A 62,045-nucleotide genomic window follows, 5' to 3' on the forward strand; every position below is an offset into this window, starting at 1 on the left:
TAAGCTATCAATGGGTGCAGAAAATTGTACCCAGGCACACAGCTCATCAGAAAGAAAGTGAAGTACTACTCTCAGAGTCATGAACTCACTGAAAAGAAATGCAAATCACTCGAGTCCATCCTATCTTGTCACTTCTCTTGTGTGATATCTTTAAGAAACTTTCTTTTCTGGGAAAAGCTCTGCCTTCTACCTTTTTCTGTTTGCTGGAATCTGAGATGGAATTTCTACACTTAAAGACCCATTTCTTTTTCATCTGCTCTGCCTTTCTCTCCTAGTGGATCATAGCATGATTTAAAAGTCTGAGATGAAGAGCAAATGTGGAAAAATGTCAATATTCATTCAAACAAGAGGTTTTCTTTCTTTCTAAATATCAAATCTTACTTATTTCTTTGGTTCTAAGGGTACAGTCTGTGCCTAAACATTTGAATTGCTATGTCACATGAGGTTCGAGGAATTAAACTACACCACAGATGAAGCTGCAATAATTGAAATTACACCTCTCTTTTATTTCTTTGCCCAATAGCAGGCATTCTGTCATCTTGGTTTCTGTCGCTTTCTGTTTTTCAGAAAATGGATGAGGCATTTATTTGCCTCCTTCAGTGATACACATAATGCTTTGGGAGCACTCCTGTAAAGCATTTTAACTGGAAGATCTATGAAAATAACTTAGATGGCTCTGTCAGGTCTGGCAAATAGCTGTCTGTCTTCTTGCTTTCCCTTCCATAACTGTCTTATACAGTAAGGCATTCTGCTACGTTCCTCACGTTTCCCTGTTGTGAGCAATTTTCTTCATGTTCAGCTGTCACTGTTGACAAGCAACCAACGGTAACTATGATAGTGGGCTGGCATTTTTTTTCTCCCCAGTTTGGTATTTTCCTTCCTCTTCCAATAAGGAAAATTGCCAAATCCTGCTGCCTCCCACTAAAACATGAAAAATATGAAAGTGAGATCAGTGCTGTGTATTTCATGAGCTGAGAACAATGTAGCTATTTTTCCAGAATTGTCTGTAACTTAGCAAAAGTGAGGTCATACCTCTTCAGAATGTTGCTTGATGATGTTCCCCAATAAATTAAATATCATCAGGCTTTGGCCAGGTTACAGCATGGAGTCAGCACTCTGAGGTGCCTAAGATGATGGTTTTTCTGGCTGCAAACAGAGCTCAGCCTCCTGGGTTATTGATCTGGTAGTAGACCTTGGCACCTGCTGTGGCTGTGGACTTTGGCAGAATGGGGAGACTCTGCTAATTCATCTGTGATCGCTGCCAGGGAGAAGATCAACTTATTTATACTGAAATCTCCATAATACAGGTATAATTGTGTGACCTAGGTTTTAATGGTCTCCCTTTCCTCTCTTTCTTCAAACTACATAAAATAGAAAGGGGTGTAATAAAGGAGCCAATATTGAGAATTACATGGACTTTATATGCAGTATGTTTGTGTTTTCTTTCAGGAGGAAAAAAATACTTAAGTAGTATATAATGGTTTTGCTTGTAGTGTTCAGAAACCTCCTTGATACAATAAAAAGCCTCTGGAAATACAGATGTTTTGGGCATAATTTATCAAGCTAGATAAATCAGTGTAGCAGAGTTCACAGTTTGGATGAAACTTGCTTCTGAGAACATTGCTAGTACTTTTAAAGGCAAGGTAAAGGAAAGAGTTCCTTAAGGAGAACTTACACCAGTTATTTTTGTTACAGATGTGGCCTGGAGAAGCCCATCAATCTTCAAATCCCATTGTTCCAGGTATTGCCCTTCAGATCCTGCTTTGGTAGTTTGCCACAAAATAGATGACAGCAAAGCATTATTTCCCCGATTCTTGCTTTAGAGTTTTGCCACAGAGCTCAATCGAATTACATGAAACATAAAACAAATTCCAGGAGGGCTGGGCCAGAGCCAGTTTTCAGGTCTATTTCAGTAGCTGACAGGATCTTTCTGTCCATAAACCTAAGAAATGGTATTCTGGGAAAAAATTGAAATGAAATTCAAGCTGCTCGATCAAAACAGTACATAATTAAAAAAGGAGGATTTAGAAAAAAGAAATTACACAGAATTAGAACTCTTCTTGTGACTAAGTTAATTTGTGTGATCCATTCCTTTTCATTGGGAACACTACCTTCTTCAGTGTGGAAACAACAATAATAGAATAGATGGGTTTAACAAGAAGGGTACACCACGGCAACTCCAAATGAAAATATGCTAATCTTTACTGCAGTATTGGAGCCTGGAAGAGATTTGGAAAAATATGTAATTTCTCAATGACAGAAAAAATATAAGAAAGTGTCACATTCTCTCCCTTGCACCCAATATGTTCTGGAAATACATAAAAATTATGACTTATAGGTAGTAAATCCATGTGTGTAGAGCTTATAGAGAATTACCAGCTTGGTGAGGAGTAAAAGGGAAATTACAGCAATCTAAACTTCAGAAGATTTAAATTATAAGCAAATGTAAGTCACGTTTTTAAAATGGTATATGAAAGGTCACGTTCATTTTGTAGGAGTATGAGCTTAGTATGAATTTGAGCTGTTCTGTCTTTTGATGCCAAGATAAATAAAAAACTGAACGCCAACAACCTTAAGCCACAGTGGATCCCATAATGGTTTCTGGAAATTATGGTCAAATAGGAGTATAAACCTTGAATGACATTTTTTATGAGAAAGCATATTGAAATTTCTAATGCCTGTTAGAAATACACACATGGCTAGAAGCATTAGATTTTCTTTTCCCCATTGTCTCTATCCCAAAAACTAGATTATTTTATCTCAAGATTTGTGATCTGTTATATTAATATTTAAGTTAATCTATAATACTACCCTGCATTTTTAGGGTGTGGATGATCAGCTAGCAGTACATGCTTTGTCTTGCACATGTTTAGAGATAATCTAAAATCTCCCAAAGTGCAAAGTATTACTTAAAGCACTTCTTATATGTGACACAAGAATGGGAGAGACCACCTGGATTGTTATTTCAGGCTGTGGATGTGGACATTGTCTAAATAGGTATTATGATAATATTTTTAATATTATTGTATCATATTACAGTGATATTTGGAATATCATTAGAAACACATATAGACTTCATATTAAAATTATACAAATAATTTCATGCACTGCAAACCAAAATGTTTCATTATCCAGTACAATCTTAAAATTTACAGTAACAAAGGACAAAAAGCTCTCAAACTGTGGTTTGCAGGAGGAAGATAACTAAAAAGATTGAAGATATGGTCAAGTCCAGAACATTGTCAAATACAGTAGCCTAATCATGGTTACTCCATAGGGATGAGTGTATTTCATATATTTTTATATTAGATATTTTAAAAATTATTTTCTCTCTGAGTGATTATTTTGCCTCTGCTATATTTAAGAGCTCTTTTATCTTCAGTACAAATATAGTAGTGAATGACCCAAAACCACTCACATCTGAGAATGCCCCAAAAGAAAAGCAATCAGAATTCCCCTTGTGGAAAGAATTATGGATTTTTAGTTTTAATTGTGTTGTAAGTTTGAACTTTGCATTTGGTCTATAATTTGGGATTACTGCAGAGGCCTTTGAAAACTATAACATATAATTGTATACTAATCAGGATATTCCAACATGGCTTGTACTGTGCTCTCAATCCTACTCCTGACCTCTGAGCCATCAGGTCCATATGTACTCATAGAAATTTAAAATACAATTATTAAAGACTTAGAGTTCTGTATATGAAGCGACTGTGATTATGATCAGTATAAGAGAAGCACTGACTGTAGCCAAGAAGTGAATTGCTGATGGATGAATTTAGAAAAAAAAATCTGTTTTTCTCATTTAAAACTGGAACTTCTCACCCTGATCGCTCAGTTTTCTAAACATTGCCATGCCAGCAATTCCTTAACTGATATATAACATCCAGATATACATATTTGTGACCAGTTGCAGTCACAATGTAGCTGTGTATCCTGGCTGTGCCAGTGTGCATACTCAGCACAATCACAAATTCCCTGGGGAGCTGAGGAACTCTGCAGGCTGATCCTGCTGTCTGAGACCACTCATTTGAGATAATGGACTGACATGACATGAGGGGGGAAACCAAACTCTAGTTGCTTTCATAACAAAGTGAGAAACCACTGCAGAAGCTCTCCAATAGAGAATTTCAGCTGGTCCTGGAGGTTTCCTCAGGCAGCTCCTGATGTTTATAAGCTAAATGATGGTATGATTATCTCAGAGACGCTCCCAGGTAATTGATGCTGCAGGATTGGTGTAACTGTACAGAGATACTTGTAACCAGTCTTTAGAACTGCTCCTGTAGTTACAGAAATGGTCAAACATAACACTTGAAACATCTAGACCAGGTTTGCACATAAGACTGCCAGCTGTATTATAAGGATTCAGCAGAGAAGCAATTCAGCGAGTCTCACTAGACTCAGCTGAAGATGCTTTTCAAAGACACTTGCAACAGAGACTTACAGGGTCATTGTTTAGATACCAGTTCACCAACCTGTTTGAGAGATTTGATTTCCTATGTCAATATGATCTTATGCAAAAAATTATTTTTTTTTAAACAAACAATATATCTTATGATTGTATGTGCACTCATTCTCAGGTACATCACATCCAATGGAACCTTTAGGCGGAGGAATTGGCAGAGGAGGGACTGTGGGGTGCTGAAACCCCATGAGAAACTGGGACTTGTCTCAAAAGCAAACCTCCTTATGGAGAGATAAATCCCTACTGAGCTGACATGCCCAGAATAATTAGATTGGTGCTGGAGGCCCAGAATTTGACCTTTGATATGCTGCTGTGGTGTTGTGAGGGAAATAACTTTTATTAGTTAAGTTGTAGTTAGATGTAAGTGGATGTAAGTTAGATTAAGTTAGATGTAACTTAACTATTCATATTTGCCTGGCAACCTGCTACATTGATCAGCATATAACACCTCAGAACAGCGCATCAATAATAGCATTAAAAGTCCAGAATTTGCTCATCCCCCTCTGTCTGAAGGGGGAGAACTTTACCTTCCGGAATGCCTGGATCCACTCCAGGGATACCTGGGACCAAGCTCATGCAGCCAGAACCTATTCTTAACAGCCTACTCTTCCAGAGCACTGACAGTCAGCTGCTGTCCTTGTCAACAAGGAGAGGGGAAATAGAAATAACCATGGCTCTGTAATGTTGTAGTGTTTTATGCATCAATAACCACTCTTTCACAAAGGCAGTAAGTTCCCAAACTCCTTCATGTGGATATAATTATTCCTTAATAATTAAAACATGCTTTATTCTGTCCTGATCTAAACATGCTCTGTACTCTGGAGAAAGTGACAGCTTGGGCTTTTCTGTTTTGGTTTTGCAAAATTTGAAGACTTTCTGGAGCAGCTCTTTACTGACTATTTAGGGAAGATCTGTTTTCTGGAAAGGTAAGAAATTGCTTCCATTGAGACTCCTATTTCAGCATCACAAGGATCAATTTGACAGTGACACAAGAAGTTATTAAAGGAATACAGTTTTAATCTCAGATCACAGAACTAGAAATTTGCCGAAGCTGGTAGTTATAGAAGTAATTGTTCTCTAATGAGCATTTATGTGTACCAGTGTATGAAATTACTTGGTGAGTTTGAGATGCAGCTCAAGATGGCAATTTTCTCAACAGCAAGATCTGTAGCCAATTGTTGCTTTTTTTTTGGTTTTTTTTTTTTTTTGGTTTTTTTTTTTGGTTTGTTTTTGTTTGCAAACCCACTTTTCTGTGTGGATGCAAGTCGATCCAGACCAAGACACTGATTAAAATTATGAACCAAATTTTTATTCCATTTCATTCAGTGAACTAATTCATTGTATAGCTGAAAAAAAGAGCTGAACTAGCACAATACTGAGGCTATTGGAGGGCAAGTACAAAGAGAAATGGACAGAAATTTTGCCTTTAGCACTAAAAAAAAATATTATTAAAGACAGCTTCAGTCCTGTGCTTATGGTGGAGGTAGTGATTCATAAATACCTGTATTAGCAATTTTGGTATCACAGACAAATATAGGCCTCTCCAATCTGTGGTCTGACTCCAGTTGCTGTTCTCAGGGTTTCATACCAGTGGGGCTAATGGCCTGTCCCAGGAGAGGACATCCATTTCAGACTAGTCATTTGTAGAGAAGGGCCTTTGCAGAATTGCTGGCTCTCCCTGCCAGAGAGGCCAGAGGCTGTAGTGAAAACCCTTTATACTTGATGAAGGGTTTGGTGACCCTATCTCTAATGTCACTGCTGGTCTACACTTTCACAAGCAATACCTTCTTTACTTACAACTACTCTTCTATTAATAATTGTAATCACTTATTGAACTGCAATGTGAAATATTTTGAAGGGGTAATCAAGAGATGTCATGACCTCCTGATCAAGAGACCATGTAGTGTTTCCAGCTGAAAGGACACTGAGCTTGCATGCTGGGCATGGAGGCAGTGCAGCCTCAAGGAGCATGGAGCACAATGCTGGCCTGTTAGGTGTAGGAGTTGAGGGGGTCTGGGACACTCTACCATGCCCTGAAGACACGGCAGTCTCAGAGGGAACTAGCCCACCTGCCAGGCCAAGGACACTGGGCAGCTTCCCCTAAAAGGAATTGATCCAGGGACAGAGCAGCCTTGAGGGAGGCAGGACTCCTTGCTACAGCCTGGAGGTAGGGCAGCCTGGAGAGCCTTGAAGGACAACAGGGCTCTCTAATGGAACTCAAGGCAGGGCATCCTGAATGGGAGCAGGACACCTCTCCAGCCCACCAGACTCCAGAAGCAGGACAGCTAGGAGGGGAATGGGACCACAGTGGGACTGGAGCACCATCCTGGCCCAAAAGGTCCCTCAGCCTTGAGGGGAGAGGGGCGCCACAACAAACCACTGGGTCTCAGAAGCAAGGTCCCCTGAGGGCAGCAGAGCACCCCTCAAGTTTCCATGCCAAGTTTCCCTGGCCAGGAGGCACTCTGAGGGGAGCAGGGCATCCCACTGCCCTTCCTGGTCCCACGGGTGGGAGCTGATCTTAAAGCTGGAGCTGAGTTTGTTCATACTTACATGAAGGGCAGTTTAGGAGGATGACAGAGCAAAACTCTTCTCACTTAGGGTAGATGATACAACAAGGGCCAGGGGCTGCAAATGGCTTGAGAATCGCCAAGAACTTGGGGAAAGTTGTTTTTATCTTAGAGGAAATGAAAGCATTCATTGCGTAGGGCAGCGCTAGAAGATGTCTCTCAGAGAGCCTGGGTAATCTCCATGTCTGGGCACTTTCAAGATTCATCTCATAGAGTGTTGGCAACAGTCCCACTTCAGTAATGAAATTTGGATGGAGACCTCTGAGGTTCATTCCATTCACTGCTTCTCTGGTTCTATAATTCTTGAATCATTAGCTGCTGTCTAAGTGCTTCATTTTTTCACTGATTCTTCTTGTTATATAACATTTATTATTAGTTGCTTTGAGCTTAACATTTCCTTACTTTGCATCACAAATTCTTGACAGAAGAATACTAGTCCACTGAGCTTAGCGTGGCATGAAAAATCATATTTGGTAGGCAGTGGTATAGACAAATTTTATTTATGAAACAGAAATAAACAGAAAAACAAGGGGAAAAACTTAAGTTTTGAAGCATGCATGTGAAGGAATTTCTAAATACTTTTAAGTATTAGGAAGATCTGGGCTACAAAATAACCACTATTTATACATTTTAACATCAGGGTCTGGTGATATTTAATTTATGTGCCTAAGCTTTCTTCCTGGACTGAGTGCTCTGAAGCAAGGCTTAAAAAAACCCCCAACAGTTTAAGGGTTATGGACTTTATCTTGTATTACCTTATTATGAATTTAACAAGTTTGTAATTGAGACACTATTGGGCATCAGATCCACTGACCATGAGACCAATTTAATAAATCACCTTCATCCTTTTGTCCACACACACTAAATTGAGGAACGTGGATTAAAATAAAAGCATGGACACGGTAATGAGGCATCTCTTTCAAATTATTCTGCTCATCTAACAAATTGTTATGGAATACCATGGAGACTAGCTTTTAAAATACGGCTAATAAAGCAACACATTCCAATATGATTTTAAATTGTGTTTTATCTACTTTGGTTTCTTGACACAAAATGTTTTAAAATTTGGCTTTTTGTTGTAGAAGGTTTCAGTATCAAAGGTTTCTAAGTGAAAAAAGTAATCAGATCCTATGACAGAATAAAAAATCTGCCAATCTCACTACTTTAAATTTAGGAGTTTTCTCTGCCAGGTTGCAGTTTATATTCCATATTGCATCTTAAAACTCATGATTTGCATTTTCTTAGCTAGACACACTCTGCTGCTAATGTATGTTAAGTAATGTCAGTGTATATTTACCCCAAGAAATAATACCAGACCACTAAAACTGAATTCCCAGAAGTGATGACAAGTCAGTTTGCACCTTAACAAGAGAACATCACATTCCCAAAAGCAATGAAAAATTAACTCTGCTCATCGTGCCATATGCATTGCAAAGTAGAGCTGTGTCATGGCAAATCTTATTATATACATTATCACATTATTTAATGGTATTACTATGATATTTTTCTTGATTCAGTCCAAGCCAGTAGGATATGGTTTTATTACTAAATATTGATGCAGGCCCATTTTCACTTCCTTCAGTCCTGCCTCTTCAGTTTGAGACCTGCTAGGTATTTTCTGCTTGGTGTCAGCCTCTGCTCCTTCCCTTTCTCCAAGCTGCCCTTGTTCCTTGCAAAATCTCCAGCACCTGCAACAGTTTCTGCTCCAAAGGTAAATGAAAGTGGGCAGCCTGACCTTGAACAGAAATTGAAGATTAATAACTTCAAAGAAAATAAATGTCAATTTACAGTCAATTTTATATAAAAAAGAGACAAATGCAGCAATCATAGTTAAACACGAAGGGCCTGATTCCCAGATCCAAATTACAGGTCAGACAGGACCAGAATTTTTCAAAGACAGCAAGCACTCCTGAGGAAATGCTATAATTTCAGCTAATAAGAGGTAGGGCTACAAAAGCTTTCCACTGGAGGATGGTGGGAATGATTACTCTGTTTCAGGCTTAGCCATTTTAATGCAGTATTTTAAACACAGACCACTGGTTAAGTAAGGCCTTTTGCGTCATAGGGAAGGTGAGGGAATCACTCGTTATCTTAAAAATTGCAAATTAGTATTTCTTTCTTATTTTTACTTTTTTATATTTTTGACTTATACACAGCTTATAAATCCCAAGAAATCTGTTTTATCTATTTATAAAGTGTGATATTTAAATCTATGCTAGAGAATGGAGACTAATTGATGATGTCAGACATAGTAGATCTCTGTTCTGCTGATATGAAAGGGTTCAGTTCTGGGAAGGCTTTTTTTTCCTAGGAAACTTCAATGGGAATATGTGTTTAAAGGAAAAAAAGGGTCTAAAAATAAAATTAAGACTTGTTTACTCTTGGAAAAAATGTAGATACTTCTGTCCCTTCTCCTTGGTGTCTCAGTCAAGCAAGGCATTTTTATTCCTTCTTCACATATTCTTTCCCCATATATTAATCCCTCCAAACAGACCCATCAGATTTTTTTTCCTTTCTTTTCCTTCATCTTTTATGGGATTATCCATCTTTAAGGACATGCCCAGAGGACAATTTTGTCAGCAGCAGGGGAAGAGAGACTACTGCTGTGTGTTATCAAAGTTCAATACCACAGGCCTTTTTCACTGGCATATTCCTTTAAAAAAATCTCTTCTTCTCTAATTCTTCACTGTAATATTCTCAAATTTAACAATGTTAAACACTTTTTTTTCCTGAATATTTCCTACCAATCATGCATTTGCCTTTTATTTTCCAGAATACTGAGGTTTTATAAAACATATTCCTTATTATAGTTCTAACAACTGTAATTCCCTTTAAGTCTTCTGGTTTTATCAGTATCTTGCAGCACCTCATAAAGCAGATCTACTTTTGAATTTGACCAAATCCATTAACCTTTTCATACAAACATTATCAAGGATAATGAAGAATTTAATCACAGTAATGAAAACAAAGTCACTCTGAGACTCCCTTAGTGGTCCTTACCATCTTTCCTTTCAGAGTCTCTTAAGTTTCCTTCCCACACTACTACAACACTTCCTTTCTGTATTTTAATCTCCATTTGAATGGAGATTTGCTTCTTAAATAAGAACAGTGCAGAAGGGTCTACCTCAAAAGGACAACACAGACATGGCAGAGAAATATTCTAGAGTCTTAAGGGTTTTACGCACTACTGCTAATGATAAAGTTTTGGCAACCAGTGCTCGTCCAGTGAGCTGGGAAGATATAAACTGAATTTCTCTCAAAGTCTATGCTTTCATGGGAGTGAGGTGACATATCAGTAGCTGATCTTCCCAGGTCTTTGAAATTTGTAATTTGCACTCCTGATTTTATGATTTCAGCAGAGGAAGTCCAGCCAATATTTCCAGTCTCTGTTAGGTGCTGAGGAGAGCTTTTCTTCCCATGGTTTGATTACCTGTGTTGCAGTGTACTTGAAAGGCTCTCACTGCTATCTCACTTTAAACACAGCAAATGCTCTAGGATGGGACAATTTCCCATCTGCTCCCTTTTTTCATGTCAGAAATCATTGCTTACTGCAGGTGAGTGAGGAAACATGAATTTTAAAGAAATTAATATCCAGTTCTGCTCTAGAAATGGCTATGGGAAAATTGCTTTTTCACAACATATTCTTTCTGATGATGTCACAGAAAAGAATGAGACTGTGATACTTTTGGCACAGATGTAAAATATAAAGCATGAAGAAGACTATCAGAGTCTCAGTTCTTAAGACCCTTCAAGCCCTGTGTCAGAATCATTAGTGCCTTGGTCTATTTTAAACCCAAATAAACCCCAAATAATTTAAACATTATTGTAAATTTGCAAATTTTGCTACAAGATGAAATTTGAATTCTTGGTTCTGAAAGAAAAAGCAGGCTTACCTGAAAAAGCTGAGTTGGTTATTAAACTAAGCCAATATGCTAAATAATATCTGAGAAGAGCATTTTTGTTTCTCAATAGCATCATGGTACTGTGGTCTGTGTGAGGATTGTGATACACAAACATGATTTGTGTATCACTGTCAGTGGGATGACTTCTGCAGATGATGGTTGAATACAAACTTGCTTTTGAAGATGCAACTTACTATGCTTTTTGAGAGTATGAGTTTCCATCAGATTGTTCCATAAAAGAAAGCACATGACTCCAAATGATCAGCAATTTCTTAACCCAGCAAATAAGCAAATCAAATTAGACACACACCCACTTTGACATACTTAAGTGAATCTCAGAAAATTTTCGAAGCACTCTGCTTGTTCCTAATGCAAGTGTATACATCTTTGCTTTCAAAAGCACTGTGATTTCTGTTTAAAGAACAGAAGTGCAATCTGCAGTATTAAACATCCAGCAAATAAATAAACAATAAAATTAACCTATGTGCCATAAAAATCATCAGCTTAAGAAAAGGAGGAACTGGACAACCATAATAGAATACTTTCCTTTTTCAAGTTACTGCAAATGCAAAGTGACACCTAGTTACAAGTAGTAACCTGGGTCTACAAAAGCAAGTTCTGGTGTTCCCTTTCTGAGGGAGCTTGCAGAGTTGCCCAGCTGCCTTTTGTCCTTGCTGCTAGAAACTTTCCAATCAACCACAGAAGAGAGAGAAAACAACCTCTGCTTTTCAAACTCTCCAGTTCATGGCATGATATTTTAGACCAAAACACTTTTCCTGGCAGAATGTGCTACGTGATGAGATTTTCCACTGCAGTGGTACATGTGAAGGCTCGTGTTCCCTGTCATCTCCCTTACTCCCAGAACAGACACAAGCAGCACAAGAGGGAGAGACGCAGGCAGAAATCTCTTGAACTGCAAAACAATAGTCAGCAGATTGTTCTGTTGTAGACCTTAGACTTCCCAAAGACTCGTTTCTGGAGTTTTTCAGCTCATATAATGCCAAGTTCAGTGCATATTCAAAACCAGCAGCCTTTTACAAATGCATGTATTCCTTTGTTTTAAAGAGTCTTCTTCCAGGATATACTATCAGACATAAATCTAAGCAGTTCTTTACCTGGAGTGTTATTAGGAGCTGTTTGTGACTCCAAACATGCAAGCATTAACTAATGCGAATCAGAGAAATCTATTTCCTTTGCAAAAACAAATTAATCAATTAAAAATCACCTTTCTTGGGAAAATATGTTGGGAAGGGCTGTCTTTTTCATCAAAGGAAATTTTGCTTTTGACTATGTGTGCATGCCTAAATATGTAACTCTTTCAATTGTTGAAGAAAAACAATTTCACAAAAGTGAAAGTCGGAAACTAAATATTAAGATTCTGTCAGGGAAAAAAAAAGTTGAGATTATATAATCCAAATAATGTTTTGCTTTCAATGTCATTAGAAAGTGCATTTTCTTTTCAGGTGCAACCAGGCAAATGAAGCATTGATCCTAAAAATTCACCCATGGCAGTGGGGTTGGAATTAGATGGTCTTTGAAGTCCCTTCTAACACAAACCATTCTATGACCCTGTGATATGTTTTCCAGATTTACTCTTTGAATATGTTCCTAAAAATAAAGTCTGAAATTAAATCTTTGTTCTTGAGTGCTATGTTCTGCTTACCAACATTTTAAAATGAGATGAATTTTCTCATCACCTCATAAAAATCCATCAAAGCCAGTGATGATCAGACTTTGTGTAGAATGCTTAAATGACAATGTACTATTCATGTGTCTCACTGTTTTCTGCTCAGGTTTCTCCTTTTCCCATCAATCCACCAGTTGCCTTTGGCAACTAATTCTGTATCTTATGGATACAGAAGGAGCACTCACTTCATTTAGGTTGATTTATCTGTGGCTGCTTGATATTTGATTTATCCAAAATGGAAAAACTGACAGATGTTCCAAAGCAACAACAACAAAATGATCTCCAAGCCTAGTTTTTCTTTTGTTAGATCAGGCCAAAACAATTTATTTCTATTCTGTAACTGTAGATAATAGTTATCTTTCTAAGTAGAAGGATTCTTTTTCAGTGCAAGAAATTTGATAAGCTACTTTATTCTTGTATAGCCAACATCTTTACAGCAGCTTTATTAAAGAATAAAATCAATTAAAATCTTTTGAGTTTTGAGTTGCACTCCATTTCTTTACAAAAGCCTGCTTAACCTACACAATGAATGAGAAAGCTTTTCATCTACCAAATAGGAAAGTCACCATTTCTAAAGACAATAAAAATGACAAAAGTAAGAATCTGATTTGCATGCTTCATTAGTCATGTTTTAATGCACAATTGATTCAGCAAATTTACAAAGGCAATGTCTCATTTTGTCTAGTGAAAGGAGCATATTATACAAATCTAGAAAGAAATCATCTTTACAAAAGAAACTAGCTAAACATTACAGAATGAACAATAAGATCATATGAATCAAGCTTTCCTTCTTCCAGATACTTCAGACATACTCAAAATGAATTGTTTGATTTTCCTGGATTTATTCTACTCTGCAAAACAAGATGAAACAGTCTTCTTTACAGATCTCACTAAAGTGTTCTCAAATTTATTTATGTGAGCCTGTTTATGCTGCTGTTGCAATTCTTACATGAAGCAAATTTGACCATTTGTAGCTGTGGATCAGCAGCACTGTTAGATAGAAAAAAAACATGTTAAAATTGGTTGAACCTCTTTAAGCTTTCTTTTGGAAGATCAGAAAAGGCCAATAAAGTTCTATGTGCAGACTCCTGATAAATCTGTGCAACAGACACAGTGGAGTCAAGAGTTTGCACAGGATTAGGGACTAAATTTAAATTTAACTCTTGATTCTTATTAAAATTTTAAACAGTAATCACTCACAGGGTAAAGATGGATGAAGATCCCTTTGCATGTTCTCAGAAATTGCATATTGCTTTATTTACAAGAACATAAATATCTCAGTAGCAAACTTAGCACTCTCTACTCCCTCCTTAAGTCATGTGCTTAAGCACAGCAGGAATCCTTGTGCTGACAGGACTAGACCTTGAGTAGTCATCAAAAAAGCCTTGCACGGAACAGGCTTGGAGAATGAATGGAAACATCTTGGGAGAGCTCTGAGAGGATAGAAACAAAACACTTTTGCAGGAAGAGGGTAGAGAAGTCTGCCTAGTTGCTTCCTTGCTTACTATTGAGTGATTTCAGTCTCCAGAGCTGTCAGGCCAATACATGGCACAAATCCTAAATTCACTTAAAACAGCCAGCTGATTTTGATATAAGCATGTTTTCATTGACTTGCCAAGAGTGCTGAGGGTCTCTCTTAATTAAGAAGCACAGTTCATTTGTTTTATAAAGACTCCCATGGTTTTTTACACCTGCTTTGCAAAGTATCTCTCTCTAGGGAAAATCCCGCCAAAGCATTTTGTTAATTTTGAGTTCTACTTTAGCAGTTTCTGTATCACCTTGCAACATGCTGCAAAGTAACTTTTTAAAGACATATCGTCTTCTTTTCAACTCCACTCCATTCACTGCACTTAAAATAAACCTGTTGGGGTAATAATTGGCTATAGATTTTATCTTGGCATTCAGCATTCCTACTTAGTTTGCTCAACGTTTATTTTCTATTCTCACGCATCCTGTCTCTATTGTCATATATGCATGCTTGATATAAGCATGAGGACAGGAAAGAAAATGAGGCTAAGGACCTCAATTTTTTCTTTTTATAGTTCCTCCAGTTTTGGCAGGAATGTGAAAGCCATGAAGCAGTGAGCAGCTGTTTAACCAAGAACACTCTCTACTGTGAGAAACCTCCCATGTTACCTTCATTAATAGAACCTCTTCCACATATTTGAGGGCTTTGGGGTTTTCTTATTATTTCCTTTTGCATATTCAATTCTGATGTTCTTAGGAATTCTGAAGTCATTATCTTTTAAAACTTATTTTTGAGATGCACCAAAATTTCTCTCCCAAGGACCATAAAATTTTGGATTAAGAGTCAAGAATCTTAGCTTTAAGGACTCTCATAGTTATCAAGGAACAAGAAGTAGTAGAAAGATGATAACATTGATATCCAGAAATAAACCCATCTAGTCGAAGTGCTGTGCCAACGATCTTAGAAAATGCATACAATCTGTGTCCTTCATTAAGTACTTCTGTTTGGAAATTCTTAGGTATTTGGCCTTAGTACACTGACAAAATAACAAAAAAAAACCCTTCTGTAATCATGCATAATTAGTCATCTTAAAAAGTTACAGGATGGCATATACAACTTGTCTTTTGTCATATACCAGAATTTCCACACTTAGGTAAAAGGATAGACAAAATCCCACTGGTTATTTAGGCCTCAGTGCCTTTGAATGAGGCTTTGTGGGCTGCCTTGAAAGTTCTGAGAAGTGTCTGAACTTATGCAGTCTTTGCTATTTCAAAGAATATTTTTATGCAAGGTCTAGAGGCAAACATCTCCTGTTATTGACAGAATTTAGACTGGATTGATTTTGACCAAAGTCAGGTTTAACAAAAGAGAATAGAACAATTAAATACAAAAGGAAAGTACTTTTGCTTACCTCTTTGAACAGATAGTATAAGAGAGACATGAGAGGCAGAACTTTAACTGTTAGAGACTAAACATGTGCTAAGATTAAAAATAAGAGGCGCACAAAAGATCTGTGAAATATTTCTATGGTGTCTGACTAGCAGTAGTATTTATTATGGCTAAACCTTTATTATTTGCTCCCCAAAGTTTTTTTAGAAAAAACTGAAATTGAATGACTGATGTTATTTGTTGTGTACTGTGCTGATGGACAACACAAGCCTGAAGGCCACTCTGTATGTGTGGCACAGCACAAACATGGCCCTATTCAGGAACCTATTGTGTGCATCACTAACTCCTCAATGCATAGTAGTCTCACCGTCAGAATCACTGCAGTAGAAATACATATTTTTATGAGACATTTATAAAAAAGATGTATTAAGATATGCTTACCTGAGGTTATCTCCTTCTTAAATTTACATCTCTTCAGTTACAAATACATTTTAGATAGCTGAAATTACCATAATCACATTTTACTTGCATTTTCCTCCTAGTTTTGAATTTTATAATGCATCCATAAATATGTGTCATTTCATTCTTTAAGTTACCTCTGTTCCAATATCTGGCTACTCAACCGAAGTTAACCTCCAGTCATTTCACAAGTAGCTACACTTGGAAAGGACAAATTGCTTCCTTCTTGAAAGGCTAAAGTTTTATCAGAGAGAGATTGCCTGATTTGGATGTATACTGAGTTCCCTTTACAATGCTTTGACTGTGAAGGAATCATAAAAGCAAGTGCAGATACAAGAGACTTTCTTTTACACTGTAGAAAAAACATGAGAATCAAAAGATGGTTCTTACTCCCCACAGGCAGAATGAGTAACAAAAAATTTGAAAAGAGACAGGGAATAGAAAGAGGATAAAGCAAAAACTGCATTCATGAGCAAATGAAAAATAAGGAATTAATTCATTAATTGCAGTCAACAGGCAGACATTTTGACACTTCCAGGAAAGCAGGGTTTAATGACACAGAATGGTTACTTGGAAAGACAAAGACAGTAAATCTGAATCTCCACGCTCCCTCCTTTTCCCTAGATTTTTATGTTGAGCATGATGCCATATGTATGGAACATCCCTTTGGTCACTGGGGTCAGCTGTCATGGCTCTGTCCTCTCCCAACTTCTTCCACACCCTCAGGCTACTCGTTGGCAGGGCTGTGTGAGAAACAGAAAAGGCCTTGATGTTGTGTAAGTGCTGCTCAGCCATAACAGAAGTTTCATGTATTATTGACACTGTTTTGGTCACAAATCCAAAGCACAGCTCCACATAACCTCCTAGGAAAAAAATTAGCTGTGTCTCAGCCCAAACCAGCTCAGTGTGACAACAGGTACCTGGATGTACTTTCCATGGTCCTCACAGTGAATTGGATTGAGATGGTAAAGGCCAACTAGTTCCCAGTAAAGGCTCTATCAAGGCACTATCAGCCATGTGGTCTTGGAGCCTGTGTAATTTCTCCAGTCTGCTAGGGTGCCTTTGGAAGGCGGTTCTATCCACCATCATAATGCTCCAGATAATCCTTGTCCAGGATATCCACTCATGAAAGCAAAACTACTGCACAGAATTTTAAAAAAACCCATCTAAATAAGAAACAAATAATTGCATTTACAATTTTAATTTATGTGTGTTTCACAGTGATTCTAATACTCTTTGCCTACACACAGTGATTTTAAACTGTATAAATAATTTAATTTTTCCCTCCAGAGAATTGCAGATTCCTTTGAGTAGACAGCAGGATAGATCAAAGGTATTTGGAATGTTTCATCTGGTAAGGGCAGATCAAGAAAGGAATGGTATAAGCCATGTTCACATAAAAAACCCCCAAAAATCAACACACTAAAGATACTGGTTAGTTGGCATAACATCTGCTGGAGGAGGAGAAGAAGGAGGAGGAGGAGGAGGAAGAAGAAGAAGAAGCAGAAGAAGAAGAAGAAGAAGAAGAAGAAGAAGAAGAAGAAGAAGAAGAAGAAGAAGAAACAAAAGCAGCAGCAGAAGATGAAGCAGAAGCAAAAGAAGCAGAAGGAGAAAAAGGAGCAGAAATGCAGCAGAAGCAGCAGCAGAATAAGCAGGAGGAGAGGAAAAAGCAGAAGCAGAAGAAATAAAATAAGTAGAAGGAGAAGAGATGAAGAAGAACCAGATGCAGAAGCATAAGCAGTGCATGAAGCAGCAGCAAAAGATGAAGAAGCGGAAGCAGAAGTAAAAGTAAAGGAAAAGAGAAAAAGAAAAGAAAAAGAAAAAGAAAAGAAAAGAAAGAAAAAGAAAAAGAAAAATGAAAAAAGAATTTTTGGAAGTACTCCTGGAGATTGTTATGTACTGGTTTTCATTTTCCCTTTACCAGACTAACCATCTCCTTTGCAGATCATGTGCTCTAGGCCCTACACCATTTTAGCATCACTCTGCCAGACCCTTTCCAAGTTTTTCCACATCCTTCATTTATCATGAGTTTTTCAGCTCAAAACTGTCTGAAGTTTCCCCAAGACATTTCCCTAATTAGATATATTTTAAGTTGTTAGGAAAGCTAGGCAAGATCCTAGGGACCTAGCCTTCCAAGAGATGGATGTGGGTGCTGTAATTCATCCAAAGTAATATGATCAAAAGAAGTGGCTTAGCTCTTATAAGAGGGTTCTAGCTCAAGATTGCATTTTCATAGGCTGATAGTAGCTAAAAAATGCAAAGTGGTGCCTCGCAGGGCTGTCACAGTTTCCTATAGACAGATCTGCATGTTTTAACACACGTGAAAGAGACTTCACTTTCAAGATGGTTTTCTTGAACCAATATATGCTCCAGCACTTAAAAGAGTCTGTGATGGTAAAACAGATTTTTTTTGTCAAATGAGAGAATTCTCATTGGATTTTCTTGCCTTTGTAGCTTAACTAAACATCAAAATATGAGGTTTTGCATAATTTTCCCTTTCTTTTAAAAGCAGTATGCACAGGAAACATGGACCCCAATGTCTGGATTTTTATCAATGTTCTGAATTTTTGATGCTGCTGCATTTTGCAATCAAACTGGACCTCTCCCCAGTTTGTACTGTTCTTATGAAATGAAAGCACTTTTATCTACAAACCTCAGTCCCAAACTTAGTGCACTGAAATAATCCACACTGCAAAAGCGTTCCCCTTTGTCCTGTTTTGTCCTGACACAAAATAGTTTATTACAGCCGTGGAGTTGTCCCCTAATTAAGCAAAGAGGTGCCTGGAAGATAATGGTGAAATCCTTATCTTGGTTGATGCTTGATTTTGTGTTCAGAGCAATGATGGCACTGTTACAGATTAACACATGTGACACAACATGTGTTGTACAAAATAAGAGAAGGAGATGTGGACCTCGCAGGAGGATTGTTGTGTTCATATGCTAAAAGTGAGTTCTTCTGTTCCCCACCCTAGTTTGTCTATTTTGACTGTAAACTCATCAGAGCATGGGCTTTCTCTTCTTACCTGGGGACAATGTGCACTAATACAATTTGATCTTCCTCAATAAAAATTTAGAATAATAATAATAAGCATAAACAAGTACACTGATGTAAAGTGTAGCTCACTCAGGTAATAACACAGTGAGTGTTTTGTACAGCATGTGCTACTCCTTCACTGACTACTCTAAAGAGGTGCATGATAGACTCGGAGAGTCTAGCACAAAGACACATGTGCTGGCAAAGGAGAGAGATTCCTTCCATTCTTAGCAGTGTGAGGGAGAACCTGGAAAGTGACTAGAGTGCCTATGGTCCTTCCGATCCACACTGAGGAGTGTTAGAGGGAAACATCTCTGGAGAGGTAACAAAGTTTTGGTGTCAAGCTCTGCTTCATTTGTTACATTTGCTACTGATGTCAAAAAGGGAGTTTAGAACTTTTAAATAAAAAATCCTCCAGGACATGGCTCAAAAAATCAAACAAGAGCACTTCACAGGTTAAAGAAAAGGATGTTCCAGTAAAGACGAAAAAGCAGAAAGGGGAAAATGGGGAACACTTGGAGAACATCTAGCTAATCTTAACACCTTGAATTTTAATTGGTGTATGATTTATTGCATTCTATGTTATTTAATTCTCAGAACAAACCTGGGGCATTTTAAAAAATATCATTACTCCTCAGAAATACTCCATGGACACAGAAACCAACCAAACTATATTCATGAGTGATACCTAAAAATTTTGTGGACAGCAAATTGATTGTATGATTGAAATATAAGGGGAAAGGGATGAAAGAATGTAATGCTGAACAGCATTTTTCAACATATTATTTCTTACACAATTATGGGCTATAATTCTGCCAAGTTCATAAATATATGCATAGATTACAGGCCCAGTGTAGCTTTGACTAGAGTGGTATGTTAAGGTTTATCTGCAGGATTAGGTGCTGCAGTTTATTCCAGAAGTAAGGAATCTTATGCAATTGAAATTAAACCAAACTAAGAAAATAAACAAAATAAATATTTCTTAGTGAGTCTAAGATCAGAACCCAGACCACCACACAATCAGATAGACACTTCATGATAGACATGTCATGCTTCATTCTTGTATAGTTTTGTAGAATACATAAGGGGATTTTTTTGTAGACTGTATAAGAGAAAGGTGAAGCTTGGAGCAACGTTGACCTCACATGATACTGATCATGCTTGTCCTAAAGGTGTTAGCTGCCTCTTGACTCCTGTTTCAAATGAAAAACAAAATAAGATAAACCAAACAAGAAACCCAATACAGATGAGACCAACAAAACAAACACCTAGACACTCTCTTTGAAAACATTAATGTCACAATAACTTGAGGTTCAGAGATTCATTTTTCAATGCTGATACCACATGAACAGAGAAAAAAATGATGTCATGTAATCTGGTTAATATTTGTTAAAGCAATGAGACACATGACATTGTTTGAAAGAAGTATGAAAGATCTGACAACTGTGAGAAGGTGGGACTTTGAAAATATGCAAATTATCTGTCATGAAATATTAAATTTGGTTATCATCTTTTGAAAACTGCTGCATCAGTCAAGAAAATTCCAGAGAATGTGAATTTTTGATTCTACAAAAAGCTAATATTCTAATGTTCTGCTTTAATTAAAGCATTAAACTGGGCAGATATCCCCCACTCATACATCAGTATGTCAAGATGTTTAATGTAAGATTTCTTTTTGGCAGTTGTTTGTCACAAATTATAATGGTTAACAACTCTTGCACTTTACTGCAGCAAAATAGGGGCAGGCATACATGAGTGTCAGTATTTTTCCAGTTACAAAGACACTGTTCAGTGAGAGGAAATTCCATAGGACATAGTGGCAAATTTGCATTTAAATGAATGCCTTCTATTTCTGCATTCTAAATAAAATGAACCATCTGCAGCTAGACAATATATCTAAAGTTAGCATGATCCAAAGAGCTCCAAGGTACAGTATAACAGTTCTCTTAGATAAAAACAAGCAGCAGACTAGGTTTGGTCAATAGTTAATATCTTTGATAGAAATGCAAAATGTGTTTGTCTATTTCTCCTTTCGGAATGGAAGAAGAATTTGAGTCTTGAGGAACTGCTGGAAGAAAAGGCCATGATTTTTATGAATGTTCATTATTTGCAGATGTTCCACTAGCATTTTATAAGATTAAAATTTTATAAGTACTCATTGTTTGGGCTAAGGGAGAGTTAATTTTCTTCACAATAGGTTATGGTGCCATGCTTTGGATTTGTGACCAAAACACTGTCAATAATACACCAAAGTTTTCAATACTGCTGAGCAGAAATTACACAATATTGAAGCTTTTTTTGTTTCTCATACAGCCCTGCCCATGAGTAGGTTGAAAGTGTGGAAGAAGTTGGGATAGGACAGAGCCAGGACAGCTGACCCCAATGACCAAAGGGATGTCCATACCATATGGCATCATGCTGAGCAGTAAGAGCTGGGGAAAGGAGGAGATAGAGGAAAGATCAGAGTGTTGCCATTTGTCTTCCCATTAAGCGTGATGGAGCACTGCTTGCCTGGAGACAGGAAAATATTTGCCTGTTGATGGGAAGTAATGAATGAACTCCTTATTTTCGCTTTGCTTTACCTATTAAACCATCTTTATCTCAGCCCATGAGTTTTCACACTTCTACCCTTCCGTTCATCTCCCCCATCCCACTGCAGGGGAGTGAGCGTGTGGCTGGGTGGTGCTTAGCTGCCTACCCGGGTTACACCACAACAGTACATTTTTAGTTATCTCTTCCCCCTCAACACCAATATTTCTTTCATAACTGTTCCCAATCCTGCATTATGTTCTTGCACCAAATATTCTTGGTATGCCACATATGCTTGGATAAGGACACTCATAAATACTAATTAATTAATCAGTTGGATGTGCTATTGAAATTTTATCATGAAAACAAGAATCCTTCCAAACCCTCCTTCCAAGTTTATTGTATTAAAAACTGTGGTTTCACAACTCCTTCTACAACTCTGTCTTCTAAGACAAGTGGGTCTAGCAGGTTAACTCCTTCTCATAAAGGAATATTCAGCCTGTGGTCCTCAACTTCCCATTGTTTTTATTGCATGCCCCTAGATACTGTATATGTGCTATTTTGGGGTGACTAAATAATTCCTGAGAAATGTACACCACCATATTCCACAGACACACTGTTGTCTCCAAGATGATCTTATAGATGACTCCTGATTTTATGACCCTTTGAGAGGGCAAAAGTACAAATTTCACTTGAAATACTGTATGATCCTACATCTCCTATCGTACCGATTACAAACCCTTACATCACATATTTTTACACCTCCTAAACAGAAATCCAAACCCATGTTCCTGTCACTGCCACTCAACTTACCCAAAAGAAGAATTAACCTTATTCACCCTCACCTCACACTGCTGTTTCCTCAGTTCTCTATCCCGTGCTTCCCTGCTTCCATGTCTAGGATACTGCTGTGTTTTAATTCCAGCCACTCAGTAAGTATCACACAGCCACCTGCTCCCCCCTCTCCCCTCAGCAGCATGGGATTGGAAAGTAGAAAAAGGTAAAATTCACAGGTTAAGAATGCTTTAATTATTGAAATAATGTAAAAGATGATGATGATGAAGATAGTGAAAAACAATTTAAAAAGGGAAAAAGGCAAACAAGTGATGCACAATACAGTCACTCATCACTCACTGACCAATGCCCAGCCCATCCCTGAGCAGCAATTGGTGGCTCACAGCCAACTCCCCTCCATTTAAATAGTGAGAATAACATTGCATCGTATGGAATGTGTCTTTGGCCACTTCAGGTCAGCTGTGCTGGCCATGCTCCCTCCCAGCTTCTTCTGCACCTAGTTTCTGGCAGAGCAAGAGAAATTGAAAAGGTCTTGATTTAGAGTAAGCACTACTTAGGAACAACTGAAACATCAGTGTGTTATCAACATTATTTCACACTAAATCCAAGACACAGCACTGTGCCAGCTACTAAGAAGAAAATTAGTTCTATCCCAGCTAAAACTTGTACTACATCACTTGTTCCATATAATGTATGTCATGCCACCCTTCCAATACCCTATCTATCATCTTTCCTGTTTTTGGATATACGCACACAGATATATTCTCTTAGTGTATGGACCATTTATTGAGTTCATTTAGTCCATGAAATTGGGCTCTATCTGTCATAACAGTCTTTCACGGCAGCAAAGATGGTGTGTGAATTGTTGCATGTTGAAGTCAGTTCTGATTCCATCACTGCTGCGCTTGTCCAGTTTCATCAAAATTCAGTTTTCATTAATGTGACAATCAAAACGAAGTGGGGCTCAAATCTCAGTGTGATGAGCATACAGCCACTGCACAAGTGATAATATACAGTGTTATCTAGTAATTAACATCACGCAATTAAATTGATTGGCTATTCTTACCCAAAATCAAATCCCCCTGAGGCACACACCAGACCTCCCCATCCTCCCACTTTACCCACCAAGGGCACTCAGCCTCCTGAGTAAAAGCAATCCTGTGGATGGATCAGCCTTTGCCTGAGGCAGGAATAACCTAGACTGTTTTCCCTGGAGTATTTTTTATGTCCACTACAGCAACTTTATCCCATTCTACAGTCATAAAAATTTGGGGAGGGCCAGATCAGTGGGCAGATTGCCTAGTGTTGACTAACCAGGTCACCTTTGTAACCCAAAGTTTGAGGGTCCCCCTCATCCATTGCTTTCAGTATAGTCTTTAACAGTCCATTGCATTGTTGAATTTTTCCAGAGGCTGGTGCATGAGAGGGGATGTAATACACCACTCAGTACCCTTTTCTTTAAAAATCCCACATGCTACAGTAAACAGCTGGGAGGGAGGGAGGGAGGGAAGGAAGGAAGGAAGGAAGGAAGGAAGGAAGGAAGGAAGGAAGGAAGGAAGGAAGGAAGGAAGGAAGGAAGGAAGGAAGGAAGGAAGGAAGGAAGGAAGGAAGGAAGGAAGGAAGGAAGGAAGGAAGGAAGGAAGGAAGGAAGGAAGGAAGGAAGGAAGGAAGGAAGGAAGGAAGGAAGGAAGGAAGGAAGGAAGGAAGGAAGGAAGGAAGGAAGGAAGGAAGGAAGGAAGGAAGGAAGGATGTTTGTCCCCTATAGTGTCTCTGCAAGGAGAAAAGGTGGAGAGTGTAATTATTAATAGTTCCCAATAGATGGCTCCCAAAACACAGAGGTGACAGCAATGCTGAGCACACAGATCACATATACCAGATTAGTTTCACAACCAGTGATTCTATCTAATCATAAGCCAGTATTGCATAGAACAACAAAATGACAGCCTTGGCCCAGACCTTGAGAAGGATAGACAGCACAACAGGGAACACACACATCAAGTGAAGTATTATATGAACACACATGCAGAAACTCTGAGAGCAAATAAATCAGCAGTGTGGCCAGTGACTATTGAACCAATAAAATGAATGCTTAAAGCAATTTTGTTTTAATGTGCTCTGGTCAGATCTGTTGTTTCCTCAACTCTTTTTGCCCCACACTGGACACTAAGAAGGACTATTGTGATTTAACCCCTACTGGCAACTAAGAACTACACAGCCACATACTCATGCTTCTCCCACCCACAATGGAATAAAGAGTGAATTGGAAAAACTTAAAATTCGTGGGTTGAGAAAAGAGCAGTTTAATAATAATAGTCATAGTAAAAATAATTTTAAAAGGAAAAGGAGAAAGCAAATTAAAACCCAAAAAAACCAAGTGATGCACAATACTCACCACCCACTGACTCCCCAGCCTACACCTGTGCAGCATTTGGTGGCTTCTGGCAAAACTCTCCCCAGTGTATGTACTGGGCATGGTGTTCTCTAGTACAGAATATCCCTCAGGCCAGTTTGTGTCAGCTGTCCTGACCATGCTCCCTCCCAATTTCTTGTGCATCTGCTCACTGACAGAGCATGGGAAACTGAAAAGTCCCTGATTTAGAGTAAGGTCTTCTAAGCAACAATGAAAACATCAGTGTGTTATCAACTTTATTATCATACTAATTCAAAACACAGCACTGTGCCACCTAGTAAGAAAATAACTCCATCCCAGCTGCAATCAGGACAAATACCCCCCTCTGCCTGAACATCACCACCACTCTGTCCTTGCCCAGATGTTCAACACCATCTGAGTTCCTGCAGAAGCTTTAAGGGATTTAGAGATATCAGCTCACATTGTGAAAGATTAACAATGAGCAGTGACACCTTGTCTCTGAGCAAGGCAGCCCCTACCCTCAACTGCTGAAAAAGACAAGGTGATGTGGGACATGTATGGAGGTTTATCGTGGCCTTTTCCAGGAAAAATACACTAGAAACAAATCAGAATTTACTGTACAGATAAACAATTCATGTTGATTGCAACATTCTGCCATTTCCCCTTTCTTTCCACTGGCACTGTTATCCTGCACATGGGAGATATCAGTTAAATACAAATTCACTGCATGTCTTTGAAATTTCACACCAAAAAATAAACCAAAACCAACCCAATCCAAACCTTTACAAGAATTTTCTGGAAAATAAATACTGTGAAAATTTAAATATCTTTGCTAACTAAGCCACTGACTAATTTTTTTACGATTTTTAAAAAATTCCTGATTTGATATTTGGTGCAAGAGAGTTTTGGGCTGTTTATAGTGAAGGTAGGAGGTGTTAAAATTGGTTTCTGTGCTGAAACTCACCAACTACAGAACAAAGGATCTTTCAATTCCTAGTAAGAGTTGCACTGTCAGAAAACTAGAGAAAATTCGCCCAGGTATCCCCGCATGTATTGTCAAAGTTAGGAGTAAGGAAATTGATTGTGGTCCATGTGAAAGCCTGAAAACAGACTAGAAGTTATGGACAAGAGCTTTATGTTGAATTTTGTGAGGGGAAAGCTAAAACTCCATTGACAGTTTATGCAAATTAGACCATGAAAATCAGTTAATGCTGCAGTTAATAGAAAACAGGTGAAGTCAGCAAAGTGTAGAGAAATGAGGCAGACAAGCAGATTCCAAAGAGGAATGTAATATTTCTTTGAGAGTTGTATGCTTGAACAAAATAGATGCCCAAAAGTTAAATATGAACAGTTTTTACCTGTCAGATGTAGTGGGAAAGAGGAAGAATTGCATGCAGTGGTGCACTCTGGTTTTTAACTTCTGATCTGATAAAGAAAGAAGAAAGATACACACTTCTCATTAGACTCAGGAGATGAAGAATCTTGAGAAGTGATCAGGAAGAGATGACAGTGCTGAAGTAGTGAAACCCTAAAAAAGTTGGCAGTAAAATGTAAATTTCTAATGTAAGAACAACGAGATATGATATGATGTTTATATTGAAAGTTCAAGTGGGAATGTTGAATGTATTATTTTACAGAAAAGAACTTAAATGGACATTAGGTACTTGAAGTCAGATTGTACTCACTTACTTAACTAAAAACTGGATAACTGGATAGAATATTGGAAGTTCTATTCCAAAAGTGATTACATAAAAATTGCACCTTCCTACTCAACAGATTTGATTGCTGTGTTTATTCAGAGTCAATCTATTTACCTCAAAGACAAAAATATGCCTTTACAACTTTTATTCCTGTCCTGTCTCCTTGCAGAACCCACACAATTCAGCCAGGGGTCTGGATGTTATTCATTCTTGTGCAACAGCTAAATTACTTTGCATCATTCCACCAAATATAAGAGCAATCAGAACAGATTCAGTGCAGATATCAGGGATACAAGTTTTACATTCTGCATTGTGGAGTAGACCACAAAAGATTTTATTGGTTCCTCCTGGTCTTAAAAATCTGACAAATTCGACTAAACATTATTTTAAAATACTAACTTCCCTAAAAGTCATGGGTTTTTCCACTGACTTCAGTCAAACCTGGATCTATGAAGACATAAACTAATTCTCAATCATTTTCTGTCATTTTTTGGTGTGAATGCAATTGGCCTCTCGGAAAAAAAAAAATTCTCTGGTTGGTGCTGTTGCTGTTAAAGAGGCTTCATCCAGATTCTCAAATATCTGTCACTTTTTATAATATAGAAAGGTATATACATGTTTATATACATTTGTTACACAAAGATACTTACAGAAAATACCTAGAATTGACATCTCAGAAAGGTTCTTTAATTCAGATTGTATTCTCATATTTAACTAAAAACTGGATAAGATGTAAGTACTCCAACTACCTATGCAATGTGAACTATGGAGATTCACCCCTTGATTCTCTCCATTATTCTCTGTTCAGTCTTTTAATCTTCCCAAAGTGAAAAGTGAGGTTTTTCAATTCAACTTACACAAAGTTCTAGTAGCATGATATAAGCTGAAATTAGAGGTGAACAAATTGTGGCTCTTTCAGACAAAAACTTCTGCTTAAGTCAGAACAGGTCAAAAAGAACAAATTGAGCAAATATCTGAAAATACTTCTCCCAAGAGCTAAAAAAAGCCAATAAAAAGCAAATCTAAGAGGCAAACAACCTGTTCTTCCTCAACTTTACAGTAGAATTGTGCTTAAATGCAATCTATAGCTAAAAATATTGTAATTTAAATGGTAAAGAAAGTTTAAGAAAATTTCAGTGAGTTTCCAGAAACAGGGATCTTTAAAGCAAAGTGAAGGAAAAAACTGTATTAAAAAGCTCTTATATAAAACGTGGCTGAATTTACCTCTAAAGTTATCTGAAAAGACCCTTGGTCACAGCCTCAGTGATGTAAACTGGAATAGCAATACTAGGAATCCAATCCATTACTATTTTTTTAAACATCCTATGTAGTATGCTATGGTCTATGACTGGTAAAGGTTTTGGGCTATGTATAAAGAAGGCATATGCATGAAGGGACCATGACAACCATAATGCATTAATAAAAAAATGTCTTATGGCTAATAATCTCTAGGCTTAAAAAAAATATATATATAATTAATGAACTCAGAGAATATTCTAGTTAAAGAAGAATAGACACAAGTTCTACAGGATGGTGCCAATACACATCACAACTAAACAGCAAACTTTGCCAGCAACGTGTAGGGACACTAAATATTGTTGAATGGAAACTCTACAGAAGCAGACTAAGAATATATAACAAATATAACAAATATATATGTAGCAAATATAACAAATACCATTGTGGTACCATAATCAAAATGGAATCTGATCATTTTAGTAATATCCTAAGATGAATTTGGGGCAAAAAAAAGGGTGATGATTTTGAACACTTTTTTTAGTGTCAGCACCGAGCATTTGCTATTTTCATAGCACTCAGATTAGACAATAAAAACAGGGCAGTGAGTCAGTCTTTACCTTCAGCCATTCAGTGATGAAATAGTTCTGTTCAAAATGCCTACAGAAAACGGCTGAAATTGAACAAAACATTGCTCTTTAGCTTGATTACATCTCTGAAAATATATATCTTTTCAGAAAAACAAAATCAGATGAAGAAAAGGAAGAGAAAAAGAAAAAAGGAAAAAACCTAAAATTATTCCTGTCCTAAAAATGTAATCTTTACCTTTTTAAAGCTTCTTTTAAATTGACTATCTTAGCAACTGCTTTCATTTCATAGGGACTGAACTGGGAAACATCAGGCTTTATATTCACCACAGAAGGTGTGAAAGCAGGATGTGTTTAACATACAAAATTATTGTGGTTTAACCCCAGCCAGCAATGAGGTCCACCCCAGCTGCCTTGGCCTTTCCTTCCCCTTGGGGGAGGAGGATCAAGAAAAAATGAGATGATAGGAAAAGTTTTATAACTGAAACACAATGAAATTTAAATATTCTACAAGCAACCCACAACACAGTCATTCACCACTTCCTGATGGATGCCCAGCCCATCCCTGGGCAGCAATCAACAGCTCCTGGCCAGCTCTCTCTAGCTATTATGCTGAGCATGACATTCCATGATGTGGAACATCCCTTTGGCCAGTTCAGGTCAGCCATGCTCCTTCCAAGCTTCTTGTGCATCTCCTTGCTGGCAGAGCATGGGAAGCAGAAAAGTTCTTGATTTAGAGTAAACACCACATAGCAACAACTGAAACATCAGTGTGTTATCAATATTTTTCTCATATAAACCCCAAACACAACACAGTGCCAGCTGCTGAGAGGAAAATGAACTCTTTCCCGTATGAAACCAGGAAAAGAATTCATTTACTAAATGCCATACACTTCTGTGGTGTTGCTGAGTAACTGCAGACATTTAATTAATAACATAATAAAGTTGAACACTCCACAGCATAGGAATAACTTAAAGGAATTAGAAAAGAGCATAGTGGCAATCAGCAGCCTTTGGGATTGGCCAGAGATGAGTAAAGAATGCTAATTTAATCTAACATTTAAAATCCTTGCAAGTCAATAAATAATGGTCATCAGTACTGAAAACAATAATAGGAAGTATACTGCAGAGAACAATGCTGTAACATTGAAGAATGGAGTAATCCTCATGGTTTAGGTTTTTTCCATGTATGATTTGTGGTATTCCATATCAAATTGAAAAGTGGATTCTGGATTCTTGGCCTAGAGCTGCAGTTCCTTGTAGACGATTCACTGACACAATATAACTGCTTTCTCTCAACACATTCAACTCCCAGTAATGACTAGAAGGCCTCTAAGATGCCAAGAAAGCTGAGTCTTTCTGGAGTCAGCCTGTTGCCATCCTCACACACAGTAGCTCATCCAACGAGGATGAGGTAGTTGAGAACACATAAGCATTTTTTGAACTATGAGGGTGCACCAAGCTGAATATCACACACTAACAATTGCCAGCTGCCCATTGCTGACCTTGTGAGATGTGTTGACCATGTGATGTTGCAGCTCCCTATCAGAAGCAGTTCTGATGCAAGCTTACATAGAAACCATGGTAGAAACAAGATGTTTTCCCTGAAGAGAGATCACAGGGAAAAGACTGCTGCTCCTTGCTGCTGTCCCATATGCTGCAATCACTTCATTTTGTCAGTTATCATGTTCAAAATCACGGTTCTTAGAATCATAGAATCATAGAACCATAAAGGTTGGAAAAGACCTTCGGGACCATCAAGTCCTACCCAGCACCACCACCATGTTGACTATTAAAACATGTTCTCAAGTGCCATATCCACATATTTTTTGAACACTTCCAGTGGTGGTGTGTGGGAAGTCTGTTCCAGTGCTTTACAACTCTTTTGATGAAGTTTTTTTTCCCCTGGTATCTAATCTAAACCTCCCTTGATGCAATTTAAGGCCATTTCCAGTAGTGGCAATACTTGCCAAAATTGCTCTTTTTCTTTTTTTAGTTCTGCTGATTTGGTATTTCATTCTTTTGTTGGTCATAGTTAAGCAAACTGCAAAAACTCCTTGCAGGGCTCAGAGACCTTTATAATTTACACTGCCAACAGTGACAGTAAACAGATAGCTACTCCCTGTCAGCACTCTCCCTGTGCTCTCTCACAGATGGAGCACTGTTTTCACCACAAGGTATAGAAAATTCACCATATGTTAGAAAGTTTTCAGGCATGAATCATGAAGTCAGAACAAAACATAAGAAAAAAAAAACCTCACCACCACCAAAAAACAAACAAACAAACAAACAAAAAAACCCCACCAAAAAAAAAAAACCACCATTTTGCTCTTCTTTTTGTTTATTAGAAGCTTCTATGGGCAGGAACAAAATGGGCAATTTCCACTACTAGATGTGTCCAAGAATGAGCTGCCTGCAGAGGAAATTCCACCTGAACATGAGGAAGAACTTTGCTGTGCAGGTGATCGAGCACTTGATTGCTCAGAGAGGTTGTTGAATCTCCCTCACTGGAGATATTCCAGAACCATCTGGATGCAATCCTGTGCCATGTACTCTAGGATGACTCTGCTTAAGATGGGGGTTTTTACCAGATTATTCACTGTTGTGCCTTCCAAACTGACCCATTCTGTGAACCCATGTCATTCTTGTGAAAGAACTTCTAGAATGTTCTTCTTTTGCTTTTCCATTGCCAAGCAGAATGGGTTGCAAAGGTACAGACTTCTCCCTTGGACTCCATAAAGGGCTAGATGTATTGGTAATATGATACATTAACCAATATTAACAAGAATTGATTGATTGAACTATCCTTCATAAAACTTTGTTGTATTCTAATTGCGCAAAAAAATTATCAAGTACCAAGATTAAGCTTTAGGTGAAAGAATAGTCAAAATAGCTTATAGTTTAGGTGTCATTTCTTGAAATATGATCTTGACTCTGAGTGAAACTGAGTTTCCTTTCTATTGCCACAAGCAATAAGATTCTGCAGAATAAATTAGGATGCTCACTGGAATCTATGTAAATGTGTTAAAGAAATGTCTTCACCATAGGTTTCCCACAGCAGTGTCTCAGATGTCTGATACCGGGAAGAAATAATTTAATATTTGAGTAGTACAAAAATAGGATTGGCTCAAGCTGAGTACTCCAAACAAAGGAATCCATAGGAACTATGCTGTTACAAACTGTTTCCCACCCGTCATGTGACAGTTTGGTCCAATATTTGTATTAGGGTCTGAGGTCTTCTTGTTCTCTGCTGGTTGTCTTCACTGTCTCTAGGCAGACTATTTCTCCTCTTGTCTCTGAGGCTGCAGCCTCTGCTGATGGAGGTAGTGACCTTCCTTGCTTCCTTATCTTCCTCTGTGAACTAGCTGTGGAGCATCCCTTTATCTAAGTACATAAAAAGCTCAGCATATTTAGGAAAAAGTTTACAACTTGTGGCCTGAGGCTTCAGCATGTGCACCTACTAATGCTAGTAAGGTACACAAAGTGACAAATTCCCTTTCTTCCTTTACAAATGTACTACCTCGGTCCCATTCTTGTAACAACTCCCAGAGAATTCTATTTAGTTTCTGCAGTAAATGATTTTCTACTAGGTCAAAAAGACTGGTAACACGAAGGAAAGCATATCATCACTCTTTCCAAGTCTTCTCATTGCTCTCTTCAGGCATTGAAAGACAAATAGAGATAAAAACCAGCAACAGGAGATGTTTCAGTAAAAACAGGGAGGAAAGGAATATACACAGGGAACAAGTCCATCCAACAAGAAATCACCATCTTCACACAGACATTTATCATAATAGATATGCTACCTGAAAGACTCTTACAATAATACAACATAACGAGGCTGCTGGGACGTGTGGAAATACAAAAAATTAGAGGGTTTTGGAAAACCCTCTAATTTTATAAATTCCCACATATTTATAAATTCTCACTACCTTGCACCACAGTAGGTAGTGATTTGTAGAGATTTGTAGAGGATAGATATGAGCCTCAGACACCCATGTCCGTGGTCTGGTATCATAGCAAAATTCCATTTTAAGCTATATTTTAAGACAGTATGCTAGACCATGAGACAAAGTGACTAAAATTATGCCCATCAATTTCTACAGACTCTGTCAGAGAATATTAATGTCAGTCAGAGGAGAATCATGTGTAACAATTTACATGTCACAGCTTGTTCATGAGAATTAGGAAAGGATGGTTCGGTCTTTTTTATTTGACAAGGTAGTAATTTTAGTTAGATCACACTTGATGGGTGAAGCCAAAGTAGTGATAATTAGTCAGAGAATTACTTTTGGAACCACATAATTTAAAAATTATTAATGATGTCTGAACTTTTAGCTGCTATGTGCAATGGAAACTGGGCATAGATTAAGTATTAAAGAGGATAATAAATAGGGAACCTGCAAGGTATACTGACAAGTGATGAACAGCCATAAAACCAACATTAGGTTCCAAACCCTTTAAACAAAAATCTTATAAAGTGAATTTCTTTTTCACCATTAACCTGGTGAAAGATAGCTCTTTATGCAGAGATTACCATTGATTTTTTGTAAACATTCTCATATTACTCTTAAATTTCATGCAAACACAAAAAAAACCCTTTCCCAATCCTTTGAAAAGGTTTTTAAAACTTGTATACTGATATTGTAAGTTCTTGTAGGATCTTAAAGAACATTTCTTTCTATATCAGTCAGGCCAGGGTGCCTTCCTCTCTGACAGTAGTCACTGAAATTATTCTCCTCTGAGCAGACACCTTGCACTACCAGCTCCTCAAAGGGCATATGAAATTTTTCAGAAGACCCCCTTGCCAGTCTCTTGATACTCTGCTGTGTTGGGCATTGCAAGAGTGGTCCAGGGTTCCATTAAGACTTCATAAATGGGAACGCCAGTCCCTTATTCAGCACTGATTTCATAATCATCCTCAGCACAAACACTTCACATAATGAACCTCTTTACAAAAACCTTAAATGTAAGCACTATGACTGCAAAGCTGTCATGTTCCTGGAATACTGACTGCCCCCCATGTCTTTAAAAATAGTAAGGGAAGCCAGATGCAGTCACATTCCTCTCTGAATTTAGTGCTTGATTAAATCATAAGCAAATCATCAGACCATGATGAGCAAACCACCCTCTATACCAAATGATGTTGTAATCATCAAAGCAATGCAAAAAATTAAAATCTCAAAGCAAAGGCTGGCTGATTCTAGTGTTTTCTAAACATGCATGGATTGTTGATTAATGTATCTTATACAACCACCAAAAGTAGACCAAAGCATATGATTCATTAAAGTCTGCTGGCTGGAACTGCTGATTGATTGCGCTCACATCCTGAGGATCACAAATATTCTGAGGATTTATGGCAGCTGACTCTAACTCACTTTTTAAGTGATAATATTACAACTTTACTGGGTCAAGGAATGAATACTCAATAGGCAGGAATACCAAAACACAGGCATTGACATCAAAGTATAATGAACACATATCAGCATCAATAAAGGTACATAAAAAGATTTTTAAGCAACTGAAGTACATAAAGGTAGTAAAAAAAGCTAGGCAATTATTGGTGGAAAATATCAGTTATATGGATTTACGACAGCTGCCTTTCAGTCACTAGACCTTCAAGAAGTTACATTAGAATAATAAATAGTCAGACCTATATTTGGTGTATTTAAATTGTTGCAAAATATGAATTCAGTGTAATCAAACTATGCTCTCCAAAAGAAAACAATGCAATAAGGGTTTATTATGCCTCTACCTATTAGGAATTATGTATATAAAGATCTCTGGAAAAGGAAAGATTAGAAACAAAAATTTGACAGTACTTATGGTATGAGTAGACTGCAACCTTATTGATCAGGCTAGCCAGGTTTGCTGCAAACCTAAGCAATAAAAGAGCAGCACAATGTGCACACAATACTATATTTTTTACAAATAAAATTTTTGTAAATTTTAGGTGAACAAACTGAGGAACCCTGCATTTCTGTGATGGCAGTAGATCAAACAAGCAAGTGATCGGAGATGAAATATAATGCAAGATTTCTAGCACTCCATTTATTTAAAGGCTTCTTTATTGTTGCTTCTTTTTCTTCTCAAACAAACTCTTCTTTTGGTCTTTCATCACATACTCATAATCATATTCATGTAACAAACATACACTTGTGAATCACAGCATTCTGCACAGCTGCATTTGGGCACCAGCTTTTTCATGCACTGCACCAGAGCAGTTGTTGGTTGAGAAGATTTTTTCATACAAGCCTGTGTTTTCATTTTGGTTGTTTGGAACACTCCTGCTAAGGAACAACTGCTAGAACTACCACAAAAATAATAAATATTCTAGATTAATTTAAGCCTGCAATCTAAATTAATTAGTATAAAATTAGTAATGAGTAACAATAATTTATTATCACTAATTTATTAATTAGTATTAATATTTTATTATTACTAATTTATTATTTACTAATATAATTAATATTAAATTAGTACTTTATATTAAATTAAGGCCTACAACAGATTCTCAACAGTGTTGACTATGTAACATTCTTATATCGATAGGACACCCATGCTGTCCCTCCTTGTTCCTTGCTTTTGTTTCTTTTTGGAACCCACTGCTGTAAACTGAATTTTATCAATGCCAGTATTTTATAAATGCTTCAGTGTTTCATTAAAATGCTTTCTCTGATCCCCTGTCTCTTTGCACCTCACTCTGCCCTGATTAGGATTTGCCCAAGCATAAAAAGTAATAGTCAGCCCCCAGATCTTGGAAGTCAGGGCTGGCTTCAGGTTTCTGCTGAGTTATAAAGAGCAATCAAGCAAGGCAAAAAAATTAAGATTGGGAACTTCTTAGACTTTTTTCAGATGAGCTTGTGGCAAAAATCTTCCTGCTTGCTGTGCATCCCTCTTTTACCCTGTTGAGTAAAAGGAAAATGCTACCAAACAAAAAGGAAGTAGAGTGTGGGGATACAGTAGTATTCTTTCCTGATTTTTCTGAAGTAAAGCACAAGGGGAGTGTGGGAATCAGTCACATGACACTTTCTGTCTAGTTGAAATGCTGCAGGGATTAAAGGGAGTTAACAGCTGTTCTCAAAGTTTTGTTTTTAAGCATACCATCCTGAATGAAGGAAGCAGCAGCATGGAATAAAGAGCTACATCAATACACATGGGGAAACATACTTTGCCAAAGACATGGAGGCACAGTATCCTCATCGCACAACCCTGCATAAAAAGTATGATGGTTCTCTTAGTTCCAGAAAGTAGCTATTAAGAAAACAAATATTGAAGCTACCAGGAGAATATCCCATTAGTGATGTGCTTAAAATTAATTTTAAGTGAGGTCTCTCTGTTTCACTTGCCAAGAAAACCTAAGGCACCAAATGATCCTTTTGTTTCTGATGCATGCCTTTAATCTCATGTGGCCAGGCAATTGCAAACTGCCAATGCTAGAGAGCACAGAGTTCTGGAAGTCATAAAATATTCCTAGCAGTGATGTCTGGGGCTTTGAAGAGGATCAAAGTAGAAGTCTTTTTTAAACATCCTCTGGGTTAATGGATCTGAAGCAGAACATGATGGTTTTCGTCTTCCTTCACTGCAAACCGAACATGGGATATCCATATAAATGTGGCAAGAATAAATGCAATTTTGCAGCAAAATATGCTTGGCGTTTATTTGTCTTTAACTCATACTTTGACACCTAAGGTGTCGGTTAAGACAGTATATTTTTGCTGTAATTAGGATGGTAAAGGAAGTAAATGCATGTTTCTTCCACTTCTTTTCAAACCCACAGCCTACCAGAAAGAGTTCATCACATCCTAATGATAACACAGAAGTAGTAGACTGGCTCTGAAGCCAGTACCTGGTGCTTCAGAAGGCGATGCGAGAAGCCTCAGATTAAACAGCTACAGAATGACTTTCTCAAAGGGAAAGTTGCCCTGCAACTTTTCTCTCATCCTGGATTAAAGATGACTTTCATCCAGAAACCCATGGGCTTTTAACTCTTTTGTAGTTTCTGTTTCTAAAACCCTATACATGCGTTAATCAAAGCCACTGCTTATCAAGGAAACAAATTTAGAAATCCTGTAACTCTTAATGTTTTGGTTTGGGGGTTTGGGGTGTTCAGGGTGGCTTTTTTGTTCTTCATATTTAAAGTCTGTTCCTGCTGGTCACTGTTGGCTGCAAATCTTGTGCCTTGACAGAGCCAATTTTTGTTTCCTGAGACACGATGCCTCTGACAGCTCCCTAGAAGAGCTGCAGCTGAGCACAGTTACACACCTGTGAGCAGGTATGTGAATATGTAAGCACATTGGCTCTGGAGAACATTATCTGTTTTTGTAAACATGGATATTGTCTTTGTAATCTTTTCATGATTTAAAAATAATGAAACATGGAAAGAAATTCTCCATTCACTATCAATGTCTGCGTTCTGCACTGGCATTAACGTCAGCTTGACCAGACAGCTTACCTGAACTAAGAACAGTATAGTCAGCCAAGAGAAAAGACTCAATAATCCTATCTGTCTGACTGTCAGATTGACAGAGATGTCTGACTGAGAGACATAATAGTTTGTTTTATTTTATTCAAGTTTTTCAAATAAAGTGAAAAAAATTTTTTTTAATTGGTGTGGGCTTGTGAAAAAATACCTTCCATAACTGGGGAAATCCATGAAAACTTCTCATTTGAGGCCTGAAAAAGATACCAGGCATACCTGAGCTCTGAAAAACTGAGCTAACGTGCAATGGGCTTTGATTTTGCTGCTATTTGATCCAATTCAACTTCTCTTCTATATTTGTCCAGGGGAAGCCAAATTCTCCATTTGTCATGGAAACCAACAGCATCAACAGAAGGATCTTTACTAACATCAATGATAGAAGAAATATAAATCTTGTTTGATGTTCACTTCCAAGGTCTCTAGCCCTGTTTTAGTTGTCTTTGTCAGCCAGACAATTCAGAAGGTACACAGAGCATATGTGTGACATGCCTGTAAGATTTAATGGCTTTCAGATAGCTGACTGAGGAAAAGCTAAAGCAAAGATTTTCTTGGGTTCTTGAACTCATTCCCATCTGGGACTAGCTTGCAGCAAAAGTTTCTAATGGCTTAATAGTATAAATCATTACATATGAATAATTTTATAAGTCTTAGGTTTCTGTGAATTCTCTGAATGAGTCCATCTTATTTAAAACCTCGGGAAGTGATTGAGAGAAAGAGAAAAATGAAATTGTTGAGAAAGAGAAAAATGAAATACAGTAAAAAACTAGCAGAAAACTGAGAAAAGAGAAAGGAAAGCTGTTTTTAAAGAATACTTATAAATATTCAGTTGGAGCATATAAAGACTGGACATAGTATGAACTGACCCCTGATAAAAGCTGGATAATGTGTAGTAGTTACAGTAAAGGACTCTGTTTACTTGGCCAAATTTGGCTCTGAGTTTGACAAATGTAAAATGCATGCTATGAATGCAAAACCTTGCAAACCACCCATCTAAGCATGCTCTACCCATGACTACTAATAACAAGCTCTGGGGCTAAGTGGTAAGTTCCACCAAAAAATCATTGACCATGCACTTTGCCATGCAGATGCATTTTACTGGGAGAGGTGGAAATACAATTATGCAAAATAAGTTGCTTTAAAATAAAGATTGAATAGCAAGAAAAACTTTTCTTAGTTAGATGGTTTTTGAGTTAAGTCCTCTCTTGCTATGGACTGCCTCTGGATCAGAAGCTTTTTGCAGCCTGGAGACTAAGTTTCTGTGATCAGGCTCAGTCCAATGTTAACATGTATAAACGGTTTTGGGAGCAGATTTTGTTTCATGTCCTGCCAAGACTACAGGCAAGCCAAGATAATTTTTGACCACTTATATCCAGCTGTGCAGGAAGCCCCATGAGTTTCTATATCAGCAAAACACCATCCTACTCAGAGAGCATCCAGAATGCCTCACATGATTAAAATTTTGTTTTGTTTACAGTTACAAAGAGATCCATTTTAGCATGCAGGAATGGGGAAATAAGTAGGGTAACAGAATGTAAAGGGAACACTCCAGAGACAAGCACACCAAAACATTACCACATTCATTGTCAACTGCAATAAAACATCATAGCAGTGCCCTTCAGTATGCCCTGAAGCTGCAGTATGCTGCACAATAAAATATTTAATAATTATCGCTTAGTTTAAAAAAGGCTAGAATAACATTATGTGAAAGCCTGAACAGTGAGAGCAACTCAAATAAGAAAGAGCTCTGAAATCACAGGATGTGATCCAGAGAGTATTTTTATTCCAAAGACATTAATGTGTTGGTCAAACTGATTAAAGTATCATCTTCCTGCCAATGACTTCCTATGGACCTCAAATAATAGAAGTTCTGCCTGACGTGTTGGGTTACAATACCGTATAAACCCAATTATAGAACCTTGAAATCAATTCAGAGCTGTAAATAATTGTGCTGTCCAATAAGAATGATATTTCCAAGTCTCATGAGCACTAGCTCTTAATATAGCAATAGAGAGAGACAGGAATAATAAATACCCTCGAGCTTGATTCCACTGTTAACTAACCTGCACTTGCAGAATTGCAAATGGAAGTTTTGTCTCCTTCACAAATGGCTTGCGTCAAAGCATTGCCTTTCTAAATCTTTTTCGTCTAACTTCTAAGAGTGTTATCTACAACTTGCCTGTAGAGAATATAGACTAGCTCTAAATAGTAGCTTTGCAACTCAGGATGCATGCTAGGGCTGGTACAGCTTTTATACCTTAAGATTACTCCTATCCTGAAGACTGAAATAGCATTGAATTAAAACTGTGGTCTTATTTAAGAACCATCCTTTGGAGGACAGGGAAAAATGTCAAAAATCTGTGTCATTTTTTCAGTGAAATTCATAGCAGTATTACACAGTAGTAGTCTGTGTCTGTAAGACTATGTATCAAGCAGACTTTGGGAATGGGATACTCTCCTTATAGTAAATCCTTCCCCTCTGGGATGCATCTCATGATCTGCACCCCAGAGGGGAAGGATTTACTTTTCACTGAGTTCAGTGGATGCAGAGGAGCTCTAGTCCCTTAATCATTTAGGTCTAGTGAACAACCTTCACTGTGCTCCTGTTAACCAAGTCATGGAGCTTGAAATAATCTCATAAACAGACTCTGGGGCTTGGAATTGTGTGGACTAGGATAAATATGTCCTGAATAAGATTGTGTAAAACATTTGGTCTGTGACACAGCTGTTGAAACCATTATCATTTAGCAATTATATCATCATAAAGATGTCAACTGTGCAGTGCTTACTGGTAGCATTCCAGATTCTGGAATCCCATGCCAAACACTTATCTTGCTTGCTTTCCCTCCGCAACGGAAAGAATTTTATGTTGAGAGACCCTTTTCGTGCAGTAGCTCAAGAGTGAACTGCCCAAAGAGACTTTTTGAAGAGACAGTGAAAAAAAAAATTGGAATATTTTTTAGGATAGCAAGGATCAGAATGGTTGAGCTAGGATTTTCATATCTATTCCCACAGAATCTTTCCTTCAAACCCTTCCTGGTTTCCTACATACTGGCTTCAGGAAGCAGTGAGATGAATTCTTCACAGCTCTGTTCTCTGTAGGAACTACAAACACTTTCAACTGTTTTTATTTTCCTCAGGCATTTTAACAAGATTAAAGAGGGAAAAAATGCAGAAGAGAAACAGAGAGGTGAAGAAAGAGAGAGCTGCTTAGTGAATGAATGGTGACCCACAGGATAATTCTTCTTCCTGCTTAAAATTAATTTCGCTTTAATGGTTGTTAAGCGGGATTTGTATAATAGGTTGTGTCTTTTAAAGCATTTAATTTACACAAGCTCAGACATTTCAGAAGGACCATTACAGACTTAGCTGTCTCTTCTGTTTAGCTTCTTCAAGAGAAAGTAAAAAGTAAATTGGCATTATGATTTGAAGGGGACCTATCACTTGAAGTAGTCTGGGCTAAGATAGGCATAGATTCCAAAATTTGAGGACAGCTTGTATGTCTACAGGGTCAAGGAAAAGTGAAGTTTTTACTTTGCAGTGGTCTGTGTCATCTTTATAGAAGTAATGGTGACAGAAATTACAGTCTTGCACCTAAAATGGCACATAAAATCTCTCCTAGTTGACTTTAAAGTCAGTAAATGGAATATATATTCCTGGTAGCTTTAGCGGGTAATATAACTATTCCTATGAGACTAGGACTAGGATTTACTTCTTCCAACTTACTAAGAGTGCTAGGAGTGCAGGACCTCAATCATAAATCTATACAGTTTAATAGAACAATTTATCGTTTTTAATGTATCTTAATTCAGTGCACTGCAGGCAGCATAACAGCAACTTCCAAAAGGAAAGTTGAAATGTAGTGCAGGTACAAAGAGTCAACTTATTTGGTACAGCAAAACATATCCTACTCTTTCCTGGCTGTGTGAGAGTCAATTTAGAAATTATAATTTATTTATGCAAACATCTCAAAAATTAAAAGAATATTTAAGACTCTTCATCTTTGAGATTCCATTTATGGAATCACGGTGAATATCTTGAGGTTGGAAAGAATCTCTGGAGATTGTCTAGGCTGACCTCTGCTCTGGAATAATAGTCAGCTAGAGCAGCTTGCTCAGTATTGAATCAGGTTTGAAACATCTCCAAACATATTAAATATCAAAAGATATTCAAGGGCTGTACAACATAGCTGGGTAACCTCTTCCTGTGTTTGACTACCCTTACAGTAAAAAATGAGGGGGATTATTTTTAAACAGAATTTTCAGGAATTGAATTTATGCCTCTTAAACAAGTGAGAATAGCTGATATTGTTTTCTTTATTCACACATCCATATCCATCAATAAGGCTCTTCCTGAACCTTCTTTTTTAAGGCTAAGTAGTCCCAGATCTCTCAGCCTCTTCTCATATGGAAGGTGCTCCAGCCCCTTCATGGTCTTAGTGGCCCTTTGCTGGACTTGCTCCAGCATGTCCCTATAATTCTTGTGCTGGGGAGTCCAGAATTGAATACTTATCTCAGATGTGATCTTCCTGGTGCATAATAGGGGTAATGACTTCCTTCATCTGGAAATACTTTTCTTAGTGCAGTCAGAAATGCTGTTGGACTTATTTGCTGCAAGGGCATGTTGCTGACTCATCTTCAACCTTTCCTTGAGAACTCCTACAACCCTTTTTTTCTGCAAAGCTGCCTTCCAACTTTGGTACATGAGGTTATTCTTTCCCATGTACATGATGTTCCCTTTCTCTCAACAGGTGTATCAATCAGTCCTCCCAGTTTTATATCATCTGCAAAATTGCTGAGGGTGGACTCTGTCCATCTGCCCAACTCATTATTGAAAATGTTAACTTGTGCTGTACAAAAGATGGATGGCATCAATCATCATTTGCAGCCACTGCAGTGAAGAATGATATGTAACAATAGCAAAAGTTCTCCATAGCAAAGAGTAGTTTAGCAAATATATCATCCATTTCCTGGCAAACATGTCTTCTGCAGTGACAGAGTTCTCTTGAGAACAGTCTTATAAATAAGAGCATATTCCTCTCAGGAAAAAAAAAAACACCAAAAACAACCCCCAAGAAACAAAAACAAAAAAACCCCACCCCAAATAAAAAACCAAACCAAACCAAACAAACAAACAAATGAAAAAAAAATCTCCCCAAAAACCCACCAAACAAACTGGTGGGTGCAGGACAAAGAAACTGTGATAAAGAACTGACTTGCAGAAAAAAAGGAGTCAGCAACAACTTTTCCAGGCACTGATGACCTGTGTCTACTTATGTATCTTCACCAGAAAGGTATTAAATAGCTAATTGCTTACTTAAAATGAACTTCTCTGCAAGAGCTTCATTGCATGAGATTTCCCTGACAAGACAGGAACCTTGCTGGGGAAGCCTGGCTGACTCCAGACTGTGATTTTGGTAATCTTTAAAGTGAGACTTCTGCTCTTGATTAGCCTTACTCCTGAGAGAATTTTCTTGAGTGTCATACTAGTAACACCTCATATAATATATAGTAAGTAGAAAGCAATTGTCTGAGTTTTAATTCATAGTCCTTAGAAAGTTAATAAAACATTTGGGCAGGGGGAAGAAAATAGTCAAAAGGCCTCACAAATCCAGAACAGTTTTTTGAATTAATTAAAAACTTAAGAAATTTGTCCTGCTGGAAATCATCCTAACCTCTCTGCAGATTTATACACTATAATAAATTACCAGCTGCATTTGAAGAGTTCCTTCTATCTCTACAACTGTAAAATGAAATGTTATAGCTTTGCTGGAACTGAGACACCAATATTAAGTGTAAGGTCCACAAAACCCTTTCACCTTTAAATTGTATTGAAACCCAGAACATTTCAATACCACATTCATTTGCTAGTCTAAAGCAAGACAACTGGCTAATGAGGAGGAATCAGTCACAGGCATAAGAAGAGGCTGAGTGAGCAGCATGAGGACTAAAGTGCTAAACTAGTGACCCAAAGATGTGGTGGGGGACAAAAAGGGGTTGGGACGACATGGTCTTTAAGGTCCATTCCAATCCCTTAACATTCTGCAATTGTATGCTTCTGTAATTCTATGATTCTGTGTTGTGTCGATTGGAATTGATCTGGTTCTTGATTTCAGTCAAGAACCATATTTCCAGTCCATCATTTTCTGAAAGCTCTAGTTTTCACATGCCATAAGTGAGCTGGTGGCTTACTTACATTATTCTTCAGAGACAGATGTTCCCCTGAAGCACCTGCAGGGAAAATGCACATGTGCTCCTCCCAATTCAGATGCTGGTGCTCCTCCCAAGAGGACGGATTTTTAAATCAACACAATGTGTTTCAATGAAAATCTCCTGGACACGTTACTTGATGTGCATCTCATGGAATGATTTTGCTGTGTGTGCGAGCAGCAGTAACAACAGACTCTAATAAATTATTTGACTCTTGTCTTATTGGCTAATGAAAATGATTGCACAGTTGTCAAAGAATTGGAACTTGGACCTGCCCATTCTCTCATGGATTTCAAACACCAATGTTACTGGTCAACAAGTACACACTACAGAAATAATCTAGTATGCTGAGATGCTGTAATTATTATTTGTAAATAAAAATATCCCATGTTCCAGGACACTGGCACTCTATAACAATTTAAATTTCTGGGAAAAATACAAAATTATTCTTACCCTGCTTCTAGGCTAGGAAAAAAATAGTTAAATTTCTTTTGCAACATGTAAAACTAGTGAGAAAATTATCTGTCTCTTCAATAATTAAGGGCAAGATGGATCATAGACTCTTTATCATTGCTAGGTCAATAGTACATCTACTATGTCATTAGCAAAAAGCATTTTTGTCCATTTTCTGCATGATCTGTGTTACTGACTTTGATGATAAACCCCTTCTGCTCCTTATGGAGAGCTGACTATTGTAAAAGGATGAATAAAGTCCAATTTTGTTCACACCTTCCCCTCCATACAAAAGTAGTATTAAATACCTGAGAATTTCCAGCAGATGGCCAACATGTTGATTAGCATCCAAGATGATTAGGTGGCACATGACATACAAGAAAAAATGAGAGACTTGCTATTCTTTGCTTGGAGAGAAGAAAGCTAAGGGCAGGTGGGTCTAGGGGAGGTGTAATTCCAACCTTTCACTACCAAAAAAGGCAGATGTGGGAAATACAGTGCATGCCATAATGACAAGTTGGAATGGTTAGGGAATGCAGGAATAAAAGAAAAGAACTTGCCCTTGAGGGTCCTACTGTGCCAGAAAAGAGAATGCCCAGAAAGATTGTAGTATCTCCCTCCTTGCAGGTTTCTAGTTCTCAGATGGGTAAGTCCCTAAGCAACCTCTTCTAGGTTACAAACTGGAATTGCTTGAAGTTGGAGGTTGGACCACAGACCTCCACCCCGTGGATGTTCCTTCAGGTAAAAAGTATTCTGTGATTCTACGAAATCGTCTCTTGATTGTCAAAGGGCACAAAGTACACAGACATTTAAATTGGATATGACACTTCAATACTACTTCTTGCTATAAACATCCCACTGTACTTCTTTCATGCTGGGCAAAATGAAAATAACTAATGTGAAATGTCCCTGTCTTAAGATCTCCAGTATGTATAGCTAAGACACACAAAAAAGGCAGGAAGATAAATAGACAGAAGGGTAATGCTATTTACTCAAGGATCAGTGGAATAGTACAAGATTACTGTCAGAGGCAGAGTTAAGACGTGTACCACTGAGCAATATTCTTGGGAAAAAACGTATTTCTTTATGCTGTTAAAATGCCACACTTCTCTCATAGGCATAATTAAAAATGTAAGTTTTCCTATGTAATAATTTGCCAATGAGCTGATACAGACATTCCTATACAGTCATTAACAACTACAGTTATGATTATTGGGCTTGCCAATTACAGTTTCATTAGGATGTCTTGGAAATGTAGAAGAAAAGGAGGAAATGGTGGAAGAGCTGGCAGAAGCAAGGAGTGGCAGTGAGTAGCAGAAGGCCATAGAGGAGCAGAAGGAGGAGGCAATGGAGAAGGTGACAAAAGAAGTTGCAAAGGGCTGCAGCAGAAGCAGAGAAGGAGGAGGTGACAGAGGAAGAGATGTAAGAAAGGAGGCAGAAGAAGGTGGTAGAAGAGAAGAAGATGGTGAATGAGATGACAGAGTAGGTGACAAAAGAAGCTGGAAGAAGGTGGTGAATAAGAGAAGGTGGAGGGAGTGGAAGGTGGCAGAGGCCAAAGATGGAGGTATACAGTGGCTAAAGGGTGGAAGTCATAGAATGGTGTGATGGTGAAATGCAGTGGTAAAGGCAGTGAGACAGGAGGCAGCTTTGGCATATGGAGGCAGTGGCTGATTAATTCAGCAGTGGAAGGTGGCAGCAGTGGGAGGTGGCAGAAGGCAGCAACAGGAGGCAGTGATGAAATGTGACAGCAGACTGCATCGACGGGAGCTGGTGGCAGCAGAAAGCAGTGGAGGAAGACAGCAGAGACAGGCGACGCATGAAGGCAGCAGCGGTGGAAGGAGGCATCAAAAAATGGTGGTGGAAGAAGACAGAATAAGGTGGAGGTGGCAGAAGGGAGGCATTTGCGTTGGAAGGTGGCTGTGGCAGATGAAGGCAACAGAAACAGACAGAAAAATAGAAGGAGGAGGCAATGGTGGAGGGAACAAAAAAAGGCAGAGGAAGAAAGCCACAGAATAAAGAAGAAGGAAATGGAGGAGGCAAAGGAAAAATGTTGTAAGAAGAGAAGGAGAAGGCTAAGACAAGGCAATGAAGTAAGGTGGCAGAAGACATTGGAAGAAGAGAAAGAGGAGGCTATGGAAGAAGACAAGTGAAGGAAAGGGAGGAGGAGGCTGTGAAAGTAAAGAAGGAAGAAACAACTGAGGAGGCAGTAGAAGACAATGGTGAAGAAGGCAATGGAAGAAGAAGCAAGAGATAACATAGGAGGTGAAGGAAAAAGGTGGCAGAAGAAGTGAAGGAGGAGGCAATGGCAGTGGTGGAAAAAGGCAGTGAAGGAGGAGGGGGCAGACAGAATGCAGCAAAATGCAGCAGAAGTATGTGATGGAAGAAGAAAAGGAGGATGTGAAAGAAGGCAATGGAAGAAGGTGCTGAAATTAGGAATGAAGGAAGTGATGAAGAATGTGACGAGATAATTGATGGAAGGAGACACCAGAAAAATGTGGTGGAAGAAAAGGAGGATGTGATGGTGTGGGTGACAAAAGAAGATGGCAGAGGAAAAGAAGACAGAGGGAATGGAGAAGGTGGTAGAATAAAGTCTCAGAAGACTGCAGCAAAAAAAGAGAAGGAAGACTTGATGGAAGGTGTTGGAAAAAGAGCAGGAGGCAATGGAAGAAGGCAGTGTGAGAAGAAGGCCATAGAAGAAAGCAGAGGATGAAAGTGGTAGAAGAAGGTGGTGTAAGAAGAAAAGGAGGAGGAGGAGACAGAAGAAGTAGAATAGAATAAGGAAGTGGAAGAAGGGGGCAGCAGAAAGGAAGGAGGAGGCAATGGAAGAAAATGTTGGAAGATTAGGAGAACATGAAGGAGGAGATGGAGGAGGTGACTGTTCTTATTTTGGCTGGCATAGAGTTAATTTTCTTCTTAGTAGTTGGTGCAGCACTATGTTTTTAATAAGAGAATAATATTGATAACACACTGATGGTCGTTCCTATGTAGTGCTTACTCCATGTCAAGGACTTTTCAGCTTTCCATGCTCTACCAGCAAGGAGGTGAACATGAAGTTGTGGGGGAGCATAGCTGGGACAACTGACACTAACTGGCCAACAGGATATTCCACACCACAGAATGTCATCCTTAGAATATAAACTGGGAGGAGCTGGACTGAAAGAACTAATCACTGCCCAGAGACAGGCTGAGCATCGCTCAGCAGGTGGTAAGCAATTGCACTTTTTCTGGTGTTTTCTTTTTCTGTTATTGCTATTTTTTTTTTTAATAATTAAACAGTTCTTATCTCAAGTCACAAAGTTTTTTACATTTTTTTCTCCTCCCCATCCAGCTGGAGGAGTGGAAGTGAGGGACTGAGTGAGCGGCTGCATTGTACCTAGATGCTGGCTGAGGTTAAAGCATAATGATCCATTTTTGGTGCCAATGTGGGGCACGAAGGGTTGAGATAACTACACATCTGACCAAAGTGTGATGAAGCAAAATAATTTTTTGCATATTTTTAAACAAAACTAAAGCATTCATTTATATCAGCTTATGATACGATAGAACTGCTAGTCTTGAAACTAATCTGATCTGTGTGCTCAGCATTGCTGTCACCTCTGTGTTTTGGGAGCCATCTATTGGGAACTATTAATAATTACATGCTTTGCCTTTTCTCCTTGCAGAGCCAATATAGGAGAGAAAATCCTTCCTTCCTTCCTTCCTTCCTTCCTTCCTTCCTTCCTTCCTTCCTTCCTTCCTTCCTTCCTTCCTTCCTTCCTTCCTTCCTTCCTTCCTTCCTTCCTTCCTTCCTTCCTTCCTTCCTTCCTTCCTTCCTTCCTTCCTTCCTTCCTTCCTTCCTTCCTTCCTTCCTTCCTTCCTTCCTTCCTTCCTTCCTTCCTTCCTTCCTTCCTTCCTTCCTTCCTTCCTTCCTTCCTTCCTTCCTTCCTTCCTTCCTTCCTTCCTTCCTTCCTTCCTTCCTTCCTTCCTTCCTTCCTTCCTTCCTTCCTTCCTTCCTTCCTTCCTTCCTTCCTTCCTTCCTTCCTTCCTTCCTTCCTTCCTTCCTCCCTCCCTCCCTCCCTCCCTCCCTCCCTCCCTCCCTCCCTCCCTCCCTCCCTCCCTCCCTCCCTCCCTCCCTCCCTCCCTCCCTCCCTCCCTCCCTCCCTCCCTCCCTCCCTCCCTCCCTCTCCTGCAGAAAGCACTTAGGGAGACTCAAGATTGATCCCTAGGCTTTTGGAGTCAGGGATACTGAGGATCTGAGGTCTGTATGCTCCACCTTAAAAAGAGATACTGCCACTAGAATAATAGGAAGGAGTTACAGTGGAAGAGGGGTGGCAAAAGAAGGGAAAGGAAGATGGAAGCAGTAGAAGACAAGGAGAAAGGGATGAAGAAGAGAGTGGAATAAGGTAGCAGAAGAACATGTCAGAAGGTTTTATTGGAAGAATGGGAAAAAGAGAAGGAACAGGGATGTGGATGATCTGCAGTAGAAGATGACAGAGGAAGGGACAGAAGGAGGCAGCAAAAGAAGGCAGTGGAAGAAGAAAAACAGGCAGTGACTGAAGAAGGTGGCAAAAGAATACAGCAGAAGAATAGAAGGTGGCAATGGAAAAGTTGACAGAGGATGTCTGCCGAAGAGTTGACAGTGGTGAAGAAAAGCAGCATAAATAGGGAAGGAAGAGACAGTAGACAATAAAAAAAGGCAGCAGAATTTTAGAAAGAGGAGTCAATGGAAGAGGTAGTGGACAAAGATGTTAGAAGAAGAAAAGGATGATTAGGTGACTTAAGGAGACCACAGCAGGCTGTGGCAGTAAACAGTAGTGGAAAAAGACAAGGATCTCTCTTTGGGGAGTGTTTTTAACCATACCAAACCCTCTCCCTCTCCTCTGACTCTGCCCATCCCTCTCCTACGTGAATGCGGGGAGGAAAGCGGGTTGGAGACAAAAGAACCACTCACCTGATGTTCATGTGGCAACAGAGTTTATTCTTCAGCTCTTCTTTATAAAGGGCATTTGAAAAACTCAGTCTGGATAGCTCATATATATGGTCTTTTATGCCCCCCAAATCCTGGACCAGTGATATGCTTGCAGCTTAGGAAGGAACATAATTGGTTGAAGTTCCCGTCAGTTAACCCAGGGGCTAGCTTATGGAGCTGGCTGGGTAGCTGAATTCATTTGCTCAGTACAAGCCAGCTTGTACAGTGATGTAACGTGGCAACACTCCTACTTTCCCAGTTCCTTCTCCACCAAACTGGAGACTGTACCTTGGTTGCCACAACCTTGCTTGGCCACACTCCTCACTAGATGCCTGGTTTCTCTGCCTCAGAAAAGGAAGCAAGAAGAGTGCAGGAAGAAATCATACCAAGGCAACTGGAGAATTTCCAGGACACAGGGAAATTTTGCTCAAAGGCTAGAGAAGAAAATGTGCATCACCATCAGTTGCTCTCTGGATCAGATTTAAATAATGATGCAACCAATACAGAAACAAGCTTTAGGGGAAGGAAGACATAAGCATCTCTATCTAGGTAAGCTTTCTGAGAGAGAGAGAAGAGAAGTTGTGTGGAAAGCAATGTTCTGAGTAGCCTTTATGTTTCCCAGGAAAGACAGGTATTTTACTCCCCCAGCAAACCATTTGTAACTCAGAATTATTAGGGTGAGTGTTCCCATCATTTAAGCCCTATCTCCACTTCCATATCTGCCTGAACAAGAATAGCCCAGCAGCACTGTCAGATAAATCCACCTTCTAACACACATCTTTGTCAGGTCAGACCTGACCTGTGCCCTCCCATGCTGCTCAAAAGGGGCTGAGATGCTCCCAGGAGACCTTCTATGCTGCAGCAAATGAAGGCATGAGTTTAGGTAACTCTCCAGACCCTTTCAGGATTTAAGCAACCATGACTTTCCTCCAGAGAGATATGGAATAATCTTTGGTCTCTTTCTGGGCTGTAGTAGCAGGCAACATTCCAACACCAGGCCATTCCTGGGGACAAGGCAGATTGGATCGGATGTCCTTCAACCTCATAGCCCTCCAAGGATTTTTCTTCCTTGCGTCCCTTCTTTTTTGAGGTAATGTAAATGCTTTCCATCCATGAAAACCTCTGGAAAGGACTTCATAGCATTCCTAAAAAAGAGGAAGTTTCCTTTGCTTGCTCTGAACAAGCCACCCCACCAAGTTTTGCATGCTACTCCCTAAGACACAATAAGCAAACCCATTGTTCCCCAGGTTCCTCAGGCCACTCATAATTTTATAAATCCCTGTCATGTCCTACATCCTCTTTCTCTCCAGGACACTAAGAATCCATGTCTTTGGCAAGGGTAGAAATAGAAAAAAGGTATTGTGGCCATAGGTTAAAGAGAAATACAGGCACAGAGAACAATGCAAGAGGCTGTGACAGCAGTTTTGTTCAGGTGTGGAGAGATGGAGCATAAGAAGCTTTGGAGAATGTATCAGCTTCTCCCAGAAAGGAGACAGGTGGGAAGAGAGAATTAATGCAACCTCCACCACCAGGTTCTGTGAGGTATAAAAGGACTGCCCTCAGAAACTCCTCCTGTTCTATGTTCCTAGAAAGCTTTATCTCTGTCAGCCCATGGTTTTACCAGGTTTCTTTTTCCCAGGATCTTGCATCAGCCTGGACAAATGTATTTTGCTTTATCTGAGTCTAGTGTTGATACAGCTGACTGAAATATTTGAACTAGGAACATGAAGTTCTAGAAGTACAAGCTGCCATTGCTTGTCCATTGATAATACCTAACACAGCTGCTCTTGAGTGACCATCTCTTCCCCTTCCTGTGCCCCTAGGGCCACCAGCTTTCTTCTGCAGAATAACTGCATGAAATGAAAAACTTGTTTGTAATAATAGATGTACACCCTTGAGTGTATTCTTTGAAAGAGCCTGCAAAAAAAATTACACTGGGTCTACAGAATGTTCAGCAGCACATCTGATGGTGGCAGCCCTTGTCTATGCCAATGGCATGTTTTGGAAAAGAAAGTAGAAATTTCAAACTAAACACTATTGTAAACTGGAAATTTTTCTTGCTCCATTTAGTTATGATGGGATTGGACAGCTTCGGTAATTTTTGACCCTCCTAGTCCTATTACGGATATTTTCCTTTCCCACAGGAACCTTCCAATCCTTCTTTCTTTCACAGGATACAGCATGCTTGTAAGAAAGCTGTGCAGTAATACCAGCTTAAAGGCCAACACAATTCATGCACCACCTTAGAGAAGGCTCTGGCCTTGGACTTGTACTTCAACATGAAGGAAAATTTCCCTCTGGACAGTGACACTGTGCATATCAGTCCTCTAGGGTGTACAAAAATTTAATCAAAAAATGTAGAGGAAGAGTATTCTGATTTAGTGTTTCAAGCTATTCCAGCATTTCCAAACATACGGCTTCTCTTTAATATCTCTGGAGGGAATCCTGTGTCTTTCAGGAGCTAACATGATGAAGTTGGCAGCTGCTTGGAGAATGAACATGATTATTCAGCAAAACATTAAGCTTTAGTAAACTTTGCATCATGACAGAAATCCCCACTCCTGCAGATTTAAGAAGATCTCATTATTTTTGTTTGCAGCAATATTGTACATCTACATTACACTCATAAACATCAGCATTGTACTGAAATTCTTGTGTAGCAAAAATAGTCTGTAGAACATTCCAAAGATGAATAAAAGCATGGTTTGGTACTTAGGCAGACATTTTAATACCGTTTAGGGGAGAGAAATTAGAAAAGGGAGATGCTGAGCATTCCCATATTTGAACTATTTGACTTGGGAAACAGTGGGTGCACAGGATCGTTTTTCTATCCTCCCTTTTGAAATTACAATGGAGGAATTTGATTTAGGAAATCACTGTATTGCATATGGTAAAAACACACATTATTCAAGAAAAGGAATTTGCTAAAATAAACTGAACAAAGTTAGCCACTGGGTTTGCTGGATTTCTTTTTTTCCCGAAAGAAATGCAATGTATCTCTCTGTCCACTACTTAAATATGCAACTTCGGGTAAAAGCATGCATTTTTAAGAAAGATACCATCAGCACAGAGGAATCTGAAAGAGGTTTGAGAGTTGTTATTCCTGTTGTACAGGTGCTGTGTATAAGAATGAGACAGACAAACAAGTACACGTCTTCCAAAGCCAAAAGGTATTTTTAGATTGAAGGCTACCTTACAGAATAATTAGAATAGCTCTCTATCTTAGCAGAGGTTTATGATTAACGTGTATGACATTTGTACATTCTACCAATGCCTGTTAATGCCCACATTTGGATCTTCAAATTTTCCACTGTGTACTTTTTGTCTGGAGAAAACCTTGGACTAGAGAGAGATAAGACCATCACCAAAAACGTATTTCTAGCAGCTCCCACGTCCAGTCAGCCAGTCTGGGTTTGAGGTCGAATCGAGACCATGAAGTGCCTGCTGCTTCTCGCCTTTATTGGGGTGGCTGGTGAGTATATCTTTTATTTCTATTTCTGCCATTTAATAGGAAGCTGATTTTCTAAATCAAAACTGCAAGGTAGCCTGTTGTGGGAAAGCCAAGTCCAGTTTTGACTTGCACAAGTCAGAGCCCTGCAGCTTCCATCTTCTGTCTGCTCATAATGCCTTGTGCCACAAGGTGGGGAATGAACGCCTTCATAGGGGCTCCCGACCCAGCTATGGAGATGTGGCCACAGCTTCAGAAAAAGGCTGCCTCCTCCTTCGGGACCAAGGAGTGCACAGGGAATAACTCTGGACCAGGAAGTCCTAAAGCAACTGCAAAATTTTGGACCCTTGGTCAGTGCTCCAAGAAGATATCACTGCACAGTAGTTTTTACTTTTTCCCTCAGTCAACCCTTGACTGTTTCAGTAGATGAGATTCAGGGAAAGACACACCCGTGATCTGATCCAACAAGAATATTTCAGTGTCCCTATGTTCTCAGGGAGTAGCCAGCAGGGCTTTAGTTGCAGATACGTGAGGCACCCGTGTAAGTCTGATCCCCTTCTTTGAGGTGCAGCAAATGCATGTGCCTTAGACCTGCCCAGCAGCGCTGCCCTGAGTGTCCATAGAAGGGGAGCCTACAAGTGAGGGGCTTCAGACAGGCAGCCACAGGGCAGATTACAGGCCACATTACCTTAGGCCAGCTGTTGACACATGGCACTTCTTGTCCCGCAGTTGCCTTCCCCACCTTTGCTGAAGACGATGATGACAAGATTGTGGGAGGCTACACCTGCGCAAAGAACTCTGTGCCCTATCAGGTGTCCCTGAATTCTGGATATCACTTCTGTGGAGGTTCCCTCATCAGCAGCCAGTGGGTCCTGTCAGCTGCTCACTGCTACAAATCGTGAGTGGAAAAATTACATCCTTCTATATCCTACTTCTGTCTTCCAGCTCCCTTCTAGCAGGAATTCTGAGCTATGAGATAGAAATACGTAAGTGCCTCCGTTCTCACCGGAGACAGCCAAGGGATGGGTGGATCATTCAGGAAGCCAGGCCGAGGCATCCTGAGGGGTTTTCCACTTCTGCAAACGTTCCTGTGAATGCAGAGCATTTTCTGAAATAACAGTGGGATAATCAAGCAGAGAGGTCTAGGCTTTGATTTCTTATCAATTGCATGAATCTTGCTAAAGCATTCTCCCTGGAGAACAGGAAGAGGATCGAGGTCTGGCTGGAGCCATTTGCCTTGTCCCAAAATATTTGTATCTAGTGCTGCTCTGTATTCAACTGCTGCCATGTATTTACAGACCCGCAGAAATTCACCACCCATGCATGGAGTGGGTTAAGATCTCAGTGTGGATTCCCAGGGCTCCCTGCAGGACAAGAAAGATCCCCTGCCCCAGAAGGCTTCTGTGGCAGTGGTGTTGGAGCGAGTGCACTCAGTGCCAGGGAGGTTTCTCTCAACCTGCCCCCAGCAGTAAAGGACACGCTGTGCCTTCTGTTTTCCAGTCGCATCCAAGTGCAGCTCGGGAAACACAACCTGGAGCTCACCGAATCCACACAGCAGTTTATCAACTCTGCTAAAGTCATCCGCCACTCTGGCTTCAGCTCCTACACCCTGGACAATGACATCATGCTCATCAAGCTGGCCACCCCAGCCACTCTCAGCAATGCTGTCCAAACCATTCCTCTGCCTACCAGCTGCGTGGCCGCCGGCACCACCTGCCTGATCTCCGGCTGGGGCAACACTCTCAGCAGTGGCAGTGAGTACTCTGGGGGAGCCTACAGACCCTTGGGGGCCCAGGACAGTTTCTAGGTTCTGGCCATTAACCCCCAACAGGACAGGCTAAAACACAGGGATGTGCTGTGGGACAGCTTTTTGGAGTGATGCATCAATGTAGGGACTGCACAGTTAATGTCAACAGAGTTGTCAATTCTCTGAGAGTAAGGGTGAAGTCTGGGACTGTGCAACTTGAATTCCTACCAGAGATCTCTGTTCTCTCACGCCGATGGTCAGAGATGTGCATGGCCAGTGGTGCCTATTCCATTGGACCTGCACCAGAGGAGAGGATGGTTTTCCTGAGGCTCAGGTTTCCTCCAGTGCATGTATCAAAAGAGCGGCCCCTCCCTTGCCAACTGATGAACTTCCAGGTACCAGAAAAGTTAAGGTGGCTGCAGTGTAGAATGGTGGGCCCATGGGTAGAATTTGTTCCATCTCTACAGAAGGGACCCATGCTGTGCTTACTGTGGACAGGAAGCAGGATGGCTGCTAGAACAGGGTGTCCAGCATTTGCTTTTCTGCTAAGATCTTCCCCGAGCTCTGAAAAGGACTCAGCAATGCCAGCAACCATCTCTCCCTATTTCTTTGCAGCTAACTACCCGGACCAGCTGCAGTGCCTGAAGGCTCCGGTCCTCACCGCCGAGCAGTGCTCTGATGCCTACCCTGGGCAAATTACCAAGAACATGATGTGTGTCGGATACGTGGAGGGAGGAAAAGACTCCTGCCAGGTAACTCATCTGCCTCTCCTCTCCCAGGCATTTCTCTCCCACCTTTTCCCAGCTGAAGAGGCCTTCACACTACAGAGTCAGCTATACTCACTGCACTGGTAAATCTGAGTTTCTGAATGACAGCAGAGGCTTCAGGCACACATATCCTGAAGGTTTGCCAATACTGCATCCGGCAAAAGCAGGCAGCTGACTCATCCTTAGCTGTGGTGCACTTGGAGCTCAAGTCAGGCATGGTAGCATCAGGCGGAGAGTGTGAATCAGGAGCAGCCTTGGTAGAACTTTTGTGCAGAGTACGCCCGGCAGGGCTTCCTCTGGGGTCAGTGATCTCAGGGATCTCTGGCTCATTGCTCAGGCTGATGCCATTTGCTGAATATCCATACCCTTTGTGTGCACAGGGAGATTCCGGCGGTCCCGTGGTCTGCAACGGACAGCTCCAGGGCATTGTCTCCTGGGGTTATGGATGTGCCCAGCGGGGCTATCCCGGAGTTTACACCAAGGTTTGCAACTACGTCTCCTGGATCCAGTCCACCATGGCCTCCAACTGAGACGCTTGTTTGGTGCGACCTGTATTTTCTCATCATCATTTCTGTTCTTTTGGGTCTGGACAAGCAAAAATTATGGGAAATTAATAAAGACATTCAGGCACCACTATTTTGTGCATTGTTTCTCTGGGAAGTTCCATAGCCTGTGATACGGAGCACATAGATAGTGTATGCCACACAGAAGGAAGTATTTAATATTTTCAATGCCTGTAGAACTGGAAGCATCTTGGAAAACTTTACAGACTTCTTTTTAAAAGTCTTTCAGTCAGTTATTTTCAGTTGTTTCTGAAACCTCTCATTTATGAAAGTTACACCACATTTCTCACTTTGAAAAGGCCATTTCAGGCTTCTGCCTACCCCTTCTGTAGCACTTCCGGTCCACTGTAGAGGATGCTGCATGCTTCTAGAACACCATGGCTGCCCTAAATCGCCTACACTTCATTAGCCCCAGTGCAAAGGAGAGTGCAGGGTCTCAGAGGAATCTGATGCTCACCTAAATGTTCATAATCCGTCAAGAACAGAAGCTGGAAATTCCTTGCTGGAGTGTGAAGCACAAGCTTGGTCAGGGGAGCTGCAGCTCATGCCATAGCAGTGGGGACATGGAGATGCTGTCTGGTGCTCAGGTTCTTGTGGGTAAAACCCAGTCAGCCACTGGGTGTTACAGGCACTCCCTCTCTACCCCCTTGCCCTGCTGTGATGGGGAAAAGGGTAGAACTGACAGGTTGAGATCCCCATCATACCCTCCACACCCACCCACACCCAGCCTGCCCCTTCCACCTGCTGCATCCCTGCAGGGTTCCTGGTTTCCTGCAGAAAAAGAGTTTGTGCTGACACACAGTTTGTGTCATTGCCCAGGGCTCCCAGCCAGCCAATGCTTTCTCTCATTCCTTGGCCAGCCCCACCCCGAGATGTCTCACCCTCACTCACTGCTCCCTCTGCACAAACCTTTGGGCAGACACAAGGGGCAGGCTGCTGAGAGGGCAGGGGCTGTCCCCCCATGGTTCCCTGCTGTTTCTTTGTGGCCATGCTGGCCCCTCTGGGTAAGTGAACTCAACCCAGCCCTGAGCACCTCCACTGATCTCGCTGCTGCTCTCCCAGCTGTGTAGCCAGTTCCTGGCAGTGCTTCATCCTGCAGAGCTTTCTGCATGGAGGATCAGCAGTCAATGTGGGGGCAATGGGAATGCCTGAATCTTCTGCAATGCCCATCTATTTGTCATTCTTTGTGCAGCCCCTAGATGGTTCCTGGTTTTGGATTCAAACAGCCCAGGAATGCGCCTTGCCTATTGAGGAGAGATTGGAAATTCACCTGCTGATCTGAAGAGCTGTCCCATGCCTTGAACTGCTCCCTTGGCTGCCCAATGCCTTCTCACCCTTTCCCTACAAACTCAACAGTGCCTAGTTGAGTTTTTTCACATTATTTCCTCTTCCTCACTGCTCCTACTTTTCCTTTCCAGTGCTAGGCCTGGAACAGTCTCCAGACATGGTGATCAAAGAAGGCCAGTCTGTGAATCTGGAATGTTCCAAGAAGAAATCCACCAGCACAGCTATGTATTGGTTTATTCTGCCTTCAGAGAAGAATTCCAGTCTGACCCTACTGGCTTCTGTACTACAACTTGGTACCGCAGGAGTGGTGGAGAAGGGTTTTGAGAGCCATTTCAAGAGCAGCAAGATAGAAGGAGACAGTATCACCCTCTCAATAGAACATGCCTTTCTCAATGACTCTGGCACATACTACTGTGCTGAGGGTGATCACAGTGGTGAGACTGCTGAGGGAGCTGAGCACAAACTTGTCCCTGCACAAACAGGACCTGCTTTCCACCTTGTGGGTGCTGCACGAGGCAGGGTGATCACTTCTCACTCCTTAGCTTCTCTGCTTCCTAGCCTTGTCTTCCTCCTCTTCTCAGATGCTGACAGTTTATTTGTCCATCATTGTCTCTTTGCCACTCCAGGCCTCCCTTGGCATTTAACTCTTATTTGCACTACACTTGCTTTTGTCAGACCTTCTCCTTTTTTCTGTCTACCTTCCCTTCTCCAACTTTTTCTTTGTGTCTTCACTCTGCACTCCATTGTCTTCCTCTTACTTAACTCCAGTCAGCCCCACTCGTACCTCTCACTGTCAAACAGGAAAAATGCTTGTGTGGGAAGTTCTTGGTGCACCTGTGCATAAAGGCAAGTCCTGGCAGGTGTGGAAGTTGCCAGCACCGTGGGGCAGCTGCCCACATGCTCCTCTGCTCCAACGCCTTGTCTGTGGTTGTTCTGTGGCCAAGGAATAGGAACAGCAGAGCACAAGCCTGTGCTTACTCTGGTAAGGTGTTCAGTGGATCCCTAAGTCCTCCATGCAGAGTGGTGGCTGGGGCAGGATCCCCCTGCCTTCCAGCCCTTGATCCACATACAGTTTATCTTCAGCAAACATATGATAAAAATTACAGGTCGCATTAGCAAGCTGAGCAGATAACAGAAATTTCCCACAGGTTACAGTGTTCTGCACATCAGTGACTCAGATGAAGGGTAGAGAGTGTCCTTATCAAATTGCCTGATTACACCAAATTAGGAGGAGTTTCTGATACCTGAGAAGGCTGTACAGCCCTTCAGATGGGCCTTGAAAGGTTGGAGGGATGGGCAGAGAGGAACATGCTCAAATTCAGCAAAGGCAAATGCAGGGTTCTGCACCTGGGGAGGAATTGCTCCATGCAGCAGCACAGGGAAGCACTGACCACCTGGGAAGCAGCTCTTCAGAGAAGGACCTGGGGGTCCTGGTGGACAAGAAGCTCCCCATGAGGCAGCAATTTGTCCTGGTGTCCAACAAGCCAGTGGTGTCCTGGCATGCATTAGGAAGAGCATTGCCAGCAGGGGGAGGGAATTGAGGCTCCACTCAGCCCTGGTGAGGCACATCTGCAGTGATGTCTCCTGTTCTGGGCTCTTTTATTGGAATATGATCCCAATATTGCTCAGTGGAACGTGCCTGGGCTCCTCTGGCCCTTGCTGCTTGACCAGAGGCGGCAGCTGTGGTGTTTCACCTCAGAGACACCTTTGGCTGGCTGTATGTGTCAGCTGGGCACTTGGAACAAGTCCAGGCAAGCAGGAATTCTGTTTTTACCTCTAACGGAAAGGCTTCAGGCAAGGTGAAGAGGAAGAGGAGACGGATTCTGCCGGAGGGTTCATCCAGAGTTTTATTCCATGGTCACAGATCTCCGAATCTTGGTAACAGCTCCAACAGAATCCCGACCGCAAGGTCCCGTGTCTTTGTAAGCCTGGGGAAAGGGGGAGGGGAAGGGGTAGGTGAGCCACCAACCAGGTGGGAGGGGGGGAGTCTCAGGGGACAATGACACCTAGACTGGCCAATGACCCCAGGGCTGCGAAGCATCTTTGGAACTTCACCAACCAGACGACGCGCTTGCTGGAATGTTAAGATTGACGGACAGCACTTAGCAAGGGGGCAAGGGCGAGGGGAGGGGAGAGGTTGGCACAGCTGAGGGACTGGGAAAGGTGAAACAGGATATTGCTTCACACCGCAACACTCTGGTGCAAAAGAGACATGGAGCTCCTGGAGAATGTGCAGGACAGGAGATGAAAGGTGATTACTAGAGTGGAGCACCTCTGTCGAGAACAAAGGCTGAGGAAGCTGGGCACATTCTGCTTTAAGAAGAAACAACTAAGTGGCCATCTCATCAATGTCTACAAGGAACAGAAGGCAGGGTTCCTAGAGGTGGATCCAGGTTCTTCACTGTGATGACAAGCACTAGGACAAGAGGCAGAAAATGATGCACAGCAAGTTCCACCTGAATCTGTGCTAAGAGCTTTGCAGTGTTGAAGACCATGCAAAGGAGGAGACAGTCCAAAGAAATTGTGGAGCCCCTCTCTCTGGAGATATTCCAGAACCATGTGGAGACAGTTTTGTGCCATGTGCTCTGGGATGACTCTGCTGGAGCAGGGAGGTTGGAGCAGTGACCCCCTGAGGTCCCTTCTTGGCTGGCCCATCCCATGATTCTGTCCTGCATAACACACACCCGTGCACAGCACAGGCCTGCTCAGGGCACTCCAGGTGGTTCCCACCCTGCAGATTCCCATGCTAAAGTCCAAGCTTCCCAGCACCTAAACACAGGGCCCCACACAGCAGCCATGCCTCTTCAACATCACTGACTCCTCAAATCCTGTGTCTTCTGCAAGGCTCCCTTTGGAGACTCTGGGGGAGCATTCCCTAGTGTAGGGAGACACAAGAAGCTTCCCTCAAAAAGCTGTGAGAACCCATTGGCTCCTTCCCTGTTCCTATGTCTGTTCCTGTGTCCCTGATCCCCTCGTCCCTATTCTCTGATTGACTGTCATCTTTGTACTGCCCCGAGTCCAGGGGCAGCCCCCAGGCTCCTGTACAGAGACAGTGAGACTCTCTGTGCTGGGGGTGCTGGGCCCTGAGCATCTCACCACATGGCTGAATTGAACATCTCTGGATATTATGCAAAGCTCCTTTTTACTTCCTTACCCTGGACTATGCTAACAACAATTCAGACTGCTACAGCTCCCCATGCACTGCCCTGCCCTCTGCTCACCCCAGGCAACTGGAGACCCTTTCCATGGACACATCAGGCACAGCCTCCTCTGCTGCAGTGCTGCTCATGGTGCTGGCAGGATCTGGGGCTCCTACAAAGCAGCCCAATCTCTTTGTTTTTTCTGCAACTTCTGTAGAGGGATATGAGGTCTTCCCTGAAACTTCTCTGGGCAGCTTGGGGGAATGAATGCAATGGGACACACTCAGACCTGCAGCAGAGGATTTGGGAGGAACTGCAGGCATTGCTGCTCTCCTCTGCTGACAGCACACAGGGGAACATCTTCAGTGCAAAGCCCTTCAGAGCCCTGGGCAGTCGGATCACTTGATGGCCTGTGTGGGCCAGCCTCACCCTGCAGTGCACACAGCCCAGCACGGATGTGCAGAGTCTGTGCCAGAGCTCTGTGCCCAAACTCAGGGCACACAAACTGCGAGTGTCTCTTCCTGCCTGCAGGGATTTCCCACTGTCTTGGGCAGGTGAGCAAGGCTGGGTGCAGGGAAGAGGACAGGACATGGTTTTCTCCAGCTTTGTCCATTTGTGTCCTGGTACTCTTGTGCAGAGTGCTGCAATCAAGAGGCAAGGATTATATCTGTTCTTCTCTGGCACGGAGAAGGTCAGGGTGCATCCACACATCCTTTGGGGCACACCCTTCTCCGCAGAAATCTTTCAAAAGTGTAGTGTCTCCCAAAGGACAATCCCAGTTCAGGAGCACAGGCAGCCTGTTCTCTCCTGGAGATTCCTTTCTGGAGTTAGAGAAGAGCAGCTACAGAACTATTCTCTGCCAGGCTCCAAGAGACACCAGCTCTGCAGGTCAGCAGCTTCTCCCATCCCTGGACAACACGTCAGGCCTGACTGGGAGAAGCAGAGATTCGACATGGCAGCTTGCAGGGCTGGGACTCTGTGAGTGTGAGGGAGGCTAGGGAGGAGATAAACAGCGGGACACAGACACAACCATGCATTCCTGAGATCTCCTTGTCTTCCCATCAATTTCTGCCACTTTGTGCATCCCTGTGCACACACTCAGGCTGCCACACAGCCCCATCCTGCTCCGTGGTAGCTCTGAACTAAGGCACCTACTGAAGTGCCACCTACTCTTGCACAGCCACGCTCCCACACAGCAGGAAGCCAGAGGAGCAGAGTACAAGCAGCTCGTGACTGCCTGCAGGTGTCATTCCCCACCGTTCCTGGGCAGCCAAGAGCCTTGGTGACATTTCAGCCTCCCGCTCCCTGCCCTGCCCACCCTCAGAGAGACGTATCTCTTCCTCTCCACCCCTCCTCTTTCCACACTTCTGTGTCTGTGCTGGCCCCGGGGGAAGGTGCCGGGAAGGAGGGGGCCTTTCTCCATGCATTTCCACCGCTTCCTTGTGGCCATGCTGCTCCCTGTGGGTAAGTGGGCATTCCTCCCTCCTGAGCAGCTGCACTGGAGGTGCTGCTGCATCCTCAGCTCTGCTCCCAGTTGCTGGCACTGCCCCTTCCCAAGGATTCCAGGGTGGGAGTGGGCAATGAACCCGGTGAACATTTTAACCACCTATTGAATCACAAAACGCTGCAAAGCTGTAAATTTGTTTTTTCCTGCCCCATTTTAATACCTCTCATGAGTGTACCAATGTCATTATTTCTCCAAACAGATTTACTGTTGCATTTGAAGTTGGTTTGTTGGGGGATTATGGATCCCATGTGTCTTTTTCAGAGATGCTGGGCACTGTCTCGTTGCTTTCTGATATCCTGGGGCCATTCCATCTCATGACATACTTCAAAGATGTGTATTATTGTCTTCTTCAATGCATTTCACTTCCCACCTTCCATCTCCTGTCTCTCCAGGCTGGGCCCTTCAGCAATCACCAGATTCAGTTGTCCGGGTGGGAGACACCGTCACTCTGGAATGTTCTGCATCAGGAAAAGATTTCATATACCTGTACTGGTACAAGTTAGCCATGGAGAAGGATGCCAGAATGCAGCTGGTTGTATATTCAGTGGAAGGCGGCAAAGCAGATTTTGAGAAGGAATTCCAAAATCGCTTCCAGAGTAATGGGACTAGGAACAACCATTTATCTGTGAAGATCCAGCATGCCCTGCTCAATGACACAGGCACATATTTCTGTGCTGAACAAGATCCACAGTGACTCAAAGGCTGGTGCAGCACAGCACAAACCTTTCCAGGCAAACAGGGATCTGCCACCAGCACACACTGAGGTCTTTTTTTGAGGGAACCCGGTTTTCCCTAATGCCCTCCAGATCATTAGGAAAAAAAGGGTTTTGATCTCTGTCTTTCCATCTATCTGTCCATCTGTCTATCTTTTGCCTGGTCTCTAACTGCTCTTCTATTCTTTTCCATCCCTGAATCCTCTTCTCACTCTGGTTTCTTGTCGCCCTCACTGTCTCCACTCATTTCTCTGCCATTCAAAAACTGCTACTCACTTTCTTCTTTTCATGTCATTATATCTGTCCCCCTGACTTTTCCTCTCCATCCTCTCATACCTAGTCCCTTTCTATTTCCTAATCCCTTCCTCAGCCTTCTCTCCTTCCTTACAATCAGTTACATCAATTCAAGGCCTGGGAAGCAGGATGTGGAATAGTTCACACAGCACTTCCCTCTCCACCAGCTGCAAAGTCAAGGCTCACTGCGCCTCAGCTCCCCACAGGTATTTACCTTCCTCTCCTGCCGCTCTCACTGCAGCACCCATGAGAGCCCTCACAGCTCTGAGTGCTTGGGCTGCTGTGGTGTCCTTCAGGGTCC

At 40.7% G+C, this 62,045-nt stretch overlaps 1 protein-coding gene across 12 annotated transcripts; it reads left to right on the forward strand.

The window, feature by feature from the left end:
• The first annotated feature begins 1,461 nt into the window (after positions 1–1,461).
• LOC118685576 (trypsin I-P1-like) lies at positions 1,462–56,849 on the forward strand. Of its 12 annotated transcripts, none has more exons than XM_036381261.2 (6): positions 1,462–1,741; positions 51,664–51,750; positions 52,456–52,624; positions 53,227–53,480; positions 54,089–54,225; positions 54,621–54,876. In XM_036381261.2, exons 2-6 carry the CDS (start codon positions 51,711–51,713, stop codon positions 54,768–54,770), a joined length of 750 nt encoding a protein of 249 aa, XP_036237154.1. In that variant the 5' UTR covers positions 1,462–1,741; positions 51,664–51,710; the 3' UTR covers positions 54,771–54,876. The 12 variants fall into 12 exon arrangements, with proteins under 12 accessions (XP_036237154.1, XP_036237063.1, XP_036237085.1 ...); XM_036381170.2 differs by lacking the exon at positions 1,462–1,741 and adding an exon at positions 43,585–46,535 and having other exon boundaries at positions 48,538–51,750; XM_036381192.2 differs by lacking the exon at positions 1,462–1,741 and adding an exon at positions 43,585–46,535 and having other exon boundaries at positions 48,629–51,750.
• The last annotated feature ends 5,196 nt before the right edge of the window (positions 56,850–62,045 follow it).

This window comes from Molothrus ater, chromosome 2, assembly GCF_012460135.2.
Source record: "Molothrus ater isolate BHLD 08-10-18 breed brown headed cowbird chromosome 2, BPBGC_Mater_1.1, whole genome shotgun sequence".
In the NCBI taxonomy this organism is placed as follows: Eukaryota; Metazoa; Chordata; class Aves; order Passeriformes; family Icteridae; genus Molothrus; species Molothrus ater.

What these genes read in the sequence shown, in the direction of transcription:
- LOC118685576 (XM_036381261.2), top strand. Translation starts at nt 51,711, where the DNA reads ATGAAGTGCCTGCTGCTTCTCGCCTTTATTGGGGTGGCTG. An exon ending in GCTGCTCACTGCTACAAATC is followed by an intron (nt 52,625 to 53,226) that starts GTGAGTGGAAAA and finishes TCTGTTTTCCAG; the next exon opens with TCGCATCCAAGTGCAGCTCG. An exon ending in CAACACTCTCAGCAGTGGCA is followed by an intron (nt 53,481 to 54,088) that starts GTGAGTACTCTG and finishes ATTTCTTTGCAG; the next exon opens with CTAACTACCCGGACCAGCTG.